The sequence below is a fragment of the Quercus lobata genome, chromosome 1 (genome assembly GCF_001633185.2).
Source record: "Quercus lobata isolate SW786 chromosome 1, ValleyOak3.0 Primary Assembly, whole genome shotgun sequence".
In the NCBI taxonomy this organism is placed as follows: Eukaryota; Viridiplantae; Streptophyta; class Magnoliopsida; order Fagales; family Fagaceae; genus Quercus; species Quercus lobata.
Window position 1 is genome coordinate 5693372 of NC_044904.1, and position 72089 is coordinate 5765460.

The 72089-nt window shown below is 33.3% G+C and overlaps 5 protein-coding genes and 1 long non-coding RNA gene across 7 annotated transcripts in view; 5 read left to right on the plus strand and 1 right to left on the minus strand.

The window, feature by feature from the left end:
* The first annotated feature begins 7146 nt into the window (after positions 1-7146).
* LOC115975996 lies at positions 7147-12014 on the plus strand. Of its 2 annotated transcripts, XR_004088229.1 has the most exons (9): positions 7147-7644; positions 8420-8488; positions 8612-8812; positions 8897-9040; positions 10056-10175; positions 10257-10343; positions 10855-11300; positions 11490-11591; positions 11753-12014. XR_004088229.1 is itself a non-coding variant. In XM_031097061.1 (8 exons), coding segments are annotated over exons 1-8 (1431 nt in total). In that variant the 5' UTR covers positions 7148-7281; the 3' UTR covers positions 11754-12014. The 2 variants fall into 2 exon arrangements, 1 of the variants encoding a protein (XP_030952921.1); XM_031097061.1 differs by lacking the exon at positions 11490-11591 and having other exon boundaries at positions 7148-7644.
* A 511-nt stretch (positions 12015-12525) lies between these two features.
* LOC115992433 (protein CUP-SHAPED COTYLEDON 1-like) lies at positions 12526-14143 on the minus strand. The gene is made up of 2 exons (XM_031116663.1): positions 13505-14143; positions 12526-12888 (listed from the first exon to the last, which is right to left on the minus strand). Exons 1-2 carry the CDS (start codon positions 13988-13990, stop codon positions 12670-12672), a joined length of 705 nt encoding a protein of 234 aa, XP_030972523.1. The 5' UTR covers positions 13991-14143; the 3' UTR covers positions 12526-12669.
* A 12306-nt stretch (positions 14144-26449) lies between these two features.
* On the plus strand, positions 26450-33533 carry LOC115976008. The gene is made up of 4 exons (XM_031097075.1): positions 26450-27016; positions 31489-31772; positions 32425-32652; positions 32759-33533. Exons 1-4 carry the CDS (start codon positions 26608-26610, stop codon positions 33269-33271), a joined length of 1434 nt encoding a protein of 477 aa, XP_030952935.1. The 5' UTR covers positions 26450-26607; the 3' UTR covers positions 33272-33533.
* A 5432-nt stretch (positions 33534-38965) lies between these two features.
* LOC115994209 (histone H3-like centromeric protein CSE4) lies at positions 38966-43981 on the plus strand. Its single transcript, XM_031118273.1, has 2 exons — positions 38966-39466; positions 43053-43981. The coding sequence occupies exons 1-2, from the start codon at positions 39059-39061 to the stop codon at positions 43725-43727; spliced, it is 1083 nt and encodes a 360-aa protein (XP_030974133.1). The 5' UTR covers positions 38966-39058; the 3' UTR covers positions 43728-43981.
* A 14337-nt stretch (positions 43982-58318) lies between these two features.
* LOC115976047 lies at positions 58319-61012 on the plus strand. Its single transcript, XR_004088244.1, has 3 exons — positions 58319-58639; positions 59700-59761; positions 60970-61012. It is a non-coding gene; the product is annotated as an uncharacterized LOC115976047 (long non-coding RNA).
* An 8994-nt stretch (positions 61013-70006) lies between these two features.
* The window catches only part of LOC115994219 (extensin-like), a 2460-nt gene continuing 377 nt past the window's right edge, over positions 70007-72089 (plus strand). The window contains exon 1 of the mRNA XM_031118283.1: positions 70007-70990. Within this exon, the coding sequence (XP_030974143.1) occupies positions 70066-70990 (925 nt within the window). The 5' untranslated portion in view covers positions 70007-70065. The remainder of the gene's footprint in view (positions 70991-72089) is intronic.

Below are 72089 nucleotides of genomic sequence, written 5' to 3' on the forward strand. Positions count from 1 at the left end.
TTAATGATCTTGGCTTATTACTCTCGTTTTTTTCCTCAAGCCAGTGCTTGGATTTCAATTTTTGTTTCCATTTTTGGACTTAGTACCGTCAACAATGTGTTCTTAATGCTTCTTTTACCATACTGGGTTTTGAAGTATCTGTAGTTGCATTCAAGTCTATGTGTTCAAAGTGTGTTACACGTGCCTTTAGATTAAGTTAATATGCTCCACTCAAATTTAAGCCCATTCAAATACACTATTAACATTATAGATGTTCACTAAGCGACAATTCTTCATGGTTATGGATAGTGGAAATCCATTATTAGAGTTTCTGTGCCTTTGTTGTAATGGGGTTGGCTTGTTTATCAAAATTGGTTATTCTCTAGTTAGGCATAAAAAGAACCATATCACAGAGACATTCATTCATGCTCTTTTGCCCTTTTGCCTACTAGGCCTTTAGGTTAGGCTTACATGTTTTTATTCCAAAACTTTGCTTTAATAAGTTCATATTGGAAATGCCTGCCAAAAAAAATAAGTGTTCAAACTGGGAAAGAGAGGGCATAAAAGACAAAAGAATAGCATACAAATTATGAGCATCGGTGAAGGTAGATGTTGTGGTGGGCACGTAATGGTGAGTCAGTATCACTATTTGGCCCATATTCATGGAAGTGGGTGCCACGTCATAGATGACTTGGTGCTCATCTTTATTATTTGGAAATATTCTAAGACCATATAAAATGGCACAACTTTTATTACAACTGTTCAAATAGCATATTGTGATCAGTAAAGAAAAAATAGTGAGTCTACGTGAAAATGACAGACAATTAATCACAATTTAACACATAAGATAATTATGATAAAAATTGTGATAATTTATGCGGTGCTAGAACTACTATTATTTGTAACATAAAGGGTGGTTGTTTGTTTTGGAAGGGCACAACACAACACAATCCCCATTTCTTAATTTTCTTCTGGGTAATGAGGGCACAACTAGACAGAGGTTTAGGAGTTACGTGTGGGACAGTCACAGGCTGTACCCATGGGGTCTCATGAAGGTACAATACCTTTCAATGTATGGACCCCTTCATTAAAATATAAGCTACATGAAGCTTCTGGGCTGGTGTTTCTTAGATGTGCCCAAAGGACAATGACATATGCTTTGAACCTTATCATTCCCTCTTTTGTTGGGACAAACTACAGAAGATTAAAACACTGCTTTGCTGTGAATTTTAATTCTAGGAACGGAAAGTAAACGGGTATAGATAGAATCAAAGACTTCTTTTACAAAAATAATAACAAAACTTTAGCCTCAAAAAAAGGAAAGATTAACACTTTCTTTGAATAAAATGGAGGTGAAATCTTGATTAATTTCATTCTTATCATAACAAAAGACAAATAAAACGTGAATGATATAAAACTTTTTTTGCCTAATCCTTCTTTATAAGCTAGTAAATATTGTAAATAAATATATAAAAAAACATATTTTTAGGGATGAAAATGGGAGAAGGCATGGTTGGTGTCCTGTCTAAAAAGGAAAGAAACAAATGTTTTTGGAATGATAATAGAATACGCATTAAACAAAATAAATAATAAATATGATATGTTTAAGAAAATTAACATTATGCTTGGTTGTTGTGAAAAGAGAGAGGATGTAAATAGGGGAGAGAAAATATGAGTTTTCCATTATTGGATAGGAAGGAAAATGGGGTGGATGAGTTTCCACTCATGCCGACAAACTTCAATCTCCCCAAATTGAAAAGAAGAGCGGGTGAAAATAGGAAAAAGAAATGCATTTATTATTTTGCCCTTTCAAGTCCATTCTGCTAAATTTATTGTGCATTATATATAATATGGCAATATAGTAATTCCAACAAACTATTTTTTTTATCATTTCATTTTTTCTTTGAAACTAAATAAAGAGACTTCATCTCTATTTTTCATCATCTGTACAAAATACATATCGTGGAAAACTAAAATAGCTTCTATCTTCTCATTTTTCTATCCTCCCAACATTTTATATCATTTCACTTTTCAATTCTCCCAACCAAATAGAGATCAAATTATATATATAAAGCAAAATGCATTATCTCCTCAAACGAGGAGCGGAGCAGGTTAAGTTGGGTTGGATGAGGTTTATAATTTTTTTTTTCATTCCTTTATATTTTTTTCCATTTCATTCTGTTATGGCCCACTCATTCTAGCTGTTTTTAAATTATCAAACAAGTGTTTTAAATTATCAAAAAAGAGAGAAAAGAAAAAGAGAAGAGAAAGAAGTAGGAAAATGACTCTCCTTATAGAGAATAAGGATTGAAACAAATGAGACTGCTGTGCTTTTTTCTGGTTTGGTTATCTTATTTATTTCCAAGACAAGGAAAAACATGTCTATATATTTACATTTGACGTATATGCCCTTATATAAGAACAACAATGGATTGAAAATACAAGGGGTGTGAAGGTAATTTCCAGATACAAGCTACTTTATTGTGCTCCCAATCTGTCCAATTTGGGGGACACAAAAAATGTGGGGCCTAGATGGAAAGGTCATCTCTCAATCTGATCTCTGATCCCCAATTCCTACCTAAATTTAGTGAAAAAACAAAGTGTAATTTCAGATATATATATATATATTTATATATATATATATATATATTTAAGTAATTTTGAAAGTGCATATATTAGTGACATTTTCCGTAATTTTGATATAGGGCAATTTGATTGAAGATTTATAATATCGTTGTTTAAAATGATGTAAAAACTGTGGTTTAAAAAGTATTATAAAAACATATGTTTACATTATTCATAAAGCATGTTTGATACCATATTTCAAATAACATGTTCCAGTATGTGAAAATAATTGTGTGTTTGGTATGTGTGTGTGTGTGTGTTTTTTTTTTTTAAAGCTAACAAGTAGATCCTCTAGTTGGAATTGAAGAATGAAGTTTTATGTGTTATCTAACCAAGTGACCCCATGGTTTTCAACATATTTACAAAAGTGCTATTGAGCAACATTGTTTGAAAAATGAAAAAGGTAAGAGGAGTTTTCTAAATTCATTATTTAAACACCTTAAAATGAACAACATAATTCAAACACTCCTCAAAAAACACCCATACCAAATGCGTTTTTTTTTTTTAATTTTTTTTTTATATATAACTACAGTTTTTAATATTTAAATACTGAAAACTGTTGTTTAGAATCACGTACCCAGAGCTAGCCCTAGGCCACTTAGGCCATTGCCAAGGGCCCCCTTACTAGAGAAAGGCCCCAAATTTGGGGGGCAAAAATTGTTTTTTTTTTTTTTAAATATTTTTTTGAGATAAGACAAATTTAAATAAATAGGTTTTACAAATAGAGATGTTACTAATCACAAGTAATTCAAATAGGAAAATGTTAAAAATACTATAAATTTTACTACACAATTTTTATAATTTGATGTGACAGTAAATATAATAGGTGGACTTCAACAAACTATTAAATGTATTTTTGAACGAATTTTTGTGATTGGTGATATAGTTTTGTAATTCTCATGTTGTATAATTCTTATGTTGTAAATTTTATACTTATGACATTAGTTTGTAGTAAAATTTGTTATAACTTTAGCATTTTCTATAAAAAAAATCATATTGAAAAGTAAAAAGAATGGTTTTTTTTATTATATATATATAAATATTATATAAAATGCTAGTTAAATATTATTTAAGTGATAACATAAAGCCCCCATATGAAGATTTCATCTTAGGCCTTAGAAACGTTTAGGTTGACCCTCGTACCAAACAAGCCCAGACTACATGGCATATGTAAATTATTTTCTTTTATGGGAATACGTAAAATTATATTAGTAACAATTTATTGAGAGCGGAATTATAATTTCAAAAATGAGGAGCTAATATAACAATAAAAATAAAAATCTAACCAATTGTATGTCTTGAACATATTGGAATACTTCTCTTCGCATGTCTCTAGTGTATTGGAAGGCAAAACATAAAAATAAATAAAAAAGAAAAATGAATTCCTTTGATTTTGGATAAAAAAGACATAAAATATGCTTATAATGAATAAAATATATCTAAAAATATTAATTGTCATATTTCTACTATGTCGTGTCTTACTTTTTTTTCAATAATTGTCACATTGACCTATCTCATGTCATGTTTTTGTCCACGTTTCTTAGGTTGCGATATAAAACAATCTTGTTCTTGGAGTCATAATATCACATCGTATACATTCATTTGCCTACTGCAAATTTCATAAAATAAAATTGTAGAAAGGGGTTATAATATGACTTAAGCTTTGTTCGTGTTTTTATTTTTTATTTTTTAATTTTAATTTTTTTTCTCCAAATAATATGCTGATTTTTAAGTGCTTTGTTATAGTTTCTTAAGTGTTAAACCTTATTTTCTCCAATTCAATTCAATCGTGTCATTGCATTAATCAATAAACTATATAGTTGAATTTATTTATTTTCTCCAATTCAATTCATGAGAAGATGGTTTAATTTAATTATTCTTGAAAATAATAATACTCTATTTGATATATTGATCAATACAATTATGTGGTTTTTTTTTTTAGAAGAATACAATCATGTGGTTGAATGTAATTACAAAATTTAAAGTACAACATAACTAAAATTTGACATTTTCCGTGCCTCTATTTATGGGTTCTATTCTAACTGGGTAAGTTGCTTTTAGTCCTTCTTGGTTCTCAACTAATCTGGATTGGATTTTGGTTGGACTGGACCGAAGGAAAGTATTTGGAATTCAAAGATATTGAACTTCAGCTTGGCCCAGGTTGCTTGGGGCCTTGGGCTACGTCCCTGTGTTTAAAGAACAATTTGCTTTTCTTTTTCATTTTTTTTTTGTTATCTGTCTCAGTATTTTTACCGTTTCTATCACACTATAACAGTGCCTCTCACGCTGTTTATTTATATAAGAAAAATGTACAGATAAAGCTTTAATTGAAAAACTAACTTTCTGCTTTGAGCATCGCCATTGGTGGCGGTGGTAAAATTTAGCTATTTTACCGCCTCAAACTCCAATTTAGTGCCCAACATCGGTGAAGCCAAAAGCAAATGAATAGTGTATATTATTTAGTGCCCAACATCTTGGCAATTCATTGTAGCAAGAAGGCATAAATTTTTATTTTTTTATTTTATCACTTAGTTGGTTTCGTGGCAGAGAGAAAGTGAGAGAAAAATGAATAGTATTTGGCTGATGGTAAAAATAAGATTATTGATATAGGGTGTTTTGTGAAATTGTGTGTTAAAATAGATAAAGTAGTTTTTTGAGATATTAAATGCTACAAATTTTAGCTCCATCGATGTGAATGCTCAATAGTAACTCTTACCTTCTCTATAAATTTAGGGTGTGTCTTACATGCAACATGTATGTCTTAAAAGCAGTCCATATATAGAATGGGGAGATATTTAACTGGATCAAACTTATATCAAAATATAGCCTTTTAATAAGGTTATGTTTGTTGATATAAGTTTAAAACAACCCTGTTTGACAAAAAAAAAAAAAGTAATAAAATGCATTATTGAGCAAAAATTGTCTTTGAGATGAGTCATTATGAAAAATATTTGCCCGAAAACTAGCACTTTTTTTTTTCCAACTTTCAGAAACTAGCAATTAAAATCAATGAAGTTGTTAATTTAATAGGGTTATTTGTGGATCTAAGAATTTAAATCTGAGGGATTTGATAAACAATTTCCTTACTTTAGATGAAAATTAACAAAATATGACAGATTTTGAACTTTAAGGATTATACCAAATTATATTATGAATTAGTAATAACAACTTAATTCTAGTAATTTTTATATCAGGGAAAAATATAACAATTTTAAATCTGCATATTAATAAAGGATTTTTTTTTAATTTACAATTTTGTCAATTAAAAAAAAAAAAAATCAACTTTGAATAAAATCATACTTAAAAAATTCTCACCCAAATATGAGACTCCACAAAATACTATATTCCCTCTATCTTTATTTTTTTAATATAAAATTTGATAATTATAATATTTATTAATATGATTTATTATGAAACAAAATACAACATAAATTTGGTTCATATATTGTTTGATATCAATACTTTTTGAGTCTTGATTCTCAAAAAAAAAAAAAAAAAATTTGAGTTTCTTAAAAAATAGTTGTTCGTCAAGAATCTTGTAATTCAAATTCTAATATATGCTGGTGTTTAAACATTAAGATTCAAATTCCTATTTTCAAGTTAAGAAAATTGTTGCAGTTCAAACCAACTTTTATGGCATATTGGCATTAACAGCCTGCCATTCCCATTCGTATTGGAATCCAGTCATACTATCTATGCCACTAATAGACATGCCACATAATAAGAGATACTAGTAAATCCATTCAGATACACACATTAATTTGGAAAAATACTAATTTAATTACCACCATATGCCATTTGACCAAATATTATCACCAAAATCTCAGGAAACCAACAAATATACCCCAAAATTTAGAGAAATTATTGTGTATTCCCGGAGTACCATAAATGCATACTCTCTCCTCTCACATGAAGGGTGAGTCACATTGGTACTCCAGGAGTACCTAATAATTTTCCCAAAATTTAACACCCTATAAAAGAATAAAACATTTGCATAATAAGTTTATGCAAAAATTTATGTCTATTTTAGTATAAAAATCTATTTTTTCTATTTTACACAATTATTTTTCAAAAACACTCATATCAAATTATTTATTTTATATTACATTTCATTAAAATATTATTTCTTTATCCATTTTTTTTTATTACACTTTCAAATCATCTTTCACTCTTTCAATATAATCTAAATTTTCACAAATACATGAATTTTTTTTGAGATAGTTTCAACCTATAGTATTTACTCCTAAAAATAGCTCTGTACCATTAGATTAAGAGACCAATCAATTTTTAATATAAGCGGGACTCAACTTCGGATTTCTTATTCAACCTTCAAAACTTTACATGAATTAAACAAGAAAACAAAGTGTAAAGAACTAGAGACAAACAAAACCTAACGTTCAAAGGTTCACAACATGTCAAAGTCCATATAACGTTCATCTTCTATATTTTGTCGTTGTGCTTTTAAACCTTTCCCTCTCAAAATCCGAAGTTCAAAAAATTTTCAAAATACAAAAACACAGATACACACACACAACAAATACATAAAAATAGAAAGTACAACTTCAAAAATTTATTATTATCACCCAAAACGACCTTTCAAAATTCAATAAAACGATATATAGTAGCTTCAATCACGCTCCCAAAATCTCTCTCTCTCATTCACATTTAAAACCAGCGATGAAAGAAGAAGAACAAGAAGCCGATAACGAACTCGGCCTCGAAACCGGCGGCGCGGCTCTGGTTTCTCTGGCGCCGTTTTCTTCGACTCCTGCGCGTCGGCTCTCGAGTAACTTTGCTCAGCCGAGCCGTCCGATCCTCTCGGCTAAGCGGCTCGCATGGGTGTCACTCCAGGGGCGGCTCGTCAACGCCGAGGAAGCCAGCTCGGCTAAAACTGTCGGCTTGAGCCGAGCCGAAGCCGTGGCTTGGGAGCTCTTTACTCCTGTCCAGAGGTTCCTCATCGTTGCCGTGATCGGCGTCGCCGTCGCCGAGTCGAAGAAGAACCGGCTCATTTGGCAGCTCACAGAAGCTGTGGAACTTAGGGTTCGTCTCTCTCTCTCTCTCTTCAATTTAATGCATGACTTAATATTAGGGTTTGTTTAATTTACTTTTACATTGTAATTATTAGTTTTTGTTTGTTTGTTTTAAAAAGCGTTTTGCTTTTGGTTTGAAGGCCTAATTTTTGAGCTCATTTGCATTGTTCTGCTTGTATTTAATAACTGGGTTTGTTTATTAATCATATTTTAATTTTAATGTTGGGTTTATGCTTCGTTACATAAATAATAGGGTTTAGATTCTGTGATTCAGATTCTGGTAACGTTTAATCTTAGTGTAATTTGTAGTTTATGCTTGAATTTCTTCATTAGGGCCTTTTGGTTTGCTGATTTCCTTCTGGGGTTGGTTTAATGTTGTGATTTTCCTTGAATAATTGGGTCTAATTCTGCTTTTGAATCTAACCTTAAGCAAAAATTGTAATAATTCAGTAACAATTTTTTTTTTTTTTTGGGTGTATAGAATAGCAAATTTTCAGAATAGTTTCTAGAGTTTGATACTTTGAATTTTGAATATTCAACTAGAATAAAAATTCAATAAAGATTATTTTTTTAATAAAAAATTATCCTTTATTTGAAGAAAGTTATAATGACTAATTTGATAATAGTTTCTAGAGTTTGATACTTCGAATTTTGAATATTCTTCTAGAATCAAAATAAATAAAGTTTGATTTTTTTTAAAAAAATAAAAAATTATACCTTATTTGAAGAAAGTTATAATGACTAATTTGATTTGAACTTTTTTTTTTTCTCAAATTATTCTTCAGGATCAGGTACTTTCAAGCATGCAACAGAAGCTTGACAATCTGTGCAAGCTTGGCAATCAGGGAGAGCAGGTTAGTATTGTTAAGGACCACCACTCAGAAAGTTGTAATGACTAATTTGATTTAAGGTTTTTTTATTTTTTATTTTTTATATTTTAAAATTTAATAATTGTTTTGTTCCAAATTATTCTTCAGAATCAGGTGTTTTCAAGCATGCAACAGAAGCTTGACAAAATGTGTGAGGAGGTTGATATTGTTAGGGACCACTCAGATGGTGGGGTTGAAACTACATTCATCAAGAAGGCAGATTCACCATGTGAAGAAGCATTCGGCTCTGACGCAGTTAAATTCGTTGATTGCGGCTGTTGGCTCTGTGATAAACATCGTGACTTGGAGGTAAGAATTCATTTTTAACAGTTTTCCAGTGTCCCTGTTAAATGGCTTCAATTCCCTTAGTTATTTTCTTAAGTTCGGTTTCAGGATAACTCTCTAAGGAAATCTTCAACTGGGGATGAGATAATTCAATATAAAATGTCATTCTCAAATGATGCTGAACCAGAAGAGCGTCGGATGTCTGATTTGTCAGATTGGGCTTCAAGTGTCACATCTGCTGCTGACATTCAGGTAATGTGGAGGGCAAGAAGCATTATTGATTATAGTGATTTGTAAATATAGAACAATCTCATATTAATGTTCAGTAGACATTGACTTATCCAAAAAAAAAAAAAAAAGGTTCAATAGACATCTGATTTTGCAATTAATGATCACTTAAGTTAGTTCTTGTGATTTATAATTTTTTTTTAATAGAAGAGGTTCTTGAGTTAGGGTACTGAATGTGCATTGTTTTTCTTGTTCATGCACTTCCTTTTGAATTTTATGAAGAGAGAGACAGTGAGACAAGTATATTTCAATAGGAAATTTTTAATTCCTTTATAACACTAATTGACCTTAGCACTTTATATGATTATGGTTGGGGAGGGTGGTGAAGTTGAACAATCTTAAGAAGTCCTTATGGGCTTTACTCTCTTAGGAATAGTATGCATTACATAACCTATTTGGCAGAAAATCACCATGGACCAGGACGTAGTTATGAATTCAATCTATAAGTTGATTTGATAATATAAAATGCAGGGAATTAATTTTTCTGAGCTGGACAGGATTCTTTTTTTTTTTTTTTTTTTTTTTTTTTTTTTTTTTTTCTGTTATTTATTGTTGAGGATGATTGGAGATTACCTTAGCTATTTATTTGTATTCTACACGATTTCTTCAAGTGTTTTTTTTTTTCTTCAAATAGTTGCCTTTCAATCATCTTGTGCTTGCAAGTTGCAACATTACACATTGATTTGATTTTAGTTGATGATTGGGATATTGTTATCGGATGATCCTTTTTGGTTGTGTAAATTTTCTACCAATACTGTCTCAAAATACCTTCGTATAGGTCTATGATTAAAAAGTGAATCCTAATTTTTACTGTCATACACAGAATAGACTGGCAATGGGTTAAGTAAATACTCATTTTCATTTTTTTAACAAAGAATCAGAGAGAGGGTAAATGAACAAGAAATGTTTAAAAAGATAATTAAGTTCTATAGAGATATGTTTTGTGTATTTCTAATGCCATATGGTGCATTTATATTAGATGAACACATTGGCAGTAGAACAAGACATTTACAACCTCAAGAGGGACTGTGAAGAGAAGGATGCCACCATAAAGAAGCTATCCACTTTGCTCCAATCATCTGATGTTGCTGGTTCAAAGGTAATGATCTATTTATAATCCTTTTGGCATTTTGTTCTCAACAAAGCTTTTTATTTGATCAATCTATTTCCTTCATAACAGAGGATTTCAGAGTTAGAAGAAATTATACGTAGGAAGAACATGATAATCACAAGACTGAAGAAGGACATGGTGGTCCTAGAACAAAAGGTAAGAAGAAGGTGGTCACAATCTGGTGGCTGTTCAGTTTAGAGATGGCATAATTACAGTACATAGAGTACAAGTAATCTTTGCAAACACCCCCCCCCCCCCCCACCAACTGCGCCCCCCTCCTCTCTTCCCCATTCCTTTTATTATTTTTGGACTTCCTTGCTTTTTGCTGTTTGTAATGATATAGTCACATTATGCACTGCCCTTCTATGTTAAATGATGGAATTATCACCTTTTATCATTTAAAAAGGATATCCATACCAATGGTACTACCTATGTGAAATTCAATGAGGAAAAGCTTTGCATATTTGAAAAAGAAGAATATGGTGTTAGTTGGAAATGTAGGCAACAAATGATCTATTTACAAAAACTTTTTTCCAATGTTTACTTGTTGGGTTACAATGTAATTGATATTGTGTCTAAAAGAATTTGATAATGATGTATTACCTATCAAAAAAAGAATTTGATCATGATGTTTTGAATTTTATAACTAAAATATAATTAAATACAGGTGGTTCACTTCACAAGGCTTCGGAGATCTTCCTTCTCTGCCTCAGACTCAACCAGTGAGAAACTTCCATGCATGACAGATAATCTCCTTTATGATATGGATAGTACTACTAGCCCTTCATCTTCTGATTCAGATTGCTCCTCTGCAAACCGGTCACATGCTCGTGTTGCTAAAATTGAAGAAATTTCTGTTAAGAATAGCAACTGTGCTTCTACAAGAAATCAGATGTCAGTGCCAACAAAGCCTTCTGGTTCCATTGTGAGACCAACTGATTGGCGCTCAAAATCTCGATCAGTGAGTCCGCTTAAAGAAATATCTACAAATTGGAAATCTGATGCAATGTCTTCTTCAAGGCAAAAGCAGTTAGCTGGTGGAGACTCAAGAAAGAGTAAAAGGCGACACCTAGCTGGATCTAAGGATGCAACTCCTCAAAAGAGATGGACATAGTGAGTGCCATGCAATTTTAAATTGACTAATTCTTGATCACTGTTATGTTTTCACATTTTGATTCTAGCATTTAATTTGTTACACTATTGCTTTTTCGTTCTCAAAATTTCTAACAATAAGTAGACCCTAGTGTTTGAAATGACAAATCTTTCAATTTGGATTGAAGTTGAACCGAATTCTTATTGCAGAAATGTGATCGGATTTGGTCTGAACATGTGAACTTGTCCCTTCTCATTTCTGCGTAGTTGGACATTTCAATTCCCTCTGGGCCTCTGCAATGATTTAATATTGTAAATTCACATCCAAAATATTATGATAGCTTTTATTTATTTAAGTTATTCTTTTCCTCGTATATCATTGTTTTAGTTGATTTCATACAGCCTTTTTTTTTTTTTTGGTGGAGTGGGAATGTATTATATCTCATGTCTTTGTTTTTTGCTGCTTCTTGTAGGTTGAATGCAGGATATGTGAGTTAAGTATTCAAATATATCTGCAATTTGGTGAGAAGATGCTTCGCATTTTCAACCTAAAGCTTGGGACATATGCTAGTATATATAGGAGCATTTCTGTCTTTTTTTTAGTGATCATATTGCTGTTGACTTTATATATTTGTAGAAATACGGTACCTTCTGGATATAATAGTTTAGAGGGATAATTGGAAAAATAATCTTTTGGGACCAAACTTCTGTTTTGGATGTATGTGAAGATGCTTTAAAAAAAAAGGTGAAGGTGCGGTTAAGACAATATATAATTATATAGGTCCATGTAAAGAGTTATGAGCATGGAGATAATCTTTATATAGTGGCATGCAACTTGGCTCAACCAGGACCAGAAGCTTGAGTATAGCTGCATAGGTCCATGAGCATGGAGGACCATTCAGATTTATACTTAATGAAGGAGTTAAATGCATCACACCTATAAAAATTTGCACCAGCAGTTGACAAATTACCCTTAACAAAGACATAACCAGCAACAACAAAAGCAAGTTTGGATACAGGGTAGCTATGAAGCATAGCCATTGATGAGGGGATGGAAACTTCAATCACCACCGATTGGCGATTATTAATAATATTGTTTTAACATTACAAAAACAAGAGAGCTAAACAAAAAGATCAAGGGAGTGAACGAAATAATAAGAGTGATGTACGGATTGCAAACATCTAAAAAAATAGAGATACTATATATCTCTGTGCACCAACTGAAAAAGATCTAAAGGAAGAACAGTGATTAAAGTTAGCCCAGTTACTTTATCCCGAAAATACAAAACCAAACAATGAATTACACCAAAGGATTACACATATTCAAGAACAGCTTTTAAACTACTGTGTAAAGAATGAATCAATATCCAAATGATCTCTTCAAATGCATTTACCATCTAATTTCAGACCAGAGTGGACTTCTGTCCGAGTATTGTGCCCCTTCATCTTGAGAACTTTGAAATGGATTGTGAAAATTGACAGGTTGAGGACACTCGAAATTCTCAGATGTAGACCCTGTCTGAGAAGTTTCTTCTTTCTTGAGTGAATTTTCTCTAGTATTCCTTCCTTGTTTTTCCACTTTATTAATCTGGCAGAGGACATACTCTTCCTGCAATTCAATAAAAAAAGCATTTAGAAACAAACAGTTCATATAATAATCGACTAAATATTGACTGTGGATGAGAATTAACAAAATTGTTCTATAACTTTATATATCTATACTTCAATTTAATTTCCGAACATTTTTTTTTTTGATGAACTAATTTCCAAACAAATAATACAGAAACAACAAGATATATTATATTCTTCAATATAAAAGATTTTATCATGATGCTATTTCCTTGCAAGTAAAGCTGGAAACAGAAAAAAAAAAAAAAAGATATACTAATTATAATAATAGAACCCTATATAAAATCTCCGATTAATAATAATAAAGAAACAAAAGAAAAAAATAAATCAAGAAACATACAAATATCAACTAGAAACTGAACGCGTTGAAAAAAAAAAAAAAAAAAAACTTACCAATAATATATAATAAGAAGAAAAAAAAAATCAAGAAACAGTGCTATAATTCTATATAGAAAATTAATATATAACATGTTGAAAGACAAAAACAAATAAAAAAAACCTACTTATAACAATAAAAGGGAAGAAAAAACCAAAAAGAATCAAGAAACAGTATAAAGAAAACCAAAATTTTAAATAATTAAAAAAAAAAAACTTACATCATTGCGTATGCTTTTGAAGACTCCATCGAGTCTGTACTCGTGCATGGTCCATCTACCACTGGCATCAAACCCTTTCCTCGCAACAAAGCTGAAGCTCCTCTTAGACCCAATATGTTTACATTGTCTTTTGTTGAAAACGACACGTTCTTGTTCTTCATCGTCATCAAGATCATAAACTTTGACATCGTTTTGAGCTTTCCAGGTGCCAAATTCCGTGGCTCTCTCCACTCTTTTCCCTTTATTTCTACCCTTAAGTTTAGTGTAAAAATAAAGAGTTTGCATTCCAGTTCTTTCAAAGTGTTTTCTCCAAATCTTTGGGTCACCATACACGTCACAGTCCATCACTGGATTAGTGTAACCAATGGGTTTGCCGATGATCTTGTTGAGAAGATAAAATTTGATCAGTTCTCTTTTATGAGGACGAAATCTGATATATGGTTCATCCATAAATTCAGAACTTGTACATGTAAATTTATTCTCCATATATATATTCAATGGTAATGAATTTTTATAAGTATGAATAAAAAGGATGTAAATAATAAAGGGGTGGGGTTTGATTGCAGAGAGTAATGATTCCCTCAAAGAATAGAAGATCGAAGAGGAAGAGGAAGGATTAGATACTGTGAAAGTATAGTGATGAATATAGTGGTAGAATGGTAGGGTTTAATTTGTTCATATTATTATATATGTACATGCATATACTACGTACGTCTCCAACTCGGAATTGGAAATTCTTTCTAAAGTCGGCGGCAGTGATATTTACTATTTACCCCCTCTCCACTCATCACAAAATATTTTTACTACTTTTATTTTTAAACATTTTTTCTCTCTCTCTCTCTCTCTCTTTTTTTTTTTTTTTTTTTTTTTTACAATTGTTAAGATATAATTTAATTTAATTTTTTTTTTGTCAACTATCAATTTTAAGCTATTGCATCAGGTATAATACTTTAACGGGTTCGCTTGATCCGGACAAGTTAAATTATGTCGTTAATTAATAGTTCAATTAGGTAACTAGTTGACAAAGTGAATTAAGATTAATATTTGTAGGGTTTAATAGTTGACTTCGATCATATATTATTATATTAGAGGTGGTTATCGTGAGTTTAAATAATAAATAATGATAGTCACACATTTTTTTTACTACTTTTATTTTTATACTTTTTCTCACTCTTTTTTTATTTATTTAATAGTTAAGATTGAATTTTTTTTTTATTTTTTTTTTCAATTCTCAATTTCAAGCTATTACATTAGGTGCAATACCCTAAGTAGTTCACTTGATTTGGACAAGTTAGGTTAAAAAGTAGTTTTTTTTTGGAGCAACAGGTAAGTGGTTATGTAGTTAATAGTTCAATTAGAAAACTTGTTGTACAAAGTGAATTAAGATTTTTGTAGGGTTTAATCGTTGACTTTGATTATATATAATCATATCAGTGATGGTTATTGTGACTTTAAATAATGAATAATGATAGTCACACACTTTTGTTTTTTTTTGGGAGCAAGAAGTAGGTGGTTATGTAGTTAGTAGTTCAATTAGGTAACTAGTTGTACAAAGTGAATTAAGATTAATTTTTGTAGGGTTTAATAGTTGACTTTGATCATATATTATTATATCAAAGGTGGTTATCATGAGTTTAAATAATGAATAATGATAGTCACACATTTTTTACTACTTTTATTTTTAAACTTTTTCTCACTCTTTTTTATTTAATAGTTAAGATCGAATATTTTTTTTTTTCAATTCTCAATTTCAAACTATTGCATTAGGTGCAATATCCTAAGTAGTTCACTTGATCCGGACAAGTTAGGTTTTATGGTAGTTTTTTTTTTTTTTTTTTTGGAGCAAGAGGTAAGGGGTTATGTAGTTAATAGTTCAATTAGAAAACATGTTGTACAAAGTGAATTAAGATTTTTGTAGGGTTTAATAGTTGACTTTATTTATTATTTTTTTTTTTGGTTAAGGGGAATATTGCATTAACTAGCCATAAAAGGCAAAGTGTTGGCTAAAATCCTTAAGAAGTACATACCAGAAGCATCAGAATCTAAAATAATACAAAGTTCTTCCGATACAGGAGTGTCTAAAACAACAAAATCCCCATCAAAGGTGCAGCCTCCTTTAGCAAGATAATCCACACATCTATTCGCTTCCCGAAAGACATGGCTGATCCTGAATTGCTGGAACTGACGAAAGAGGAACCTGCAATCATTAAGCAAAGAAGAAAAGGAGTTATTGTAAGGCCTGGAAGAGTGAAGAAGGTTGACCATAGTTTGAGCATCCAACTCAACAAGAAGCTGTGAGATGCTAAGTTTGGAAGCAAGCAGTAAAACATCCTTCAACGCCCAAAATTCTGTTATGATACTAGAAGCAAACCCGATATGCCTCATGTATCCTTTGACCCACTTCCCTTGATGATAACGAATTAGACCGCCCCCACCCGCCTTACCCGGATTTCCAAGAGCAGCCCATCAGAATTAAGTTTAAACCAGTCAACGGGTGGTTTGAAGCAGCACACATGAATAGCTATATTGTGCTTCGTTTTTTGAGTTTTACTCACACAATAAAAATACTCTCTCATAGCCTGGATACAAGAAAGATATAGCTTTGGGTTGGCTAGGCAGTTTTCAAAAACAACCTTATTTCTATGCTTCCATAACCACCAAACAGCAAAAGGAAAGATGAAGCACCAGGGAAGACCATTTGCTTGAATATTTATGCTGCACAAGCAATTATTTTTAAGCCAAACTAGCAGATCAAGACTAAGAAAATCAGTAAGAACTTGAGGCACTCCAATGGATAACCAAAATTTCCTCGCAAAAGGGCAATCTCTGAGTGTATGTATGATAGACTCCTCTTGCGCATTACATAAGGGGCAGAGCACAGAGCAATCAATTCCCCTGTATTTAATCATTTGCCTAGTAGGTATGCTAGCATGGTTGCACAACCAAAGAAAGTGCCTTATTTTTGGCAATGTATCCACACCCCAAACCTAGCAACTCGAGAATGAGGGAGGTTTAGGCTGGTCAGATATAGTCAAAAGGTAGGCTGAAGCCATATTGAATTCTCCATCAGCTGAAAACTTCCACATCAAAGTGTACTCTCTCTCACCAAAGGATTGGATAGGAATGGCTTGGATTCTACCAATGACCACCCTAGGAAGAACGAAAGAATTTTTTTCAAAATTCCAATACCCATTTTGATGAATATTAGAAATAGTATGAGATTCCTCATGTTGGGCAAGAGGGCCTTCAATCAATTCTCTCATAGTATTGCCCTTCACCCAATTACTTTCCCAAAAACTCAGCTTCAACTTGTTTCCCACTTTCCAGCAAATGCCTTGCTTAAAGATAGGAAACCCCACTTTGATTGCAGCCCAATTAGAGGAGCAAGGAAGCTTATCCGGGTCTAGAGAGTCTAGGCGATGCTGAGAGCAGTATTTATTCAATAAGACCTTTGCCCACAAAGAATCCTTGTCTTGGTAGAGTCTCCAGTTGAGCTTGGCAAGCAAGGCAATGTTTTTGGCCCTTGCTGCCTGAATGCCGAGCCCCCCCTCATCCTTAGGCTTGATTATTTTGCTCCAACCCACAAGGTGAAGCTTTCTCTTCTCCGTAGATGAGCCTCACAGGAAATCTCTATTAACTTTATCAAGCTTTTCACATAAATGGATCGACAAAGCAACCCCCTGCATAACATAATTTGGAATTGCAGCCATGATAGATTTGACAAGAACCGTTCTTCCGGCAAAGGATAGGAATTTAGATTTCCACCTCGAAAGCTTAGAGATAACCCTTTCCACAACAAAGTTGTACCTATTCCGGGCTGCACCTTTGTGATTTAGGGGGAAACCCAAGTATTTTCCAAGATTCGAGGTTTCAGCAATATCAAGCACATCACAGATATCCTCTCTAATGTTTGGGGGAACATTAGCCGAGAAATAAATGCGAGATTTTTCAGCACTAACCAGCTGCCCGGAATCCTTGCAGAAAATACTTAGCACCTTTTTAATGGATCCAGCACCTGCCTTATTAGCTTTAGCAAACAACATAAGGTCGTCTGCGAAGAAAAGTTGTGAGACGCCTAAACTTTGTCTAGAAGCTTTTAGAGGGATCCAATCTTTCATCCTACAACTTTCATTGATGAGAAATCCAAGTTACTCCATGCAAAGAATGAACAAATACGAAGAAAGGGGGTCGCCTTGACGTATCCCTCTCGGGGGCTTAAAGGAGCCCGACTTACCTCCATTAATGAGAATAGAGATAGTCGTGGTTGACACATAACTCATAATCAACTTAATCATCTCATTAGGAAAACAAAAAATTTGGAGGATTTTTCAGATGAATGACCACTCAAGACGATCGTAAGCCTTCACAAGATCAACCTTGATAGCCATGAAGTCCACTCTACCCTTCTTTTTATCTAAAGAATGAATAAGTTCTTGTGCAACAATAACATTGTCCAAACCCCGTCTTCCCGAGACAAAGGCAGTTTGATTTGGTGAAATAAGTTTATCCAATAAGGGTCTAATGCGGCCAACAATGATTTTTGTAACCACCTTATAGATGGTGTTGCATAGACTAATCAGTCTAAAGTTACTCAAGCTTTCCAGGCTAGTGCATTTAGGGATAAGTGAAATCAAGGTCTCATTAAGAAAATCTGGTATCACCCTTGAATCAAAAATATTTGAAAATTCCATACAAACAAATTTTTTAACATCAATCCAAAAATATTAAAAGAACCTCGCATGTAATCCATTTGGTTCAGGGGCTTTAAAAGGCTTTAAAGCCCAAAGGCCATGCCTGATTTCATCCTCCAAGACAAGGGCAGCCAATATGGACCTCTCTTCCTTAGTAAGGGAGCTGCAGCTAGAATAGAGGACCTCTGAATCAAAGGGGGAAGATAAAAGCTCCATTTGGAAAATCACTTTAAAGCCCGAAAGTATGTATTCTTTAACCCCCTCTTCATTGGTAATCCATTCCCCAACAGAATTTTTTAACATCCTAATCTTGTTCCTATGCCTCCTAACCAACATGGAGACATGAAAGAATGATGTGTTGGAATCACCATACACAGCCCAATTAAGACGAGATTTTAAGGTCTAGTATTTCTCCTCTTGCTGCATTATTAAGTTATACTCATCAATGAGACTTTTCTCCAATTGAATCAAGAAATGATTAGGGCCATATATAATCATATCAGTGATGATTATTGTGAGTTTAAATAATGAATAATGATAATCACACACTTTTTATTATATACTCATCACCATACACGTACTACCATATGAACTAAATAGTACTTTTTATTTTTCTTTTTCGTTGAAGCCAACACGTTCCTCTTCTTCGTCATGGTCGTCATTATCAACAACTTCAACGTCTTTTTGAACTTTCGGGCCAGTTGCCAAACTTCAACGGATCTTAAGTTTAATTTAAAAATAAAAAGTTTGCATCCATTAGGGTGGCTCAACCATTAATTAACCCCCAATAAAAAGGGCCCTAAAATATAATATAATATATATGTATAATATTTTTTTTTCTAGTATTACAAAGAAAGAAAAAAAGTAAGGTCTAGCTCCCACATCTGGAAAGAAAAAAAAAATCTTTCATTGGCCAATTTATATTACAAATATGAAAATAAAATTTTCAATTAAGACCAAAAAATTTCATGAACAAAAATTATTTTAAAAAAAAATTACACTCTTTTCGATTCGAATGTTGTGTATTCTATTAATACGTTTTACTATAGTGTAAAAAATTTCAATCTCCCAAAAATTTTACTCTTCCTTTCTCTCTCTATAAAAATTAGAATTAGTAGTTTTTATAAAAATTAATTATTGAAATCTATTGTACAACCTAAAGTCCATCATTGCTAAAAGAGACAGTAACCACTCAAACATGATATTTATTATGATATTGATGATTTAGATTTTTTTTTTTTTAGAACTAAAAGATTTATAATACATTTTATAAATAAATGAAAACAAGTCAACTAATTTATATATATATATATAAAGGCTAGATTCTTTTTCTAATGTATGTATTGCTTATAAAAATATTAACTAACAATATATTTTACATTTACATTTATAGAAAGTTATCCAAAATTAAAATTGATAAAATCTTATTTAAGATCGATTATATCACAAAATAATCTGAGTATATATATTGCTAATTGAAAAATGAAATATTAGCGGAACTTAAACACAAAACTATAATGTTCAATATAATTATTAGTAGTAATGATGCATCTCAAAATGGACTTATTGTCTAAAAAGCATCTTCATGCATCACACAGCATACCCACAACTTATTTTTGTCAGTCAGTGGATGGAAGCCAGTTTGGTGGCTATTGGTGTACACGTGTGTGTATATATATATATTGTTCCTGGAACATATTTAGATATCACGCTTCTTGGTGGACCTGAAAATTGGTATAAAGGTGTTCACTTTTTTGGAACTGTGGGATTATGGTATTCAAAATGGAGTTCTTGTGAATCATGAGGTACCTGACGACAATAGGAGTGTGTTCAAACACTGGGAAACTTTGTAAGTATCTGCATTCAACATTCTTTCCTTGCTTTATATTTAATTTGGTTTTTTTTTTCTTCCTTTGAAATTTCGAGGTCATGGTTGTCTTTCTCTGGTTTAAAATGACTCAAAAACTTGCTTTCAAACTTGGTAATTTGTTTGAAGACTCGAAGTCATGCATGCGTGTCCTAGTTGTGTTCTTTTTTTTTTGTGAAACATTGTGGGATACTACCAAGACACATAAGAACATTTATATTTTATTTTTCTTTTTAGTATCATGTTGAACACTTATCTAGTTATCTTTTATTAATTCTTTTGAATCTTATTTTTAGTTTGTATTATTATTTTTTAATGAAATTTTTAGTTTGTATTCTAATTACTAAACATAATTTATTAGTCTTGAATTCACTTTTTTATATATCTATTATTGTTCTTAAATTAATATGTGTTTAACATTATATGAACAAATAAATACTTAATAATATTTAATAATATATTTAATAATTAATTAATATATGTATCTCCACTGAATCGTGTACTAGTTTTTTTTAAATTTGTTGTGTCGCTCTGTCGTACCTTACTTGTATTTGTAACTGTATCCATGTCCATGCTTCCAAGATTGGGGATGACCATCCTCTGCCGGCAAAGCAGAAGTTTTGTTGTCACGTTCGTTTGGCTATCCTTCCTCAATTGTTCTAATAGCTGATGAAACTGGTACAAATTATTTCCTTACATCAAAGTTGCACCCAGTCAAAATTCGAGCAACCATTGTTACTGTGGCCAATGGACACACACTGGAGAAGCTTTTGCAAGTTCGTCTTCTCTTTGTTTGAGTTTGGGAACTAAGCATTTGTGAATTGTGATGGGTAGCCTACTGGGATGATGCTTTTGATTCAATTGTAGCTTCGAGATTGAACTCTAGTGGATGATCAGGAAAATGTTGCAGCCACACAGCCCACCAGATTTTCTATTGGTCTTAAAATTATGAGACCTAATCACAATTGACGTTTGAGCTAATCATTATTAACTTTTTGATAAAAGGAGAAAAAAATTGTAGAAAAATGGGCAAATGAAAGGTATGTTTCCAGGAAGGAGTAGCTTAAACTGCAAGTTAACATGTAGTTTGATTTGTCCTCCCAATTAGTCTTTACTTGTACATAATTTACATTATGTCAATCAAACATACTGCTGGTTTAGATTGCTGGTTTTTGACTTGTAACTTGTGTAACTCACCGACTCTTCCTTCTAACTCCTAACAATTAAAAAATATTTTATATCAAATTATACTACGTCATCCGTATCAAAATACTATAAACAAAAGACACGTGTGCAAAAATAACTATTCACAAACACATATTTTTTACTTGTTAGTAGATTAGTTATTTTTTACTGACATATCTCACACTTATTGGATTTGATATTGTTAATATGATATTATTTGATACCAAATACCTTCTCCCTATCAAGACCCCACTTTGCCCTCCCTTTCCTTGTTATTATTATTGTTTTTCTTCTGAAGGTACAAATGGTACAAAGGGAAGGACAAATGAGTTTCATGAAATTTATAAGAACGTCACTTGAAATTGACCAATTGAATTTCACAGCCCTTTCTTTGAAAACTAACTTCATTGCATTTGAGTGTATATATTTTATATACATATTTTTTGTTTCTTATTTTGGATGATGCAGCCCCTTTCTTGTGAAGTTAGATAGGAGATTCCCCCTTTATTTGTGTTTGGCAATCAAATGATACCTAATGAATAATGACACCTTTTTCTTGTAATGTTTTTGGCAATTGTCATGCAAACTTGTGGAGCAAAATTTTAACTAAAATTATATCTTATTGAATACAGTATGTTTTTTAATGAACCATTTTGCTTAGCTTAGTAATATTTGAGATTTCGAGTTGACTTAATGATTCTTAAGATCTTATGACATTTATTGGATTTTGATATTACTGACATAATAACATTTGATACCAAATACCTTCTCCCTATCAAGACCCCACTTTGCCCTCCCTTTCCTTGTTATTATTATTGTTTTTCTTCTTAAGGTACAAATGGTACAAAGGGAAGGACAAATGAGTTTCATGAAATTTATAAGAACGTCAGGTAAAAGGTACTTGAAATTGACCAATTGAATTTCACAGCCCTTTCTTTGAAAACTAACTTCATTGCATTTGAGTATATGTATTTTATATATATATATATATATATATATATATTTTGTTTCTTATTTTGGGTGATGCAGCCCCTTTCTTGTGAAGTTAGATAGGAGATTCCCCCTTTATTTGTGTTTGGCAATCAAATGATACCTAATGAGTAATGACACCCCTTTCTTGTAATGTTTTTGGCAATTGTCATGCAAACTTGTGGAGCAAAATTTTAACTAAAATTATATCTTATCGAATACAATATGTTTTTTAATGAACCATTTTGTTTAGCTTAGGAATATTTGAGATTTCGAGTTGACTTAATGATTCTTAAGATCTTATGACATTTATGAAATTCTGTATTTGAAACATTTTTGTCAGTATTTTGGAGCCACCTTTAAAGGATTTATCTTTGTAATAATCCGATATATATAGAACTAAAGGACTCCAAATACTCAAAAATAATAATTAAATATTTGAAGATATTAGGATATGAAAATTGTAAGATATTTTGAGGCTGCCCCCATTTCAAATTTTCAATTATTTGTCCAAAATGCTGTTGAAATATACATGAGAAGAAAGACCAATATCTTACAAGCAAAGCAAACCGCCGCAATCATACGCCTAACGCACGAGATACCAGCTAATGTGGGAAAAGTCCTTAGCCTCCAGAAGAACACCTCAAGTCAACCCAGCTATTGTTAACAACCTCATCAGTTGGTCGTCATCTAATCTGTCGACCAAATGTCACACATTTTTCAATCTTAGTCTGCTTAATAAAATCAAAAATTTCCACGCTTCATCTTGAGCGTGACTCTCACTCTCCAATCAGTTCAATGCACGTGTCCACATGATTGCTGTGTGGCAGTACAGGACAAATATTTGCAGGATGAATTGATAGTGTTCTCACGCTCTTGATATGAAAATGGGAAATGCGCTTCTTGGTTTTTGGGTCAGCGCTTTAGAAGCATCTATTGGCACAAGAGTTTATTTTTCAAACTTTCTATTCATATGGGTCCTCCCCAAGTAAGGCACTATAAGTTTTTTTCAATATATTTATCATGCATGCTTCTTATGGGTCCCACTTATTGTGAGCTTAATGGTAAGTTTAGATATCGTTTATTTGTTGAAATTGAAAAATTATTGTTGAAAGTACTGTAGATAAAAATAAAAATTAGTTGAAATAGTACAGTGAGACCCATAAATAGTGTCAAAAAGTTCAGTATGAGTCATGAATAGTAGTAAAAATAAGTTGAATAGTGAAATAATTTTCATTTTTCATCATAACCTATACGAACACTAATGCTTAGAAAATTAATTGAAATGACTTGGATTAAGTTTTGATAAAGTGATTAGTACCTCTTATCTTTGAGTGGTTAAGACTTAAGAGATCATAGAGAAGTACGATTGAATTGAAACATTTTTTTAAATTATAGAATATTCTTAGAGTATGATAAATGTATATTTTATCATCTCTCATTATAGTAAATTACACTTATTAAATTCATGATGAGACTCATAATTCATATAAAAAGAAAAGTAAGTTTTTATAGAATTCTCAAAATATTCAATAATTTTTCTTCTTTTATGGCACCAAAAAGAAAAGAATCATTGAAATTCTCTCATTAAATTAAAGCAATGTTGCACATAAAACATTTTTTACAATTATTGAGTTTGTAAATTGTTTTTGATTTTTGAAGTCATCATTAGGACACTAACATCGCTTTCTTGACTATTATTAATGACTTATTATATGAATAAAATAATTATGAATATGTTCTTAACAATATTGTGACTTTAATTTATCTTATTAATTTAATTTGCTTTGATGGGGGAGGTGGGCTTGTTTTAAGGAGCGAATATATATATTTTAAAATATAGAGGAAACTAATAGTTAAATAACTGATGTCAATTTGTGTGCCTTGCAACTTGCAAGCAATTTGCAAAGGTGTTGTTGATATATATGTTGAGCACGACCAAGACTAAATTGAATTGAGTGCAGAGCAGAGTCAAGCAAGGTAATAGGCTGCTCAATCCTAATTTGGACCACTATTAAGTTGCAATACAGATTAATTTTTTTTTTAATTGGGTTGATCCTAGGCTAAATCCTAAGCTTAATTAATAATACACACAAGTAATCTTGAGTTCCATTATGCTTGACAAGAACATTATAACAAATATGGGATTTGATTCGTTAAATAAATAAGCCTCTTGTCCACTTGCACTTCTGTCAAACACAATCAACATGATCCTTTTTGTTTTATTTATGGCTAAGCCAACCAACATGATTCGATTCACATAACTTTTCCCTTGCTTTATGATAAAACTAGTATGTAACTCATGCTTACACATGGGAATGAAGAATCGTAATGGTGCAATTAATATTAGCTTGGATTATTAAACATAAATGACATAGCTTGACTAGTACATTTGGAGGTACTAAAATAGTTTTTTCTTGCAATTTTCATGATGTTGGTTATGCTAAGTTTCTCATTACGTTGCTATTACATATATAATTTTGAAAATCACTATCGGATCTACATGTACAATATTAATTCTCAATTATTATCTGTGAAAGTCTACTAAATACAACACAAAATAAAATAATAAATTGGTCAAATAATATCTCTTAAATTAAATGGAGATAGGTGTATGAGATCGTTTAGCTCAATTAAAGTTTATTATGTTTAATATCTTTGTATACAAATATTTGAATAGAAATTGTATAAAAAATATATTCGTTAGTTCAGAGCTAGAAAAAATAATAACAAAATTCTAAACAACTTATTTTGTATGGAAAGCTAAGAAAAGCAAGATCCAATTTTGATTCTAATTGAATTTTCTATAAACTATGGTATAATATTTATTTATATAACCTAGTTAGTAATAGACTGTACATAGTTATGGTATATTACATAAATGACTTATAAATTTGAATTGTTTTTAATTATATGATTAGGTGTTTTGTGGTTTATTTATATTGGACTCCTCGTTTTCTACACTAAATTAACTCATTTGGTACAAAAATTTAAAAAAAAACTTAAATTAGATGGGACATGTAGCACAAAATTAAACTTTAATTGAATTCCAATTGGATTTTCTTTCAGTTTTACCTATTAATATATATATATATATATATATATATATAGATAGATAGATAGATTCCAAATAAAAATAAAAATGCTAAAACTAGTATTACCAATTTTACTTTTTTTTAAAAATTATAAATTAAGGTGGTAACAAATATAATGGGTACCCCCATCAACAATATAATAACAAAATTATTTAATTATCTTTTTGTTTTATGATTAACAATTAGGTCAAACTTATGTACAATTCTTTAGATGCAATATATTAGGTTCCTCCACTAAATACAAGACAAAACTTGTGGGGTGTGGCTTACCTCTAGTACTTTTTAAATTGTGAGTACTTTTTAAATTGTAATATTTTTTTATTTTAACGAGAGTCTGTCACATCATCCACTAAATAAATAAAATGTGAAGATTAAAACCTACTACCACTTACTTTTGTATATTTAAAATAAAAAGACATGTCCAGTTAAAAATATACTAGAAGTAAACCAAACTCAAACTTGTGTCTAGTGCTCTTGTCAAGATTATAAATTAAGTTGGTAAATATAATAGGTACCATATCAACAATATAATAACAAAATTATTTAGTTATCACTTTGTTTTATGATTAAAAATTAGGTAAAATTATATGTAATCTCTTGAATTAGATATATTATATTAGATTCTCTTATCAAATACAGGATAAAATTTGTATTCAATGCTCCAATATATTATACTTGTCAACATGATTACATATGACCAAAAGTAAACATGTGTCGTCATCTTGACGAATTTAGCGTATTGAAACACTAGACACAAGTCAAGTTCAATCCTTTAATTCATACACATTGTTGCATTGAATTTAATTCTTCTTATAATTAAAAAAAGAAAAAGAAAAGAAAGATACATCCAATAATTGAATTTTTTCTGAGAAACTAAAAATTGAATCTTTAGGTTATGCTATAAATCTATAATGTCTCATGCCTCACTAAATTAAATATGTTGATCTCTCTTTTTTATCTAACTTCATTACTATAACTAGAATAAAACAATTGAAAAGTTGTTACCAGTTCTGACCTAGAAAAATGTCATCAAATTTCCACAAACAAACACCACGCTCAACAACAAAAAAAAGTCCAAATCTCCATCATTCACCTATTTGAATTATTAATTTATTATTACAACCTTCCATATCTTTCAACTCCAAAGAAAGAAAATTCCCAGAAACCGACAAGTCCCCGCTGCCACGTCACCAACATCCCAAACCCCTCTCTCTTATTAATACCCTCGAAGCCTCTCAAACACTCTTCGCTTTGATCAAACATTGTTTCCACACAGAGCTGCGCAAAATTCCGAAAATGCCCATGGACCGAGTCCAACCCACCACGAGTCCAGACCAGAAATCTCCGGCGGTTCTCTCCATCGAGTGCCTAAAAGGCACTTCCACAGCCGACGAGTGGACCGGCGATTTTCTCCAGACCGGCGACATAGTCGAGGAGCTCCGAATCGGGAACTCGGGTCGGTTCAAATCGCCGTTCAAGAACGGAAAAAGTGGGGTCCAGAAGGTTCTGCACGAGTCGTTCAAGAAGAAAGAGACTTCGATTCTGGTCCGAGTTCGGAGAGGCGTGGACGAGTTCGCCGAGTTGCAAGCTTGTATTGTGCCTAACGACTCGCAGAAGAAGCAGTACATGCTTAGGTCCATCGCTGACCCGAATTACGCTGTCGGGTTCTTGGATCGGTCCGAGTCCGATTGCCTTCAGCTCCAAGGTGAGTGAGTGTGACTCGCTGGTTTTGACTTTTCCATCAACTCAGTTATCGTTTTCACACTGTTCATGATAATAATATATATATATATATATATCTATATATATATTTATAGGTTTTCAGTGAATACCGCGAATTATAGTAATTCGAATCCTAGCCCTACAATTTATAAATAAATGGTTTGGATTTTGCCACGTTGTCATTGCATTTAATACGTTGATTGTATGGAAAAAAACTTGCACCATGAATTTTAACCATGAATTTTCATGCACAAATATCTTCTTCTTTTTTTCTTTTTTTTAAGTGGCTATGTACAAATATCTAAACTATATCATTTAATAAGCATTAATTGATTTGCACTATGTTTAAAAAGTTAAATCGTGCAAAAAAATAGTTATAAAACCACAAACGTAGTGAATATGACTTTTGATAAGATAAATTTTCCTTCAAATCAGTTTAGAAGCAAATTTTTTAATTTTCAGAGTGAATTATTTAGCATATAAAATGCTACTAACTATGGCTGTTTTATTTATTTATTTATTTTTTATATAAATTGCTGTATTTAATTTTTTATATAAAAGCAATATAATTGAGATTTAATGTGCAACTTAAATTGTTTTGCATGCAACGCAACATACACTTAAATTGTTTTTTTCTATTATTATTATTATTTTTATTTTTTTAATTTCGGTTTTTCTTATTCATGATCAAATTCCAAAATTTAAGCGAAGACTTTGTCCAAGCAATTGTATGTAGCCCCCATTAACCCATTTGAAGTTGATGGCACTTGGTTTGTATATTCCACAGAGTTCAAATTTTGATTCTCAAATATAAAAAAAATAAAAGAAGAAGAAGAATTTTATAATTAGAGTTGCCATTGAAATACCCAGATGAATTTCCTCACGGGTTTTGAATTTTCTGTACCTTTTATTATAATCTCAAGTTGGTAAAACTGTAGATAGGACTTAGGAATGGCTGGTCAATTACACTACTCGATCCAGGGGCAGCACCACGTTAAGGCCAGGGTGGTCCCAGGACCACCCTGACCTGAAAATATATATATAATAATTTATAATTTTTTATTTGTTTACCCTTCAAACAAAATTTGGGAGCACCCTCAGTTTTTTTTATGCCAATAAAATTAAATTTTGCTCCATAATTTGTTCTACATTCAGTGGATGGATGATTGCTAGGTTGTGTACATTGAAAGAAATGTAGTTTGTAGCATTAATAATAAGACTATCATGCAACGATTTCAAAGTATAAAAACTCGTAGAAGGTAATTGTAAACTTTATGTATTTGCGTGTTTTTTTTTATTGTCGTTGTTGTCAATATATGAATTTATCTTTTTATTAAATTGTGTAATTTATATTTTTTAAGAAACATCATGAAAAATATTTTTGGAGCCGTTCCTGACTTGATCGACTGTAGATGAGACCAACACCCACAACCTGCACACACACCCTTCATAAATTAATTCGAGAAAATCTTTTAGATACAAAAAAGCCCAAAAAAATTAGTTAAACCTTCCTTGATAAAGTGTGGTTCGAGTACTCTGTTTGGTCTATCATCTTAAACTCACATTTTTATATTTTAAACAACATTATATATATTTTCACATACTTTTTCACCCACACGTATCTCAAAAAATTAAAAACAATCTTTCGCAAACACCTCTAAATAGTTGTATACAGTATATTCCATGGAGTTATTAAACAACTTTTTGGTGATTATCATCGGTATTAGAAAACTCAATTGAAATGACTGATTTAACAGGTTCAAAACCTATATTATTTTCTGTCAGATTCCTTAATTTCCTTAATTAGTTTTGCTACATGAGCTGGTAATTTGTCCAATTTATCAAATCATTCAACTTTTTCTTTTTTATATATCTTTTCTAGAACTTTTTTTTTCAATTTTTTAATTTTTTTTCCTTCAATATTTAATAATATTGCATTTTCTAAATCTAAATGAAATAAAGTTTTTTTTTTTAAAAAAAAAATTACTATTTTACTTATAATAAGTGTATATGATCAAACAATTAGTGGTTGATTATTATTGTATTTTTTTTTTTTAAATGTGAATCAGTGATCACTTTGCGGTTCACGAGTCAATTTTTAAAACTTTTGTTTTTTTGGGTTTTCTCCCGTGAAAGATCATCATTTTTTTGACAGGGTCATATATAGAAAGCTACTTAACAAAAAAAAGTTTATATAAAGAGAATGCTTTTGATTTTACCCCACTTATATTTTCTTGAAGCCTAGCTCCTTTATATTCTTTATCTTCTTATTTAAAAGGCTTAGATCCCAGGGAAAAAATAAAAGTGAAAAATGAATGGCTTATGAGTCTTTTTATTTATTCAAAGGTAAAATCATTTACGAAAATTGGATTGAAATATGAAAGCAACATATTTTTCTCGCCCACAACCACAACTGCGTGATACTCATGATTATCTTTATCAAAATTGACATTAATGCTGTGTTTGGTTGTAACTTGTATGGGACCATTTTCCACTTCACCTACTTTGTCAATTTCTTGCAAATCACAATCCCACTCAAGACTAGATCTTTTACTTTTTACAATTGAGCATGATATATGGACTCTAGAGTTTAGACTACATAAACCTCCATCCCAAAAAAAAAAAAAAAATTCAAAACTAACAGAAAAAAAAAATAAAAAAAAAATTTGTTTTTTAGTTCTCAAAGTTTATTTTTGTAGCTCTTTAAATATAAACTATCCTAAAAAAGGCGCATTGATTCTCTCACAGTTTATTTATTTATTTATTTTTCACACCAGCTATTTCAGGTTTTAACTTTTAAGTATGGATATTAATTAAAAAATGTGCACAATAGACGTTATAGGTATGAAGTGTACAATAAGGAATGTAAAATGCTAATATTTTCCGTAAAAAATTTAGGGTTAGTGTACTATAAATATTGAGGATTGTATCCTTTGACACAACATTTGATTGGAGATTGAAGATGATAAACTAAATATTTGGTCTAAAATAATACATATAGGGATGTAATTTGTTTCAAGACATTTTCACCTCTCATAGACTCATAGAAATATATTTTCCTTCTCACTTTGATATGTAGAACTATATTAATGATCACAACCTTTATTTTTTCCTATCCTATCTTATGATGTCAGCCAACCCTTTATGAACTAATTGTGGGTTCACCATCTTTTACTTCTAGTCATTTCTGCTACTCACTTATGGTAGTGTATGCTCTATTTTTGTGTTTTTGTAATATATTATTTCAATCCTAGTTCAGCTGTGGTATTGGCTCCTTTTCTATGCTGACTAGATTTTTGAGTTCCCTTTGGGTGGCATGCAAAACATAATGGAATTTGTTTCCATTGAATATAGAGGCCTCTCTTGATCAAGAACTCACTGTCTCACTTATAAATTCCCCCACACTCCAACCATAGATGGATCCTCTCTTTCTAAATAAACATTGTGTCAACATCTTAAATAGGCATGCCTTGTTCCACAACGCAGTAAAGGTAGCAACCAGTTGTGTGCAAAATTTATTTATTTGTTGTCAGGGATTCTTCTGTATTGCATTTATCTTAGCATGAACCTTGACATTGCCAATTTCTTATTATTCACATTTAAAAAAAAGTTAAACTAATGTCTTTAGAGTCGTGATCAAGTATTATTAGAACAGAATTTCTTCTTTTTATATAATTAATACAGTTCGCTCTCTCTCTCTCTCTCTCTCTCTCTCTCTCTCTCTCTCTTTTTGTGCGCACGTGTGTGTTAAAATTGCACATAGATGGATCCTCTCTTTCAAAACTAAATAAACATTGTGTCAAGTGTCAACATCTTAAATAGGCATGCCTTGTGCCACAACACGGTAAAGGTAGCAACCAGTTGCGTGCAATTTTATTTGTTATCAGGGATTCTTCTGTATTACAGTTATCTTAGCATGACCCTTGATGTCTCCAATTTCTTATTATTCGCATTTAAAAAAAAGATAAAATAATGTCTTTAGAAGTGTGATCAAGTATATTATTAGAACAGAATTTCTTCTTTTTATATAATTAATACAGTTCTCTCTCTCTCTTTGTGCGTGTGTGTTACAACCCAAATCCATATAATATGTTTCAGAATGGCACACTCTCTCTATATGCATTGGTAATAATCTTTGACAGATTTATAAAAATTAAAATAATAAAAAATTTGACAGAATCCAACTAGCAGTTGGTGCTGCAGTACAAGAGCCAGTTTATTCCATATTGCTGTCCGGGTGGAAATAATTGATGCTTGAACGATAGAACTGCCTCTAATTCTTTCTTCGCTATGGGCTATTATTTCTGCTGTACCATCAAACTAGAGGCTGATGACAGTATCTGCATGAGAACTAATTAAGTCCATGAAATCAAATTTTACCTTTATTTATTTATTTATATATTACCTATCTCAATATTCTACTTGAAATGTGAAATAATGAGCTCCACCTTACAGCTTCAAGGAGTGACAGGATGGTAAATGAACTATCCAGGACTCGGCTTCAAGATGGATATGTTTCATATCGGTGGGAGAAGAGGATGCAGGAGTTTCTGTCAGTTCCCTTTTCCAGCTGCTTTCTCTCCATACTTCTCCTTCCTAAAGCTTCAGATCAAGGCACTTCTCACTACAATGACTTGGAAGACACGCTTGCTAGGGCAAATGCATGGCTCAATGCATCTCAGGCCTCTGGAGTTCCAATAGTCTTCATGAACGTGCAGACTGAGTCACTGCTTACAAAGGTAAACTTCTCATCTCAACAAAGCAATAGGACTGAAACTTTTGGATTGGTTTTGGTCCTGTAATGAGATATATAAGCATTCTGCAGTAATTAACCTTTGATGGTATTATTAATGGCATGCCTTTATAGTTTGCATTGTGGAAAGTATGATGTGTACTGTATTACAGCTTCATGTTTATACTTTGACAAAAATAGTGAAGGATAAGCCACAGAATGTTTTTGAGAATTTCCTAGTAAGTTTCTAAGCAGCAATCCAGGGTGATGTCAAGGCTAATTCTAAAAAAGATTACTAAAAAGGAGGGAACAAATATCGTTGTTTTTCAATTGAAACTGACAATGACCAGTTTTGAAGTCCAAAGGTAGCCACATCATGGTTAAGCACTATCTTCCTCCTCCACCTTCCTTGCCAATTGCCATCCTTTATCCATGCATATGCTTGATAGATTCTGATGCTGCCATGTCCAAAAAGGCAAAAACATTTTAAAGCTACAAATTTCTTAATGATATTTTGGAATAGTTCTTGGTATAATACATACAATAGGATATCTCTTCAATAGGAGAGTATTATCTTTAATTCTTATTAGACAGACTATGTAATCTTGTTGATCCGCTAGTATCATATGACAGTTATAACTATATTTCTCATGTCACAGATCTCTGGAAAAACAGCTTCTTCCACAGTGAATGCAGGGTCCTTGTCTGATTTGTCTAATCTTGCAAATGCAAGCCTATATGGTTTTGAGGATTACCACGGGGTAGACATTGGTGTTGTTAGAGCAGTTCGTCTCTGGTATGCTTGTCTTGGAGGAGAGTTTGCAATTGAAATCAAGCTAAGAGAAGACGACACAAAGCTTGGATTCGCTATTAGCCGGACAGAAGAGGTTTGCTAACTAACTCTCCAGGCCCTGAGGATATGCTGATGCTATATTTAGTTGGAATTATATCTTCTCAAGGCAATTTGCTTATATTTTGTTTGTTAACTGACAGGGATTTATTTTCATCTCATCAGTTATTGATGATGATGAAAATGCACCTTCAACCCGGTCAGGGCTACGCAATTTGTATAAAGAAGCTACAAACTCATCTATGCTGCTGGTGGTCTCAAGAGTTGCCAATCAGAAGGTCCTACCATGGATAGTTTCATCAACGGGAGCAATTCGATGCTTTGACACTGTTTCACTCAGCCAGAAGCTCTCATTGCACCGGCATGCCAAGGTTCCAATTACCATTCATGTGTTGTTGTGGGATAGAGCATTGGCTGTACCAAGTGGTGCCAACAGGTCTAGAGCTGCTACCCCTTCTGTTATGCAATTACCACCTGAAGTTCAATTGTCACGCCTTCCTGATGAGAATCAAATACAGCTTCTGCCACCTGAAGTTCCTTGTGGTAGTAGTAGAGTTGTTGGTGATCATGGACCAGAAATAAGGCTTGAGCGAGACACGGCTGGGGAATCCTCCTTTAGATTCCATGATTTTGCACTTGCAAGCAATTGGGTATGACTCTGGTTTTTCAGTTAAGGTGCTTTCTTTTGTTAATGGTTGTAAATAGAGAAGTTTCAAAATTAGGCATGTAATGTGTTAGAAATTGCTTGACTTAGAAAATCAAGAATAGAAAGTATAGAACCAGAAACAACACGACAAAACTACAAAATCAGAATATGTAATTGTAAGTCATGGCCTTCCTATGAGGATGAGGGTGCGTGTATGTGAGAAAACTATGTGATTATAGTTAAGTGGAAATTTTTATTTTCTTTTGCTTGTTCTCCTTTGCGTAGGAGTTGAATAATTGGTTGTACATAACTGGCAAATCTCCTTGGGGATACGAAAGGAATTCTGACTCTCTAAAAGACCTTGTTGATCATAATTCAAACATACTAAACCTCTTCAAGTGAGAAAGAAAGAAACTTGTGTTTAGTTTTTTCCCCCCTTGTACAGTGTATTTGGTAGTTTGGAGGGAAAGGAGCGTTGAGGTTAAGGAGAAGAAGGGGAGGAGAGGAATGGTTACCCCTTCCCTTCATTTGGATGTAAAAAGTAATAGTGGGAAGGAGTAAATATCCTTCTCCTTTGTTTGAATATTTTAAAAATTAAGTAGAGATGGGATAGAGAAGAAGACTGATTATTTAAATGAACAATTATGATCCTATTTTGTTAATATTAGAGAAATAGATAAAAACTGATACTGTAAGGTACAAAATTGACAATTTAAATATCTTAAATATAAGTGGAATTTTTATCCTCTCATCCCCTCCAAATTCCCCCAATATGGGAGAAAAAAAAAACGAGGGGTTTGAAAGGGTAAAATAACCCTCAAAATCCCCTTAAATGCTTCTTCTTGGGCCTTAAAAAAATCCAAAAGGTTCATTCAACTCTTCCCTTCCTTGTACTCTCTACTCCCTTTTCCTTCCTCTCCATCCAAATACTGTGAGGTCCTTAATAACTTTGAAAAGTCCTTTTCAAGGTCCCTAGTGAATTTACACCACCCATTGCCTGTCAAGAGGGAAAATGCTTTTAGGAATCTGACGTGTGGTCAAGCCCATGAGCTTTCATTACAAAATCTCTGAGACTTGTGCTTTAAAGGGGCTAGTGCATTACAGAATGTCATGTGCATGAAGCGTGGCATGTCACCAATGGTTGTGTGGGCTTCTAAATGGGCTAGTTCATTACAGAATCTTCACTAGTTAATGTCCTTGATCACCCAACTGCTATTTAGGAAAATTGGTCTCCTTCCTCCCTCTTGTGCTTCTTAAACTTGCTCCAATAGTCTGCAACCCTTGCACTATTTGAGAAGTCCAACAGACCAAAATCCAAAAGTCAACTAAATTTTTATACCTTGTCTTTTTTTAGCCAAAGGCCAAAAGCTTAAAGCATTCATATCAATCCGTCTAAAACTTTTCTTCTATTTTACCATAACTTGTCTTTTTTTAGCCAAAGGCCAAAAGCTTAAAGCATTCGTATCAATCCGTCTAAAACTTTTCTTCTATTTTACCATAACAACTAACTTTTTCTATTTTACAAAACCATTTTGCAAAAACACTTACATCAGATTATCTATCATACACCCTCTTTTATTTAAATAATATTTTTCACTTTTTTTTTTTTAATAATTATTTCACACCTACCCCATGGCCCCAACCACCTCAACACACTCCAAACTCTTTATTTCTCTAAGTTTTTATCCTTCTTCCTTTGCAATTTGGGTTTGATTTTGGGTGGTGATTTTGGATGGATTTCTCCACTACTATGGGTGGTCATTTTAGGCAAAAATTCGATATTGCTTCTTCTTCTTTGGCATCTTCTTCTTCTTCTACTACTTCTTCATCTTCTTCTTCTTTTGCAATTTAGGTTTGATTATTTATATAGGTTTGATGATTTTTATTTTTATTTTTTAGGAGAGGGTTTAATGAATTTGGGGGCTAGATTTATAATAAATTTGATGATTTGTATAGATTTGTTGTTGGGTTCAAGAGAAGATAGAGGAGAAAGAAAGCAGAGGAAGTGAGAGAATTGAATGAGAGAGGAGAAAGGAAAATAAAATAGAAAGTTACGGTAGTCATGTAAATATACACAAGTGTTGTAGCAATAATGGAAATGCATAATATTATAAAGGGATTGATGTGGGTAGATTTTGAGCAAAAATGTATAAAATAATAGACTTTTTCTATTATAAAAGGATTGGTATGAGTGCTCTTATATAGGAAAATAATACGCGTACACTTTATTCTCTCTCTCTCTCTCTCTCTCTCTCTCTCTCTCTCTCTCTCTCTCTCTCTCTCTCTCTCTCTCTCTCTCTCTCTCTCTCTCTCTCTCTCTCTCTCTCTCTCTCTGTGAAATCCTGAATTTAAACATTTTAGTGGTGAGGATCTTAGAACTTTGGAGCATACTCTCTATGTGTCTTAGTTTATTTTTTTAATAAAATTTGTTGTATAGAAAAAATAAAAACTTTGTATGCAAAATAATTTTATAAAATTGTATCCAAAATAACTACTTTTAATCTATTAACATAGTAATTATATTGCAATCTTATCCAAATTGCGTAGTTTGTCAAGTTTAATACTATTTTTTCATTGGTTAAGATTGCAATATAATTAATATGTTCATATTTTTTGGTTAATAGTAGAGTAACCCAGTTTGATACTTATCCAAATTTCAAAGTTTGTATGCAATTTGAATAAGATTGCAATATAATTAAAAAAATAAAAACTTTGCAATTTGGATAAGTATGAAATTGGGTTACTCTACTATTAACCAAAAAATATGAACGTATTAATTATATTGCAATCTTAACCAAGGAAAAAAAGTGTATTAAACTAGACAAACTATGCAATTTGGACAAGATTGCAATATAATTAACTCTTTAAACAATATTATTATTTAATCCTTTGCAATTTGGATAAGATTGCAATATAATTAATATGTTAATAGATTAAAGTAGTTATATTTAATCCTTAATCTTTTTTTTTTGGGTGACATATCAACAATTTTGTTGAATTGCATAATAGGCACATTGGATGAGTTTGGGTGAGACACTTTACAAAATTATTGTATAATTCAAAGCTCATATAAAGTGGTAGTCATCAATTAACATACACTTTCAGTTCCCACACTTTCTCGAGAAACAAACACAAAAGCTGGCAACCAAAGCTGCTAAGAAGTCAGCTCTGGGGAGCGAAGGAGTGAAAATGCCACACAGGTTCAGGCCCAAAACCGCGGCTCTTAAAGAGATCAGGAAAATTTCATTTTTTATATATTTAATTATTGTGGTTTTTTTTTATTTGTTTATTTTTTATAAGACACTACATAATCAAAGTACCACTATAAAAAGGGCCTAACTCTTGCAGTAGTAGACTGAGTTTATAAATAAGGAACACTAGACACACATAACCGATGTGAGACAAGCGTCCCTATAATTTTTTTCTTTGAGATATGGAAATACTTATTAGAATACACACGAAAGTATATACTAGTGTTGTTTGTGATATATACTAGTGTTTTAATTATTGTGTTTTAGTTAATTGTGGTTTTTAACTTTTTACGATCGATAAGGAATAATTGCAAAGAAAAAAAAATTTATAGTAGCTTTAACAAACCAAAGGATTGATTAATAGCTGTTTTGTTATTTATGAAATTTACTGTGATTCTATTTACAGAGGTGAATTGGTTAGTCTTTCAACATTGCATAATTTAGATAATGAATTTGTGGATGAACGCAGTAAATGTTGTTTGTGATTATTACTGTTATTTTAAATCTAAAGGTTTGGAAATTTGGTTAAAGGTTGTTGAAACTTCGTAATTGTTCCTAGTTGATAATGAGATTTTGGCAATATTTAGAGACAAGTTGGTTGAATGGAATATGTCCTTGAAATTAATTTGAATTGATGGGGTGGAACCGTAAAATATTGGAGTCTGCATAGAGGCCTTAAAATTGTGTTTGTTGCTGATGCAATTTATTGGTTGAATGCAATGTATCCACAAAATACTGGTCATATCCTTCTTTAATTTTCAAACGATTGATAGTGTTTAATTCCAAAGGTCTTGTATAGGGTCTCAAGTCTGTTTTTGAGAAAGACACAAATGTACTCCTATTTGTTCTCTATATACTACTTTTTACTAATGTATAAAGGCATCCAAAAGTGTGGCATCCAATAAGCGAGATAGGTGTAACACTGTAAGAAAATAAGAATGTAAAGAGTAAAATAGTGATGATTTTGTAATATTATAACTCCTTTGTGTATTTTACATGAGTTTGGTGAGATTTATTGTAAAGCATTTGATACTTTAGTCTTGAGTGTTAAATTTATTATTTTAATAAAACTTCCGCTGCAACATTTTGACTTTGCAAAAGATTGCGATGGTAAATTGCCTGACTTGATTGGATTGAAAAGCATGCTTGTGGTGAGGCTAGCAGATTGAGGTATTGCACATAACACAATAGTTCAAAATAACTAAGATTTAAAGTTGAAAAAAAATAATTTTAATCTCAACCATTAAATAAAAAAGAGAGGAAAAGTTAAATAGTAAGAGTAGTTTTTTTTTTTTTTTTTTTTTTTTTTTTTTTTTGGGGTGGGGGGAACGGGGGTAATTGCATTGGGTGCAATACCAACCCGATCCTAATTCAAGGCTAACGGAGTTTACCATTTGAGTGGGTTTATTAAATTGACTGAGAAAAATAAATAAAAGTAATTTGCACCAATCTATTTTATTTTTTCCACATATACATACATACATACATACATATATATATATATATATATATATGATGCATACTTCACCCAAATATTTCATAAAATAACACTTGCCCCACTCTCAAATATTTCATGAAATGACACTTCTTGTTGAGATTTTTATAAATCATTTATAAATCTCAAAGGGGGAGTATCATCATATAAATCGTTTCCTTTCTTTTATAGTTTGGGTAAAAATATATTTTAAAATGAAAGGTTTTTTTTTTTTTTTTTCTTTGGTGAAAAACCAAAATGAAATATTTTGTTAGAGAAGTTACAATGTGAAAATGCATTGAATTATATATTGTATTTATATATAAATCTGAATGGAAGGAGTGTTATTTCTTGGAATGTTTGATGAAGTCTAATTTTGCGAAACCTTAACGGAGGATGATATAATTTAATCTAAAAATTATTTGCAAATTTCCAAGTCTAACGTGGGTGCTCTAAAGTCTAATTGTTATTTTTATTTTTACTATTATTTACTCTTTAAATAATTTATTATTTATCAGTGTTAAACTCTTTGAGGCCTTGGTCAGATTTTTTTTTTTTTTAATGACCTAAGCTACTTTCCTAAACTAAGAGAACCATAATTTAAATCCTCCATTTTCTAATCACTCTCGAATTAAAAGAAAGAAAAAGAATGAAATTGGGCTTGAGGCTCTAACTATTTTGTGGACATCTTGAAGGGTCCAAACTCCAAACTAACTAGGCCCAACAAAAGATTTATAGAATTTCACCGCCAGGTCCAAAAGGTTAAAAATTTCAGCCTAATAGTAATAAATCCCGCGAATAGAATTCACAAACAAATCCTATTGGTCAATTCATAGTGCCACGGATTACAATCCGTGTCACTGTCCTCCACACAAATCTACACCGTAGATTACTCGACCAAATCAACGCTCCAAATTCACTCTCTCAAACTTTCAAAACTCCCGCCTCTCCAAAACTACATTACAAATACCCCCCCAAAACCCTTTGTCTTCACATCACAACAATCAAACTCACTTTCTCTTCACTTTTCCCTCATTTTCCCACCAACCAAACAGATCTTTCTCTTCTCCAAATGGCTCGTACCAAGCAAACCGCTCGCAAGTCCACCGGAGGCAAGGCGCCAAGGAAGCAGCTGGCAACAAAGGCCGCCAGGAAGTCAGCTCCGGCGACCGGAGGAGTGAAGAAGCCACACAGGTTCAGGCCCGGAACCGTGGCTCTGAGGGAGATCAGGAAGTACCAGAAGAGCACGGAGCTTCTGATCCGAAAGCTCCCTTTCCAGAGGCTGGTGAGAGAGATCGCTCAGGACTTCAAGACCGACCTCCGATTCCAGAGCAGCGCCGTCGCGGCTCTACAAGAAGCCGCCGAGGCTTACTTGGTCGGACTCTTCGAGGACACCAACCTGTGCGCCATTCACGCCAAGAGAGTCACCATTATGCCTAAGGATATCCAGCTCGCTAGGAGGATCAGAGGCGAGAGAGCCTAGAGAGAGAGAGAGAAAGTTGGTGTAGTCGATTTAGATCTGTGTTTAGGTTTTCGTTGTTTAGATCTGGAATCTCTGTTTTTATCTCTTTGTTATGTTTGTGTAGAATTGTGGAAATCTAATATCTAATTAGATTGCTTTAGCTGTGTTCAATATCAATATCAATTTCAATTTGAATTTGATGTGAGAATGACTCCTTGGAAGTCAATTTGAAAAACTGAGTTTGTTGCTGATGCTTGTGTGTTGGGTTCTAATGGCATTGGTTGAATGCAATGCATCCCCAAAATGCTGGTTATGCTTGTATATCCTTTCTTTTCTGTTTTTTAAACGATTGTAAGTGTTTTAGTCCAATGGTCTTGAATTGGGTCTCAGGCATATAATAGAAATGATAGTCACTTATAAGAAAGTCTTTAAACTTCAGTGATTGCAAATTGATCGACTTGAAGTGGCAATTACTGATGTTTGGATTGGAAGGAGATAGTGTTTGGTTTCTTATGATTAGGCCACAATCATAAGATTCATCACTGTTTGTGAGAATACAAACTTTCTTGGAATAAACTACTTATTAGACAAAACTTCGCACCAAATTGATGGGTTTTGCCACTCCCTAAACTAATAGGACTTCAAAAGTACAAAATATTTAACTAAGAAAAATAAGGGAACAAGCAATGTAATCACAATATATAGATATCTTAATTCAAAATTCAAGTTCATACAAATAAGAAAAATTCAAGTCACACAAACACCTAAGTTAAATTACAAAACTATACTTTGATAATTCATGTGAGGCAAACGCACTTACAAACATGAAGTTATCCTTCCATTGACTGGGTATGTGAATCAAGTTTATCAGATTTTTTGTTGTCCTTTGTGATAATACTTTTAATCTTTATTTATAGTAGACAAAACAGTTATTGCACTTCTCCTTATTTTTTGGTAACTTCTATTGCTCTCAGACTTAGTGGATAACTGACTGATATTTTCTTATTATAACAGGTCACACAAGTTTTGCTTTTTGGGCCAGGCTTACGCTGTTCAAAATTTGGGCCACTGATCCAAATTTGGGCCACATGAACAATATTTATTTTTTTATTTTATTTTTAGCCTAACAATCACCTACTTAATTGGTCAGTGATTTGGTTTCATTGCATTCTACATGTTTTTCATTTCTTTAGGGTGAGAGGGAAACACTTCTGTCTTTTGTTGCAATTTTGACTTTCATATATTTTGGCTTGAATGTGTGGAGATTTATTGCAAAGTGTTTGATACTTTCATCTTTTAAGTGTTGAAATTATTATCTAATAAAACTATTGTAATGATATATTTTAGCCGCAGCACTTTGACTAATGGTTGACAATGTGATTATTTGGGTTTTGATTTGCATGCGGTGAAATTGACTTTGTAAATGAGAGAGATGGTAAATTGCCTAACTTGATGTGATATCATAATTTTGAAATTTTACCGTGCTAGTGGTGAGACTAGGCTGTGTTTGGTTCGCGTAAAACCATTTTCGGAAAGGAAAACGTTTTCATGTGTTTGGCTGTCACAAAATTCATTTTACGGAAAATTAATTTTGGTGTTTGGTTCATTTAATCATTTTACTAGAAAATGCACAGAGAGAGAGAGAGAGAGAGAGAGAGAGAGAGAGAGAGAGAGAGAGAGAGAGAGAGAGAGAGAGAGAGAGAGAGAGAGAGAGAAGAGAGAGCCCAGATCAAAGAGAGAGAGAGGGATGATCGCGCCTCGCCGCATCGACGAGCGTCGCGATCGACGATCGCGATCGCGCCGCTCGTCCGACGAGCGCGCTCGTCGATCGCGCCGCTCGTTGGCGCGGCGAGGCGCGATCGTCCCTCTCTCTCTCTCTCTCTCTGATCTGGGCTCTCTCTTCTCTCTCTCTCTCTCTTTTTCCGGAAGTAATTTGAAGTGAAAATGAGGGGAGTAAATAATTTCCGGGTCAAAGGTGAAATTCGTGGTCAATCGGAAATCATTTTCCGGAAAATAGTGTTTTCCGTGACAGCCAAACAGATGGATTTTCCGGAAAACGATTTCTGAAATTGGTTTTCACCCAATTCAAACGCAGCCTAACAGAGTTTACATTTTGAGTGTGTTTATCAGATTGATTGAAAAAGTAAAGAAAAGTAATTTGCACTAGCCCTTTTTTTTTTTTTTTTTTTCATATATATAAATTACTCATACTTTTCCAAAATGTTTCATAAAATGACACTTGCCCCACTCTTAAACATTTCTTGGAATGACACTTCTACTTGAGAATTGAGATTTGCATAAATGAAACATATAAGTATATACCCTCTCACATCGTTACTTCCCAGCACAATATTTAATATCTAGAAATGAGTTATAAGTTTGTAAAGAGAAGTACCATATGTTTACAAACCTAAAGGGGAGTATCATTTCCTTTCTTTCATAGTTTGGGTAAAAATCTTTTTAAAAAAAATGAGATATTTTGTTAGAAAAGTAACCGTTTGAAATTGCATTGGCTTATTTATAGCATTTATATATAAATCTTAAGGGTGAGAGTGTTATTTCTTAGAATGTTAGGGAGTCTAATTTTGCAAAACCTTAAACAGAGGATAGTATAATTTATCTGAAAAATTATTTGTAATTCTGCAAGTCTAACATGGGTGTTCTAAAAGTTAATTTTATTGTTATTTCCTCTTTAGCTAATTTATCAGTGTTAAACTCTTTAAGGCTTTGGTCAAGATCGTTGTAGTTTAGTGACATAAGCTGATTTCGTACATTAAAGGAGAACTGGAATTCAAAATTTCGAATCCCTATTTTTCATCACTAAGGGTACGTTTGATACATTGAATGGGAAATACGACAGGAATTGTAATCTGTATTACTAGGAATAAAATGTGTTGTAATGTAATAACTAAACCTATTCATTAGTTTGGTTGTGAGTTATAATTTTAGAATGAAACTTAACATTTATTTTAGGAAATTTCTTACTCATACAATTATATTTTCTTAAAAATTATTATTTTTAAATTTAAGAGAGATAAGTGTTATTTTTTATGATTTTTTATTTTATTTTTTATAATTGTTAGATGTATATGGAAAGTTTGTTTACTTGGAAATATATTAAATTTTGAAATTATTGCACTTATTAAGGAATAACTAATACAACCTTTTGAAGAGGAATAATTATTCCTTATTTTGAAGAATAACTATTCATAAGGAATGATTATTCTTTGTAATAAAAACACAACCAAACTAAAGAATAACTAAACCATAGGAATAACTATTACATTATAGTACCTATTACAGTCTACCAAACATGCCCTAACGATTGAAAGAACATAAAAAAAGGAAAAGAAAAAGAAGGAAATTGGGGGTTGAGGCTTTAACTATTTAGGGGACATCCTGAAGGGTCCAAAAATAACTGGGCCAATGCCCAAAACCTGAATTGAAAACTGAGAAATTGTCACCGCCAATGTGTTCCCAAAATAAAAAAACAAAAACCAAAAGATTAATAGAATTTCCGCCAGTTCAAAAGGTTAAAAATTTCAGCCTAATAATAAATCCCGCGATTAGATTTCACAAACAAATCCTATTGGTCAATTCATAGTGCCACGGATTACAATCCGCGTCACTTACTTCCAAACAATCCTCACCGTACATTACTCCCCCTAATCAACGCTCCAAATTCACTCTCTCTCAAACTTTCAAAAACGCCCCAAAAATTTCACAATCTCCCGCTTCTCCATTTTCCCCAAAAACCACACTACAAATACTCCAAACCCTTTCTCTTGACATCACAACAAACAAACTCACTATCTCTTCACTTTCCCCTCATTTTCTCACCAACCAAACAGAACTTTCCCTTCTCCAAATGGCTCGTACCAAGCAGACAGCTCGTAAGTCCACCGGAGGCAAGGCGCCAAGGAAACAACTCGCAACAAAGGCCGCTCGTAAGTCAGCTCCGGCGACCGGAGGAGTGAAAAAGCCACACAGGTTCAGGCCAGGAACGGTGGCTCTGAGAGAGATAAGGAAGTACCAGAAGAGCACGGAGCTTCTGATCCGAAAGCTCCCTTTCCAGAGGCTGGTGAGAGAGATCGCTCAGGACTTCAAGACCGACCTCCGATTCCAGAGCAGCGCCGTCTCGGCTCTACAAGAAGCCGCCGAGGCTTACTTGGTTGGGCTTTTTGAGGACACCAATCTGTGCGCCATTCACGCCAAGAGAGTCACCATCATGCCAAAGGATATTCAGCTCGCTCGGAGGATCAGAGGCGAGAGGGCTTAAGATTAGATAGACGGGTTAGATCTTGAAAAAAAACTACTACTTGTCGTTTTTTTTTGATTAGGCGTTTGGGTAGTTTGTGATGATGTGAATCTGTTTTGGGAAAAACAATGTAATGGTTTTTAATATTTGAATTTAGTATTAAAAAAAAAAAAATCGAAAGTTTCGTGTGTTTGACGAAATGTTTAAAAGATTGTTTTTATCGTGAATGTTTAGAGGCCATTTATGTTGGGTTGATGTGAGGTTTTTTTGTTAAACATAGGGTTTTTTATTAGATTTAGGATGTTATACTAGAGAGCAAATGGTCTTATATTTAGAGACTAAAATGGGACATGTCTTTGATACAATGCTCCATTGATTATTTGTTGCATAGAGAAAAAATAGAAGGAAATTTAAAAATATATAAAAAATTGCCAAGATCTGTGTCAAAACCCTACACAATCTTTTTGACACATGGGAATCAGAATGTTTTGGCAAAACTGGTTTACTTTGTCTTTGTGAACCTAAATTAACTGTTAAATTGCTCTCTCTCTCTCTCTCTCTCTCTATCTTTTTTTTTTTTTTTCATTGCAAAATGCTAACTCCTTATCTTAAACTGGCTCTATTAGGATTGTGATTGTTCTAACCAAATGTTACTTTAATGCTAAATTGATTCAAGAAAAATTGGCTCAGTGCATGATGTGAGATGTTAAAAGTATTAGCATTAGAAAATGCTACCTTATTTTATTTTATCATTTTAAAAAGTTATTTTATTACTTATATCATATCATTTTATAATACTTGAAGTATCCCAGAATTCTATTATATTATCATTTTATTAAAATATTACTTTTTAAGTTCAAAAGCAAATTATTTTATCATTTTTTAAGTCCAGTATCGATCTATGCTCACTTCCTCTCTCTCTCTCTCTCACTTTTCTGTTACTTATTTGGGTTTGATTGTGTTCTGGTTTGTGCTTCAGTCGTGGGTCGTGGATCGTGAATTTGTGATATGGGTTTCGTTGCGCTTGATGGTTGTGATTTGGTGGGTTTTTGGGTTTTGTCGTGCTCGATGGTGTCGTCGTGCTTAGCATCTGGTGGGTTTTTGGGTTTCGTCGTGTTGGTTGTGATATGGGTTTTTTGGGTTTCACCATGCTCTGTGGTGTTGGGTTGGTTGTGTTGTGGATTGTGATCTGATGAAGCTTCAGCGATGGATAGATAGAGATGAGAGAGAGATAAAATATATATATATATATTTTACAATATTACGGCAGTGCAATTCTACATGTAGAATTGCACTGTAGCACAATTGCAAAAAAATTTGCAATACTTGGGTTTGGCATTCCTTGATATTGAGCATTTTAGGGCTTGAAATGCCAAATTCTCCTTACATTTGGCATTTACATTCCCCAATGTTGATGCTCTAACATTCATAATTCCTAGGGATTGCATAATTGATTGACAACAATGATTTATCAAGTCTAAAAAATTGACATGTGTCTTGACTCAACATCACCTAACATATTTAATGTACTATATATGGTTTAGTGTGTTTGATGATTTTGGAGTAGGATAGATGTCAATTCTATAAGATGCCACATAACCCAATTGGAGGAATTCCCCAATGTTGATGCTCTAACATTCATAATTCCTAGGAATTGCATAATCAATTGACAACAGTGATTTATCAAGTCTAAAAAATTGACATGTGTCTTGACTCAACATCAACTAACATATTTAATGTACTATTTATGGTTTAGTGTGTTTGATGATTTTGGGATAGGACAGATGTCAATTTTATAAGATGCCACATAACCCAATTGGAGGAATTCCTCCAAGTTGGGTAACTTGGGTTGTATGCAAAGTCTATCCAATTTGCGAATTCTTTGGTAGCATCTAAGGCTGTGTTTGTTTTAGTGTAAAATATTTTTCAAGCGTAAAATACTTTTAGGTGAAAATATTTTCAGAGAAAGAAAATATTTTCAAGTGTTTGGTTGCATTATGAAAATTATTTAAGAAAATATTTTTAAGTGTTTGGTTGCATTCTGAAAATGCTATTTTTCTACTAATTTCTCACATTTTCTCAACCGTTTTCTCAGCTTTCAAACAAATTTCATAATAGAAAATTTCAATATATAAACTTAAAAAAAAAAAAAATACATTCGTTAAACTTAAAAACTCGATCAAACGGAGAGAGGGAGGAAGAGAGAGTGATCGACAATTGAGGGAAAGGGAGAGGTAGATCAAGAGAGAGAGATTGGGCATGGGTGCGATCTTGGTGGTGCTTCAGGTGGTGCGATCTCACAAGTGTTGGGGTGCGATCTCGACGGTGCTTCAGGCATAGCGATCTTGCCGGTGCTGTGGTGCGACGAGATCGATGCGATTTGGGGTTGGGGGCGGTGGTGCGATCTGGGGTTGGGGGCTGTGATGCTTCAGGCGGCACGATCTCTTCTTGCTCTTTCTCTCTCTCTTCTATTTTCCAAGTCTAGAAATCATTTGAAGGTAAAATAAAAGCTAAAATCATTTTACGGGTGATGAGGCTTATTTTACAGTCAACGGGAAATCAATTTCCGTTTGACCCAATTTTTTGTAGGTACCAAACACACAGGTTAGTGTAAAATAATTTCCTAAAATCATTTTCAGGCGAAACAAACGCAGCTTAAAAAAGATTAGGATTAAAAAAGAAGTGCAATGTACTTAACTTAGTTTTGAGTGATTCAATATTCAAATGGCACGAAACATTACAATTCGAATCTTCAAGACAATACCGTGTCTTGTACTAGGAATCCACCTCTTGTATTATCTTTTGTTTCTTTTGGGGATGAATAAAAGATAATGATTCCGTATTTAAAAGTTAACACAAGTTTTTAAAGCAAAATCATTTGATAGGCAATTTAATTCTGGCTTTAAAGCAACTATGACCAAGTTTTTGCTTATCACAACCATTGCATACACCGGGAGTCACATAAAAGTATATTAGAAAATTGGTAACTTTTCATGCTCATCTAGACCGCAAGTTACATAAAATATATGGTAGCTAAATGCTAAGTCACAATCATTGACTCTGATAGTTAGTCAAGACAACTTTGGAAAAAACCTGGAGAAACTCTTAGGTTTGTTTTGCTGTACAGAAAATATTTTCAACATTTTATTGTGTTTGTTTTATTGTAAAATGTTGATCAAACTGAATTTTTTTTCAATTGATTGTAAAATACTTTACTTGGTAAATCAGTTTAGAAAAATATGTACAATGTTACAATCCCCCTCCCATTTAGTGGCTGGGACTATCAATTTGGTGGTAGAAAACGTAGATGGTGTGGCTAGGAGGCACCCGTTTACTTGGTAAATCAGTTTACAAAAATATGTACAATGTTACAATCCCCCTCCCATTTAGTGGCTGGGACTATCAATTTGGTGGTAGAAAACGTAGATGGTGTGGCTAGGAGGCACCCGTTTACTTGGTAAATCAGTTTACAAAAATATGTACAATGTTACAATCCCCCTCCCATTTAGTGGCTGGGACTATCAATTTGGTGGTAGAAAACGTAGATGGTGTGGCTAGGAGGCACCCGTTTACTTGGTAAATCAGTTTACAAAAATAAGTACAATGTTACAATCCCCCTCCCACAGCACAACCCACAACACCACCCACGGCACAACCACGACACACCAACCCACGACACACCAACCACAAACCCACCATTGTTACCCAGCAACCTAGGTAAAAAAAAAAAAAAAAAAACCCACCATCAATAACCCAACGAGACCCCTCAAGCAACACCACCCAGCACCCTTCCCTTCTTCTTCCATTCTTCGGATTTGTTTTCTACACCCAAAACCCACCACAAAACCCCAGGCAAAACCCACCCTAGCCGCAAAAATAACCAACAGCCGAGCCTTTTCGATCTTAAATTCCAACCAAGAAGGCCGATGCCAACTCAAGAACTATGAAGCACGGGTGTGTTTTCGGATTCGGGTGCGGGTGTGGGACTTGGCAATTTTTGAAAAAGTAGGGTGCGGGTGCGGTGATTAAAAAATTATTAAAAATATTTTTCTTTATATTTTCTATATGTTACTAAGTATTCTTTTTCATATAATTGTAAATGTATACCAATTTAAGAGATGATATATATAATATAACCCACAAGTTTATTTTTATTTTTATTTTTACATATATTTCGGCCAATTTCAGTAGATTTCGGTCGGTTTCGTCTAATTTGGGCCGGAATTGGAGCTGAATCGGCCGGAATCAACACGTATCGGCGTGAATCGAAAAAAAAGAGAGGGTGAATCTAAAAAAAAAAGGGCAAATTGGCACGTTGGAGGAGCGTTGCTGCGTCGTTGTGAGTCTGATGCGGGTGCGGCACCCATTTTGCCGTGTCGGTGCTTCAGAGCTTAAGAATGTTGACCATGAACCCAGAGAGGGAGAAGAGAGGCATTGGCGAGAAAAAAAAAAAAAAAAAACAGAGAAGGAAGAAAGCTGAGACCAAATTGAGAGAAAAAAATGAGGGAGAGAGAGAGAGAAATTATATTTAATTGAGAAAGAGAGAGAAACCTAATAAAAAAGTATTTTATGTTTTAAGATTGTTGCTACAATGAGTTGCCATCTATAGCAGCCCACTATAGCTGGGTGTTAAAAGTTATAAGATTTAACATCTTTGATGTAGTTTGTTTTTTTGTGTGTTTGATGTTATTGATGGTATTTTTAGCATTTTAGCGTTCTTGATGAGAATGCTCTAAGAACTAGATTCTTGATGAGAATGCTCTAAGGACTAGTTTTCTAGTAATTAGAACTAAATCACTTTAAATGGGTACCATTGTACGCTCAGGGAATTTGCCTCATATGATTTTTGCTATAACATTTTGTCTCATAACTACTAAAGTGGTTGCAGATAAGCCTAACATGTATGCTTCACCACCACCAGAACCAGTCCACCGCCAATTCGACGACTATCCTCCAAGCCTTATTCCACCACCAACACCTGACTCGCAAGACCACCCGCCAAGCCATCACAAGTCACCTCCTTCTCTGTTCAATGAACAAGAAGTACTTAACTTCCTTAATGCACTTCCTCTATATCTTAATAGACCACCACGTGGTTTGTATCTCCCCAAGTTAGCTCTACCTCCTCGCGTTTAAAAATCACCACTATCTCCATCTCCTTCGCCTCCACCGCCACATGTCAACAATTCCCTGCCACTGCCGCTGCCGCTACCTCCACCTTCTTATCACTACAAGTCACTTTCTCCACTAAAAGTTCTTAAAACCAACGTACTACTATAACTTTATATGTCTCCACCTTCATCTCCACTACTTCAAATCCTGCTTGCTACGACAAGTGATCCTCACCTTCAAGTGGTGATTGTATTATGCTTAATTAAGGTCATATCATATATGAATTTTAATGGTTGTAAGAATAAATACTTCCCTTTGGATGTCAAGGGTGGAAAAGTTTGTAAGCCTTGTATTTTCAAATATATGTCCTAATGAACAATGAGAGTCTATATTGGATATACTTGGTGAATCTACGTGTATCAAGCACTCATTGTATCAACTACTGTAAGCTATGTAAGTTTGGATTCCTAGTTCTATAAAGGATCTATTATTATTATATTTTGTGTTTAATGTATATATGAGTAAGTGATCTTATTATGGGTGTTACAAATTAACAACGTACTTTGTCATGAATCGCAAGTGTGTAATATATTTAATTAAATATTTAATTAGTTTGTGTTAAGTAAATGCGGTTAATCATATTTCGACGACAAACATCAAGATTCTAATGGTTGCATACACTACAAGTTCATGTGCGGGAAGCTATTAGAATATTTTGTCCAACATGAATACATAAATATTTTGTATTCCAATTTAAACTCCACTGAGTGTAATATTTTACGTGGCTTCTAGTTTGGTCAATTGGTAAAATCTTTGATGTCATTAGTTGAAACTTTCAAAAAAAAAAAAAAAAGTATCATCAAGATCGAATCGATACCATAAAAAAAGTGTAATATGTTATGTGTTTGAGTTTTGGGGTTTAATTCCTGTCTACACAAAAAATCGACTGGTGTTTTAGTCTAATAATATCAGGAGCAGATGCTATAAGTTGAAAATATATTTATTAAAAAAAAGTGTAATTTGTTACAGGTTTAATTTTTTTTTTTTTTTTCTAATTTCAAACCAAGGTTATTTTATAAGGAAAAAAAAATGTAACAAATTATGATAGGTGGAGTATGTTAAGTAGAACATAAAAAATGGATAGACAATTTGTATCCGTTTAACAATGCATTCCACGCAAGAAACGCAATTGGTTGGGAATTTTTTTGTTTTGTTTTGTTTTTTTTTTTTTTTTTTTTTTTTTTTTTGGAGAAGAACAGTTGGTTGGGAATTAATGACTGTTCACCAGCCGCATACACTCTAGGTATTCCTGCGCAGACATTACCACCTTTACTGTTTTGGCCCTCAAAAATTAAAATTGGTCAAAATAACCCAATAAAAAAGTTAGCATCACATTCATATGATTGTGCACTGTGAGACCAAGTATATAGCTTGTGTCATGTGTGTTGTTTTTTTTTTTTTTACTTTTTATGAACTTTAAAACATATTTGTCAATAATAATAATAATGATTATTATTATTATTCCCTTCAAATGACTTGTGTTTTGTGCTTCATTTGGTAATTTGCTCCAATTCACTTCCATGAAAAAGTTTATCAAAATAAATTTAATACGTTATTCTTTTACTAACAAAGTCTTATGTTTTCATTCCCCTTTTCTTAACAACTTTATAAATATTTTTTAATCTCTCCTTTATGCCTAAGAATATCCAGCTCGCTCGGAGGATCAGAGGCTAGAGGGCTTAAGATTAGATGGGTTCTTTAAAAACTATATGTCGTTTTTGATTTGGTGTTTTTGTAGCTTGTGATGTTGTGAATCAATTTGGGAGATTGTAATGGTTTTAATGTTTGAATTAGTGGAAAAAATTGAAGTTTCGTGTTATATATTGATTGTCACTGACCTGTGTTTTGTGTGTTTGACGAAATGTCTAAAAGATTGTTTCTAGCATGAAGGTTTAGAGGCAATTTATATTGGGTTGATGTAAAACATAAGATTTTTGATTAAATTTAGGATATTATACTAGAGAGCAAATGGTCTAGTAATTAGAGACTAAAATGGAACATGGCTTTGATACATTGCTCCATTGATTATTTGTTGCATAGAGAAAAAAATAAAAAGAAATTTATAAATGTCTAAAAACTTGCAAAGATCAATGAGTTAATAGTGAAAAATCTGTGTTTGTTACTACAAAAGCTGTTGACAGACACTAGAAGCCTAGCTTTAAATCTACTACGAGTCTACGGCCAAGTTTTAGCTCATCACAACCAGGGACGGAACTGTTATTGGACGGTGGGGGGGGGGGGGGGGGGGGGGGGCGCGGTGGAGAATGGGCCCCTTTAATTATTTTTTTTTAAATATTATTATATTAATTGGTATTAATTTTTGCAATTTTGTTCAATAAAATTACACTTTGCTCCCTTAATAATGTCATCAACTCTTTTGGGAGTAATGTTATAGCCACAAACGTTTTTACAACGTTTATATAAACTATTGAGGTAGCAAATTCTTATTGGTTCGTATACTTGCATCATTTTTTACTTATTAATAACTACTCACTATATTAGCAATTTGTAATTTTTTTTTTTGTAGTTTTAGCATTTGTCACCTTTTAAAGGACATAAAAAATTAATAGATTAAATCTAAAACAAAATATACAAGCCCAAAAAAATTAGCCCAACAACAAAAATTACCAATAAAAAACTAAAAAAATTAAACCCAATCAATCTATTTTACCCCGAACAAACAATTTGGCCATTAAAAAAATTTAAACATAAATCCTTAGTAGTAAAGCAGTAGACTCAAAGACTGAAGCTGCTGCACACAGCTAGCAACAGAGTCACCCCTCCTAACTCCAAGTCCTGGCTCTGTCCCTGATCACAACCATTGCAATATGCATACACCACTCTAGGAGTTGCAAAAATAAAAGGATATTGGAAAAAATTGACGCTTATATGGGAATCAGACGGTGCTGGCAAATTAAATGGTGAATTGATTATTGTTTCTTTGAAATTGCAAACACCTCAACTTAAACTGGCCTTAGTTGGATTCTGATGGTTTTTATACCTACCCTACAAAAGTTTTAGATAGTAAGTAACATAGCAGGCTGATAATTTCTAACCAAATGTTTGCTTTGATGCTAAATTGGATCAATAAAATTGGCTCAGTGCATGATGTGGAATATTAACATTCATAACCCCCAAAGGCTGCACAATTGATTGATAATAGTGCATCATGAAGTGGAGGTCATTCATTCGAATCTTCCCTCCTTTTGTTTGGGACCAAAAATTGCCTATAGAAAATAATAAAAGAGGTTAACATTTAGAGTAAGAGCATCTCCAACAGTCACTGTATCTCTATTTTTTGGAGAGAAATGGCTATTGTTCACGCTCCAACAGGTTCGCTATACACAAGCCGATCTGACCCAGCCTGGTGGCGGGGAGAAGGACGAGCGGCGGTGGGACGGCAGACATGGTAATGCTGCATGGTGAATGTCGATCTCCACTGGCTTTGTCCTTTCGGCGACCTCGATCTCCATCGGCGGTGGGGCGGCGGACGAGCAGCAGTCTCTCTCTCTCTCTCTTTAATGTAAAGCAAATGTGAGATTGCTGGAATGTTCTTAAGGTGAAAAAGAAAATAAAAGAAGGGGGGATGGACACTTGTGTGGAGGAGAAAAACAAGAAAAAGGAAAAAGAAAAAAAAGAAAGGAAACATGTATGGATGAAAATGAAATGAAAGGAAGAAAAATAATATAAAAAATAAAAAATCCTAATTGAAAAATATTACCACAATATTTTCACAATAAATTTTAAGTAATAGATTGTTATTAGTTAATATTGGCGAGTAAAAAAATAATTTTAGTGGTGGGTTCAAATTAGAACTAGTAACAACTTTCTACATAAATTTTGTTGTGAAAGTATTACATAAAATGTTGTGAACAGAACACTTCTCATTGAAAAATATAGTTGTTAAAATAAAAATAAATGATGATTAAAAAAAGAATAAACAATGAATGAAGAAATAATATTTAAATGAGATAGGGAATGCGATAGAGAATCTGTTGAAAAGTGTATTTGAAAAAGTGGGTAGGTAAAAGCTAAATGTCATTGTTCATTCTCCAAACAATACAAAAATTTGGAGAAGCTGCTGGAGATGCCCTAACTAAGGTATTGCTCTTATTGTTTAGTGATGATGTTGAAAATCGTCAGTAAGTCACACAGTTCTCACGTGTTCGAGATAACACTTGTGAAACAAAAACAAAGAAGACATTGTAGAGAGTACCGGTGTGGTACTGGCCAAATACCATCCAAAGGTCAAGTTAGAGAACTTTCACAATTCTAGAGTGCCAGAGTTGGGGTAAATTATCCGTACCTTAGTTTGTGAGAGCTTTGGGGTTTTTATAGTAGTGTAAAGTTAACATTCGTTTCTTGGCGGAGAGGGTTTTTCCTTGTGGGGAAGATTCTTGTTAATGCACGTATTTTGCGGGATCCTTTCCTTATAAGGTCTCTCTCGATTAGAGTTAACCATGAGACGTAAGATATTTTCTTATGTATTTATTCGTGGAGCCCAAGCAAAAAACCACGCTGGACCTGTCAAGGGCCCCTTACTCCCGTTAGCTTCTTTCCGTCAGTCCCCTGTCACGTCAAGGCAGTCTGGTCGTCCAATAGATTGTCGTCGGCTTGAGGGCAGAGTCATTGTCTTCTGTATAGTAAAGTTGACGGGTTCTTTGAGTCTGGCGGTTTTATCTTACAAGACTAATATCTTAAAATTACCCTTATCATTTAGCATAAGGTCAAAACTCAAAACTCAAAAGGAAAAAGTTTATATGCAACTTAGTTTGGAGGAATTCCTCCAAATTTGCATGTTTTTTGACCTAAAATCTCCTTGTTAACTATGGTTAAGTGAGTTAAATGATTTTCTCAAAAAAAAAAAAAGTGAGTTAAATGATTTTGGGTTAGGACACATGTTAATTTTATAATATGCCGCATATGCAAACTGTGTTCCATTCAGTAAAAATATGCTTTTAATTCTTTGAACCTTATGTTGTATTTTATTATGTTTCTTATCACCTGTCTTATTTATTTATTTATTTTATTATTATTATTTTGTTTTGGATAATTTACCTGAAAACCCAAGAAATCAAGTTTGAACCCTTCCCTTAACATCACCCATTAGGCTATCGCCTAAAGATATTATATAGATAGATATGTCATTTGGCGCAAAAGTCATTGAAAATGTCCTTGGTTGGATCTTAGACTTTTTATTTATATATATATATATATATATATATATATTCAACAAATGATGTATATTTAAGAGAGAATCAACAATATTGTTTATTGCTACAGTTTGAAAATAAAAAGAAATATATAATCTTTTCATAACACTCGTGTGATATGAAGTGGAGCTGTGGAGGAGATGATTCATCCATGATTTTAGATATGATTGATCCATGTATGACAAGCCGGATACACATCTCTATAGAATGAATTTTTTGTAATATTCGTGAATGCATATAGATTCCATATTGTACCTCTCATAAATTTGTGTGCCGCATGCGAGCCTCATCACCTTGTATTGCAAAAAGGCTACAACGAGGTCTGCTAGCCTAGATAAGATACCATATAGGCAATTTAGCAAAAAAAGGGGTACATCCCATGACCTAGCAAAGAAAGATACCATATAGGCATATATATACAATATACAATTGAAGAGGGAGAAAATTGGAGGGGTCGGATCCATTTAGATGGACTTGACAGTGCAAGACAAATGTACTAAAGTAAACGGATCCGATGTGAATGGACCCAGGGTGGACGGATCAAAAGCCCACGTGGCACACAATTGGTCATTATGTGGTCTCCAAGAAACCCTAAACGGAAACGACTTGCGTCTCAGGATTAGCCCTAGTCCATAGAGTCCCAATATGAATAGAATTCTAACATGAAGAGGATTCTGGAAGATATGGGCATTGATGGAGATCTTCTTCATAAGGAAAAGACTTGTGACGCAAGCAAAGGAGTTTGATTCTACACTACTATAAAAACTCGAAGACCCTTAGAAAAAAGGTACGCATAATTCACTCCAACTCTAGCACTCTAGAGTTGTGAGAAGTTCTAACTTGATCTTCGGAGAGTATTTGGCCGACACTACACCAATGCTCTCTGTTAAGTCTTCTCTTTTTGTTATGCAGGTATTGTTTTGAGCGTGCAAAGGCTATGTGGCTTACTAGTAATTTTTTGGCATCTTCAACAGTCATAATTAATGGAACACTCCATGTCCTTGTAAAAGGGGTACACCCCATGACCTTGTAAGAAGGGCACAATAGAAAATTTCATACCCTTCTGTACATGGATATATTGTGTAATGTACTAGATGTGATGCAATTGTACTTAATGTTCTACCTACCTCCATGAACTAGTGAAATGGGTAACCTTCAAAAAAGGGAACAGCGGGGCTTGCGAGCTACAAATCATAACCTTGCATAGATGGATACTTTGTGTGATGCCATGTAATGTATGTGATGCAATCATAACTTGGTGGAACAGCCTTTGATCTTGTAAAAGTGGCACAACAGAGCTTGCAACATAAAATATCAAACATTTGCATGCATTAATTATGTGATGATTTTTGTTGTATGTGTTACAAACATAACTAATGGGACACCCCATAACATTGTAAAAGGGATAATATGCCTAATGCCTATAACCTTTTGTGTAAATTTAACTAACTAACTATGATACATAGGAAAGTACAAAATTTGTATTAGATTTCTAATGGAATTTAAGGCATTAATACAATATCAGAATATAAAAGACTAGCTCCCTTCGTTACCATGCAAGCTTAAGGAGTAATATTTTAGTAATTAGAGTTGAATTACTGGAAATGGGTACTCTTGAACGCTTGAGCCATTGGCCTCAAGTGATTTATGCTATGGCATTTTGCCTCATAAGTCATAACCATTAAGAGCATTACCATTAGGTGTGCTAAATGCCAAATATTTGGCATTTGGCACACCAAACATAAAAAACAGACCTTCATGAGGTGTGTTAAATGCCAAAAAAATTTGAGACATGCTATAGTACTGTGATAAGTTTGGCACAGTATGGAACAATATAGCACATTTGTTTATTATTTTTTTATTCCTTCTCTCTCATCTCTCCATCAGTTTGTTCCTCTCTTTTTTTCTCAAACCCCAATCCTTTCCTCTCTCTCAACCTATCATCTTTTCTTCTCTCACCCTCACTGCTTTTCCACGCCAATGTTGACAATCACTTCCACGCCGATCTCTCCCTAGCAATGGGTTTTTTTTTTTTGGGTGTGGTTTGATGGGTGGGTTGGGCAATGGGTGGGCTTAGATGGTGATGTGTGGGTTTAGATTGTGTTAGTTGGGTTTGATGACGAAGATGACGAGGACGAAGCTAAAGTCAAACTCTTTAAGGAGGCTGGAGTTGCCGGTGGTTTTGAGGTTGAGGAATTGAGGGGAGCAAGTGGTGTGGAGGTAGCAGAGAATGTTGGCGAAGAGAGAGAGAGGATGTAGGGGTGGGAGCTGAGGGAGGTGGTTTGGGATGGAGAGGATGTGGTGGTTGTGTGGTGATGGCTGTTGGTTGTTGGTAGCTGTGTGTGGTGGCTATTGATTGTGTTTGATGAGTTGTAAATATTATTTTAACATGTTGCATATATCATTTTAATATATAGAATTGAAGAATAGAACATGTGATAAATGACATATTGTAAAATAATGTGGTAAAATAATAAAGTAGGTGTTTTAATGTGTTAAAATGGCATAATTTTGCTACGGCTGATGGTAGTGCTCTAATGTGGTAGCTGATAAGCTTTACTTTTTTGGTTTGCAACCATTGGCCCAACATGAAGACCACTAGCCCCCAAATCATTTTCCACCTTTGTCTCATGACCAAGAAGGCAAGAACCCCACCCCCTAAGCTATCACACATCACCTCCGCTTGAAGTTTTTAAAACACCACCACCACTAAGATTTCCACTACCTCCATTGCCAAAATTTTCACTACCACCATCTCCTTCACCTCCACCGCCAAAAACTCCACCACCACCACCACCACGTCCACCATCTTCATCACCTTCACCACCGTCACCATCCTCTCTGCCACCTCCATCTCTATCACCTCCACTAGAAGCTCCATGCTCTTCTGGTATTTCCTGATCTCCATCTCTGAGGGAGATCAGGAAGTACCAGAAGAGCACGGAGCTTCTGATCCGAAAGCTCCCGTTCCAGAGGCTAGTGAGAGAGATCGCTCAGGACTTCAAGATTGACCTCCGATTCCAGAGTAGCGCCGTCACGGCTCTACAAGAAGCTGCCGAGGCTTACTTGGTCGGACTCTTCGAGGACACCAACTTGTGCGCCATTCACGCCAAGAGAGTCACCATTATGCCTAAGGATATGCTGCTCGCTAGGAGGATCAGAGGCGAGAGAGCTTAGAGAGAGAGAAAGTTGGTGTAGTCAATTTAGATATGTGTTTAGGTTTTCGTTGTTTAGATCTAGAATCTCTGATTTTATCTCTTTGTTATGTTTGTGTAGAATTGTGGAAATCTAATACCTAATTAGATTGCTTTAGTTGTGTTCAATATCAAATATCAATTTAACGTTTTATATGTTTTATTATTGTGCTTTAGTTAATTGTGGTTTTTATTATCATTAAGGAATGGTTGTTTCAAATGAATTTGTGAATAGCGAATGTAGTTTGTTATTGTTATTGTTGTTTTAAATCAAAAGGTATGGAATTTGGGTAAAGTTGGGGTTGAATGAAACATGTCCTTGGAAGTTAATTTTGAATTGACGTGGAACTGGTGGTGGAACTGTAAAACATTGGAGTTTGCATGGAGGCCTTGAAAAGCTATGTTTGTTGTTGATGCTTTTGTGTTGGGTTCTAATGGCATTGGTTGAATGCAATGTATCCCCAGAGAGCAAGTATTAGGTATAGTACTTAGGTACTGTTCTTTAGGTTCTCCTTTTAAGATTCTGTCAAGTGGATTTTTTCTCATGGAAACTGTAACACCCCGACCCAATTTTTATAATTAAACTATGTGTTTAAGTGGTTAAGTATTATTAATATTTTAAGCCACTTACTTACAAAAATTAATATAAGAGTATTTAATAAACATATTATTTTATAATGTCATTGAATAAGAATTTTAAAGATTATAAATAATTGAAATGACTATTTGTATTATAAATATATACTTAGCATGTACAAAACTATATTAGGTGGTTAAGTTATGATATATATATATATATATATATATGTATGTATGTATATGCAAAGTGATATTATTTTTGTAGAAAAGTAAGTGTGAATGCAAGAAATTATTTTGGTAGAAAAGTGAGCGTGAATGCAAGAAAATTGAAAAGATGAGTTATCCTCCCTTTCCTTAGCAATATACGTATGTCACCCAAGATATTTTTGCTGGACTTCTTGGCTGCACCAGAAATTTCCCTTGGTCATTCTTGCTTTCCTTTTTTTGTTTTCTTCCTTCTTTGTTCTTATTGGTTGCACCTTTATCTCTTCTTTGACTTTCTCAAAGAAAGAAGACTCAGGAAACTCTTTTGCTCCCATTTCCCACGGATCAATGCAAATCAGAAATTTGCACCTCACTTTACACTCTTTTCTTTTAAGGAAGGTGCTAGGAAGCTCCCTTGAGTCTTCCCTCAAGTCCACGGGTTCACACACCAAAAGAAAACTCAATTCTTCTTCATATTCTCTCTAAGGAACCAGAAAACTCTCTCAAGCTCTCTACCATTCTTTCATGAGTGGTTCTATGTATATTTTTCCCCTCAAGAAACATAAACTTGGTAAGGGCTCTAACTACTCTCCTCTTAGAATCCATGTTTTCCTTTAAATAATTTTAGTAATGGTATTTGTAAGTGTATATATATATATATATATATATATATATATATGCTGTTTTAAGAAGCTTTGAAGTTGTGTTGGTGATTTGTTGAAGGTAGGTTAGGGTTTTTACTAATTAATGATTTTATAGGAGTAAGGAGTAAGAAAAAGTTAGGATGAGTATTTTGATGCTGCTGCTGGGATTTTTTTGGTTGTGCTTATTTTGCTCTAAATGGTTAAATGACTGTTTGTAAGTGTTTTATAACATGTCTAATGAGTTTATAAAAATCGACATATGAAAATACCATCGTTTGATAATTGCTTGTGAATTTACGGTAAAACGTTGCAAAGTTGTCACTGTGACAGATTCTGTGTTCATGCATGTTAACTTATGTATTAAATTGTATAGTGAATTTGGATGCTAGGGATAATTCCTATGAAACCTAAGACACTTGTGGTTGTTATTGAATTGGTCTCACAGCATTTGGATTAATATAAAAATAATTGTTTAATTTATAATTTGCATGAAATCCTGTCAGGACAGATTTGAGTATGCTGTCTTGCATGATTTTTAGTAAATCATGGGTTTATGCTTTGACTCCGAAATTTTTATGGTATATACTGGACATACAGGGGAGTGGTTCTGTAAAATTTCGTGACAATTGGTTGTGCTTGAAAAGCCCATTTGTATTTTACAAATGAGGCATACGCTGCTGGAATAAAACAGTGAACAGTAAGGGACATGCCTAACTTTGAGGATTTAATTCCAAAGTTAGGGTGAATGTTTTGAGCTATAATTTAATATGCTCATCCTTTGGTATGTTAGAAATATATATAAATTTTATGAATTGGTTTCTCTATGATTTAGTACATCATGTTGTCTGATGAATGTATTTTGTATTTGTGGGAACCTCGTTGAGATGGGATTAGGATTTCCTTGATTCCAAGAGATAGGCTTTGAGATGAATGTGAAGTTTGTGATAAGGAATTATAGATAGTAATAAGTTTTGATATTTGGTTTAGGGGTTACCAGTATCCAAGTCAAAGCTCCTTCGACTTTAGGCTCTTGGTTCCTCTACTTCCAGGTAAGGGATAAGTTATATGGGCATTTGGTAAGTCATGAGGTTATTTTAAAGTATATTGTGCATTAAAATATTTTTGATTAGAGATATGGCATGTAATCATTATTCTGACAAAGATGTGTCTGTGCATTTTCGAAACTCTATGTATATGATTTGAGCATATTGATGCCATTACTAATTTCCAAGAACATGAAGTTTAAAGAAAAGAATGGAAATGCTATTATTATGAAATGTTATGCAAGATAAGAAATTTCAGTATGATGTAAGTATGAAATGTTTTCGGGTTATGTCCTCTGGTGATTTGAACTCTGCTAGTAGGGGTTAATTACTAGCTTTCCATGGAAAACGATATATGATTGGCCATTAAGTGGGACTGGCTCTGCTGTACCCGCCCCTTGTTGGTTACGGCCAACTTGTGGGGGAAGCCAACCTATCCCCATGGTTGGAAGATATGTATTATGATGTAATCCCGAGAATACCTGGCATTGTGGGGAATGCTGGATGCCTAGCACTGTGGTGCTAGAAGCCTCCCAAATAAGTACAAACTTATCAGATACGGGCTAACCAATAAGTTATTTATGAACAACTATGTTATGTTATTAATCATGAGAGAATTATTTTGTTAAAATGCATTGTGAAAAGTAAAAGCTCTCATGGCAAGAAGAAGTTTCTAATGAAAAGAAAAGCTGTTCATTAAAGATAAAAGTTTCTGAAGTTCTGTTGTGCTATAAAGATAAAGTTTCTGATGAAAGTGCAAGTTTATGTTTAAAAGTTATCAGATATCTGTTTTTATGAAACATTAAGTTTTATGATCATGAAAGTTATAGTATTATATGAGAAGAAGTTTATAAAGAAAAGTTTTCTTATTAGTCAAGCTGTTTCTATTTTAATACAAAGTTGCCGATTATCTGATTTAAGTTAAAATAATTATTTTGTAATGAGAATATATATATGGCAACTTTGTAGGAAATGAAAGAAGTTTAATCCAAAAGGTTTGGTAATGTTAACCTAATAAGAAAAGGAGAACAATTGTTTTCTATGAAGAGCGTATAAATTATTATTATGAATAGTATTAAATACTATGCATGAAAAGATGTTCTCCTATTTGAATATTCATAGAATGAAATAATCTGATTTACATGCATCCTTATTGAATTCTCATATATTTTACCTTTATTGAGCTGTGTAGCTCACCCCTTCCACTCTTTCAGTTAGCAGGTTTATTTTGGAGCAGAGGGAGCCTTAGTCGAGTTTGGAAGGAGCTGGTTTTAGTTTTATATGTATAGATCCTAAATTAGCAATTTGATGTTTAGCTTTGTAGTATTGTGTATTTTAGGATCTAAAGAAAGTTGTGTACCTTAAAGTATTAAGAGCTGTATTATGTGAAAGTGTGGAAATTAAATGATTGGTGGATTATGTTATATTTTGAGTACAATGTAGACGCTCTGACTATCAAGTGGAAAAATGATATCAAGAAGTAAAGAATCAAGAAAATTATTCTGAAAAGAAAAAGAGAAGCTTTTGGAAAAGTTTTATTAAAAGTTAAGTTGGTTCTTGTTAATATTAGGTTTAAACTTGATATTAGCATGCCGGTCATGGTCACAAATCCAGGTATCGGGTTTGGGGCGTGACAGAAACCTAGTATATTTTTAAGACAAATAGCCAAATGGCTGAATCTTAAGAGGTAAACCTAAGGAACAGCACCTAAGGTACTGTACTTAAGTTTTGTCCATCCTCAAAATACTGGTTATGCTTATATATCCTTTCTTTTTGTTTTTTAGACAATTGAAAGTGTTTCAATCCAATGGTGTTGAATTGGGTCTCAAGCCTATTTTTGAGAAAGAGGAGAGAAGAGTTTCCCTTATAATAGAAATGATAGTCACTTATAAGAAAGTCTTTAAACTCCAGTGATTGCTAATTGATTGACTTGAAGTGGCAATTACTAATGTTTGGATTGGAAGGAGATAGTGTTTGGATATCGCAGTCAAGGGAGTTTTGGTTTCATATGATTAGGCCACAATCATACTGGCAATCATAAGATTCATCACCTACTTAATTGGACAGTGATTTGGTTTCATTGCATACTACATGTTTTTCATTTCTTTAGGATGAGAAGGAAACACTTCTTTCTTTTGTTGCAATTTTGACTATCAAATATTTTGGCTTGAATGTGTAGGTACAAAGGGTCTGTTTGGATATCGTTTATTTTGCTGAAACTGAAAATTTATTGCTGAAAAAATTATAGATAAAGGTAAAAGTTAGCCAAAATAGTACAGTGGGACCTATGAATGATAGCAAAAATAAGCTGAATAGTGAAATAATTTTCATTTTTCATTGGTATCCAAACGGAGGCTAAGTAGTATGAGTTTTCTCTTTTACTTTTACGTGACAGGAGTTAATGGCTTGCATCCAGTACCAATAAAGTGGAGTTTGTGTAGTGTGAAATATTATAAGTACGATAAAACTTCCTTTTATTGATAACTCATTTGCATATTCTAATTTCTATTTGAGTGTGTGGAGATTTATTGCAAAGTATTTGATACTTTCATATGAAGTGTTGAAATTATTATTCTAACAAAACTTGTAATGATATATTTTAGCGGCAACACTTTGACTAATGGTTGAAAATGTGAATTTGTGTGTGTGTGTGTGTGTGTGTGTGGAGCAAGTGACAATGTGATTATTTGGGCTGTGATTTGCATGCGGTGAAATCGACTTTGTAAGTGAGAGATGGTAAATTGCCTAACTTGATGTGATACCATAATTTTGAAATTTTACTGTGCTAGTGGTGAGACTAGCAGAGTTCACCTTTTGAGTGTGTTTATTAGATTAATTGAAAAAGTAAAGAAAAGTAATTTGCACAAACTTTTTTTTATTCATATATATAAATGACTCATACTTTTGCAAAATGTTTCATAAAATGACACTTGCTCCACTTCCAAACATTTCTTGGAATGACCCTTCTAGTTGAGATTTGTATAAATAAAACATATAAGTATATGCCCTCTCACATCATTATTTTCCCAGAACAATATTTCATATTTAGAAATGATTTACAAGTTTGTAAATGGGAGTACCATATGTTTACAAACCTATAAACAAGTTTAGGTAAAAATCATTTTTCAAAAATGAAATATTTTGTTAGAAAAGTAACGCTGTGAAATTGTATTGACTTGTTTATAGCATTTATATATAAATCTTAAGGATGAGAGTGTTATTTCTTGGAATGTTAGGGAGTTTATTTTGCAAAACCTTAACGGAGAATAGTATAATTTATCTGAAAAATTATTTCTAATTCTGCAAGTCTAACATGGGTTATCTAAAAGTTAATTTCAATGTTATTTCCTCTTTAACTAATTTATCAATGTTAACTCTTTGAGGCCTTGGTCAAGATCGTTGTAGTTTAGTAACATAAGCTGATTTCCTAAATTAAAAGAGAACTAGAATTCAAAATTTTAAATCCCCATTTTTCATCACTATCAATTGAAAGGACAACAAAAAAAAAAAAAAAAAAAGGGTTGAGGCTTTAACTATTTTACGGACTATCTTGAAGGGTCCAAACCTAACTGGGCCAAAAAATCGTCAATTCGTCAAATGCCCAAAACCTGAATTGAAAACTGAAATTGTCACCGCTAATGTGCATTAGGGCTTCCATGATGATCATATGCCAAATTCCCACGCTTTTTTATTCTTTTTTTTGTAATGATTTTCAGCACTTTCCTATTTTGCCCATGTCTTTGCAGATTTTTTATGATATATATTTTCTAAAATTTGGTATTATTACAAATGTTATGAAATTATCTTTACAATAACACCAAATTTGCATAAACCAAATTTCCAAATCAAAAGTTATGGCCCCCATAAGTTGGGCTTCTCGCAAAGAATTTGGAAATTTATACATTTAATGCTTGTTTCAATTTGTTTGTTTGTTTGTTTGTTTGTTTTTTTTTTTTTTTTCCTTATAAGATAGAAATTCTACTCTAGCCTAATTTAAGTGTATATGTGTGTGAAGTTTCCTTCTGAAGACTTGAATCCCAGCTCTTGTCCCCCCAATCCTTACAAGCACTTATACTTATTGAGTGACTATCGCGCCAATTGTGCGTGGTGGTATGTTTATTCCAGTATAACTTTGCACATTTGATTCCTCTTAATGTACTTTTTTTCCCTGAAATATGGGGATACGTGCTGATTCAACGAGGAAGTGATGTATGAAGTTGTAGAGCTTGTTTGTACATGTGATCAAGAATCATGCGCAAAGTTGGTACCTCAAATGCGTTACTCAGTTACCAATTCTAATTGTCGCTTTACACTCGATTTTACTCGAGGATTTAGAGATTATTTGGAAAGGGTCAAATTAAACCAAGTTGTAGAACTTTTCACCTAGATTATTTTGAAAAAAATAACAAAAACCAAGGCTTTTGTTTTTGGGGAGTTATGAGTGTGATAACGTTGCTACCACACATGTTTTAAAGTTTACTTGTTTCCATTATTTTTGGGCTCATTCCTTGGATTTTTCCCACCTGTGGCCCCTTGAAATGAAACTTGTCACGAGCTTTCAAAAGATATACCTTATTCACGATAATTCAATTGTGTTTGTCCAAACATTGGCCTATTTCAAAATTTCCAACACTTGGGCAAAAAAATCGAGTTGCAAGTTGTGAAAATTGTTTAAAAGGAACTTGAAATATCTACGCATTGTTAAAACAGTCACTTCGGTTGGGGGCTCAAATCTAATCAAACCTTGTACTTTGAAATAAAACTTATGGGTTAGGCCTAATTTGGCCAATTTTCACCAATTTGAATCATTGGCCTTGATCGGTGCACCAGGTTGGATTTTTGGCCTAAATTTGGTTTTTCTCGATTTTAATTCACAATCAAATAAATGTTGGACAAAAAGTTTAGCTACAAAATTGGTTGTAGCCTAAGGTTACAACCTTACTCAATATCATTAACATTACTACATATTTTGAAAATCAAACCATTGAATTGCATGTTCTTTACGCTCTTAATATATATGTCAAATTTTGTGACAATCGGATATTATTTATTATATGATCTATAATATTATATTTTATGCATAATTTTAAACTATAAAAACTTGCAATTTAAACAATTTTTTAATGACATAGCTATTGATATTTAATTTTTTAGAAATTTTGCAAGCATAGAGGATATAAGAAGAAGATGTAATCCAATAGTGGCTTTGTCAAAATTCACCTCCAATCAAACCACTGAATTGCATGTTCTTTACGCTCTTAATATATATGTCAAATTTTGTGACAATTGGATATTATTTATTATATGATCTATAATATTATATTTTATGCATAATTTTAAACTACAAAAACTTGCAATTTAAACAATTTTTTAATGACATAGCTATTGGTTTTTAATTTTTTAGAAATTTTGCAAGCATAGAGGATATAAGAAGAAGATGTAATCCAATAGTGGCTTTGTCAAAATTCACCTCCAATAAAAAGATATTAAGCAAGGTTGTAGGCTACAACTAATTTTATAGTTAAACTTTTTCCATAAATGTTTTGATGGGACAAATAATTCTACCTTTGTCTTACCCTTCCTTTATTATTTTTATATTGTGGAATAACTTAAATTTCGTTTATTTCTTAATTGAGCTTATTTTATTTAGTGAAAAAGAAAGAAATGGTTGGATCTTAGACTTTATATATAAATATATATATATATATATACTCACAAATGATGTATATTTAAGAGAGAGCCACCACCGTGCACCCTTGGCACGATAGTCACTCCACAAGTATAAGTGTTTGTAGGGTATGGGGGGTAATGGTTGGTGTTCAAGTCTCCAAGAGGGAGCTTTACACACATATTCATTTAGATTAGGTCAAAGTAGAATTTCTATCTTGTATAAACAAAAAAAGAGAGTCAACAATATTGTTTATTGCTACAATTTGAAATAAAAAGAAATATATAGGGTTTGTTTGGATTGAGTTTATTTTTGCTGAAACTGAAAACTGAAACTGAAACTGAAAACACTGTAGCAAAATAATTTTTAAATGTGTGAATAGTGCCGTGGGACCTATTTTTAATAAATAAGTTGTTGAAAAGTGGAATTTGTGGGTCTGTGAATAGTGCACGGATGCACTGTTCACCGTGGAAAAGTCAACTATTGCGGGCTAAACAAAAAAAAAAAAGAAAAAAAGAAGAAGAAGAGAAAAACGCAGAACAGAAACGCAAACGCCAAAATCATTTGAATCCAAACGGGTACATAATCTTTTCATATGTATCAAAACTTATCATAACACTCGTGTCATATGAAGTGGAGTTGCGGAGGTGATGATTCATCCAATATTTTAGGGGTTTGTTTGGATATCGCTTATTTTGCTGAAAACAAAAAACTTATTGCTGAAAACACTGAAGTAAAATAATTTTTAAAATGTGAATAGTGTCGTGGGACCCAAAAATGCATGGTTATGCGCATTTTTGTCTGGGTCTTGAACAGTGCCATAGGACCCAGCCAAAAACGCAAATGCAAAATAATTTGCACGCAAATGCATGCTAGATATGATTGATCCATGTATGACAAGCCGGATACACATCTCTATAGAATGAATTTTTGTAATATTCAGGAATGCATATAGATTCCATAGTGTACCTCTCATAAATTTGTGTGCCTTAAGCAAGCCTCATCACCTTGTATTGTAAAAAGGTTATATGGTATTGCACACTCTTTTTTGAAAGAGTTTCAACCTATGACGTCTATTTTTGATGATACTTTTTATCATCAGACCAAGACACCAATTAGTTTTTGGTGTAGGCGGGGATTGAACCTTAGATCTCTTATTCAAACATCAAATACTTTACCAATTGAGCTAACTGGAACCCACATATGGTATTGGTATCTTATCTAGGCATTTATACAAATATACAATTATTACTATTAGTATATTAGAATGACCCATAAGAGCATCCACAACAGCGGAGCAAAAAATATAGCTATTTGGCACCTACAAAAGTCACTTTATCTGTTTTATCTCTTCACACCCCATAAAAATTGAGCTATACTTTTAGCTATTTGATTAAAATAATACAAATAACTCATTAAAATAATAAAAATAACATCCACAAAAAAAAAAAAAAAAAACACCAGCACAGCATAAACATCATCCCCCACCACCACCAGTCCACAATAGGAAAGAAAAAACCACCAACCACCAACCAAAATCCTTAATCTTTTCCCTCAACCCAGACCAAACAAAATCACCAATCACAAACAAAATAAAAAATCACCAATCACAAACACAAGCCACCACCCACCAATAGAAACCCACCATAAAAAAACCACTGCAAAAACGAAACCCACCACCACTGCCCACACTCATTGCCACTAGCCACCACCGCCCACACCCTCTGCCATTGCCATCACCACCCACAGCCTCAACCCAAATCAAAACCCAATTACAAACCCAAAACCAAATCACAACCTAAACCCACCATATCAACCAAAACCCAGCGAAAACCGAAAATCATTAGATCAATAAAGCTTGGATTCAATCTAGAGAGAGGGCTAGAGAGAGAAAGACAAAGAGAAAGAGAGGGTTAACCCACCATGGCTAACCCCCTATTGTTGCGCAGTCACAACCAAACCCACTAGATCAATTAAAACCGAAAATCATTAGATCATTTGAGCTTGGACTCGATCTAGAGAGAGAAAATGACAGAGAGAAAGATCGGCGATGGGGCTTGGGGTTGGTCGGTGGAACAGATTAGCGACGAGGGATGAGGGAGTTGACCGGCGAGCTAGAGTAAAAAAAAAAATTGAGCAAGAAAGAAGAAAGAAGAGAAGAGAGAGAGAGAGAGAGAGAGAGAGAGAGAGAAAGAAAATAGGAAATGATTGTTTAATGAGAGAAGAGAGAGAAGTGTAATATATATATATATATATATTCTTTTTTTAGCTTAAAGCTAAAGTACGCAGCTAAAAATAGCTGCGTACTGTAGCTCTGAAGCCAAAATTTTTAGCTATACCTCCACAGCTGTAGAGCCATTTTTGTATTTTGGTGAAGCTAGCCATTTTTGTATTTTGGTGAAGCTAAAATAGCTATATAGCCATTTAACTTCACTGTTGTGAGTGCTCTAATATAGGTAGATTGCGTTATGTATTGTATTGCGATGAATCATAATTAATGTAACACCCCATGACCTTGTAAAAAGGGCACAACAAATGCTACAAGTCTACAAGAGAATTTGACACCCTTCTGTATATGGTATATGGATATATTGTGTAATGTACTAGATATTATGCAATTGTACTTAATGTTCTACCTAACTCCATGAACTAGTGAAATGGGTAACCTTCAAAAAAGGGAACGGTGGTGCTTACGAGCAACAATATCATAACCTTGCACAGATGGATACTTTGTGTGATGCCATGTAATGTATGTGATGCAATCATGACTTGGTGGACAACCTTTGATCTTGTAAAAGTGGCACAACAGAGCTTGTAACAAAAAAGTTCAAACATTGCATGATGACTTGTTGTATGTGATACAAACATAACTAATGGGACACCCCATAACATTGTAAAAGGGATATGCCTAATGCGGAATGTCTATAACTAGGCCAAAATGGGCTTTTACCCCTTTCTCACAAAATTTCCAAAAAAATGCCCCATGGCTGAAGCTAATTACGGAAATGCCCCTGTTTTGAAACTTGATTTTCTAAAAATCTAGTTTCAAATGTAAAACTCAATGTTTGGAACATTGAGTTATACCGAATGTGGACTTAGAATTTTTTTTTTTTTGAGACTCAAATTCCATGTAAAGTACTCGAGTTCATGGAACTCGAGTTCCACTTGAATTTTTTAAAGGAACTTAAGTTCCATATATATTTTATTTTTTTTTCAATTTTTAGTTTGCTATAACTCGATTGTCCAAAAATCAAGTTTTAAATTGAAACTTGATTTTTAGAAAATCGAGTTTCAAAACAGGGGCATTTCCTTAAAAAGTTTCAGATATAGGACATTTTGCTGAAAATTTTTGGCGAAAGGGACAAATGCCCATTTTCTCCCTATAACCTTTTGTATAAATTTAACTACCCAACTATGTTACATAGGAAAGTACAAAATTAGTATGAGATTTTTAATAGAATTTAAAGCATTAATACAACCTATTTTAAAGGTTTAAAATAAAGATATCATTGTAAGGGTACACCCCATGACCTTGTAAAAAGGGCACAACAAATGCTACATGTCAACAAGAGAATTTGACACCCTTCTATAAATGGTATATGGATATATTGTGTAATGTACTAGATATGATGCAATTGTACTTATTGTCTACCTAACTCCATGAACTAGTGAAATGGGTAACCTTCAAAAAAGGGAACGGCGGTGCTTACGAGCTACAATATCATAACCTTGCATAGATGGATACTTTGTGTGATGCCATGTAATGTATGTGATGCAATCATGACTTGGTGGACAACCTTTAATCTTGTAAAAGTGGCACAACAGAGCATGTAACAAAAAATTTCAAACATTTGCATGATGACTTGTTGTATGTGATACAAACATAACTAATGGGACACCCCATAACATTGTAAAAGGGATATGCCTAATGCGGAATGTCTATAACCTTGGCCAAAATGGGCTTTTACCCCTTTCTCACAAAATTTCCAACAAAATGCTCCATGTTAGAAACTAATTAGGGAAATGCCCCTGTATTGAAACTCGATTTTCAAAAAATCTAGTTTCAAATGTAAAACTTGATTTTTGGAACATCGAGTTATACCGAACGTGGACTTAGAATTTTTATTTTTGAAACTCGAATTCGATGTAAAGTACTCGGGTTCATGGAACTCGAGTTCCACTTGAATTTTTTCAAGGAACTTGAGTTCCAAATATATATAAATATATATATATATATATATATATTTTTTTTTAAATTTTCAGTTTGCTATAACTCAATTGTCCAAAAATTGAATTTTAAATTGAAACTCGATTTTTAGAAAATTGAGTTTCAAAACAGGGCCATTTCCATAAATAGTTTTAGATATGGGGCATTCTGCTGAAATTTTTTGGCGAAAGGGGAAAATGCCCATTTTCTCCCTATAAACTTTTGTATAAATTTAACTACCTAACTATGATACATAGGAAGGTACAAAATTAGTAAGAGATTTTTAATAGAATTTAAAGCATTAATACAACCTATTTTAAAGGTTTAAAATAAAGATGTCATTGTAAGGGTTTCAGAATATAAAAGACTAGCTCCCTTCATTACAATGCAAGCTTAAAGAGTAATTTTTTAGTAATTAGAGTTGAATTATTGGAAATGGGTACTCTTGGATGCTTGAGGCATTGGCCTCAGGTGATTTATGCTATAGTGTTTTGCCTCGTAGCCACTAATGTGGTAGCTGATAAGTTTTACTTCTTTGGTTTGCAACCATTGGCCCAACATGAAGACCACCAGCCCCACAATCATTTGCCACCTCCATCTCACGACCAAGAACCCCACCCCCAAAGCTATCACACATCGCCACCGCCTGAAGTTTTTAAAACACTACCACCACTAAAATTTCCACTACCTCCACTGCCAAAATTTCCACTACCTCCATTGCCAAAATTTCCAATACCTCCACCAAAATCTTCACCACCACCACCACCGCCGCCTAAATCTCCACAACCACCACAACCAAAATCTCCACCATCCCTACCCCCACCCCCACCCCCACCAAAATCTCCACCACCACCAACACCAAAATCTCCATCACCTCCACCACCAAAATCATCACCACCGCCACGAACTCCCTCACTATCCCCTCCACCACCAAAATCTCCACCACCACCAACACTACCATCTCCATCTCCTCCACCACCAAAATCATCACCACCGTCACCATCTCCATCACCTCCACCACCAAAATCATCACCAACCGCCACCACTCCCTCACTATCCCCTCCACCACCTCCATCTCCATCCACCTCACACACTCTCACCACCTCCACCACCAAAATCCATCAACCACCTCCACATCCCTTCTATCCCCCCACCACCTCCATCCCACCACCCCCAAAATCTCCACCACCACCACAACAAAATCCCACCACATCTCCATCACCTCCACACCAAAATCATACACCGCCCACAATCTCCACCACACCACCACTAACCACCATCTCCATCACCTCACCAAACTCCACCACCACCACCACCAAAATCTCCATCACCTCACCACCAAAAATCATCACTACCCCGCGCAACTCCCTCGCTATCCCTCCACCACCTCCATCTCCATCACACCTCCACCACAAAATCTCACCCCACCACCACCACCAACCATCTCCACCACCAAAATCATCTCCACCACCTCCATCTCCATCACCTCCACCACCAAAATCTCCACCACCACCACCACCATCTCCATCACCTCCACCACCAAAATCATCACCACCACCAAAATATCCACCACCACCACCAAAATCATCACCACCGCCACCACCAAAATCTCCTCCACACCTAAATTATCTGTACCACTACCACCAATAATTATCTCATAAGAATAAATGCTTCCTTATTGGGATGTCGAAGTGTGGCAAAGTTTGTTATCTTTGTATTTGCAAATATGTATTTTAATGAATAATGATCTCTAGTAGAGATCGTGAATCTGTGTATGAAGCACTCAATTTATCAAACTATTTGAAGCAATGTGACTTTACCATTCAAGTTCTAATTTTTTTTTTTTAATTAATTATATTGCATGCATGAAATAATGATCTCGTGTTTGCTGCAAATGATGATTAGATATTCCAGTTCATTCATGGAAAAAAATCATGAATGTCTTTGTATGGCAAAAAATGAACCGAATTTTGTTATCATTATATAAAAAAAATAAATATATTAATGCGTGAAAAGGTACACTTTTTTTTTTTTTTTTTTTTTTTTGCATATAAATGTACTTAATATAATTCAACTTAATCATTTATGATATATCAAAATGGAACTCTCTAGTTATAAAAAAAAAAAAAAAAAAATGGAACACTAATAAAAAATTTTTTAAAAAAATCGAAACTTGATACTCATTTTCTGAAATCATCTATGATTATTTTTGCAATACATTTCACTATAATTTTCCTTTTAATGTATAAATAAATTAATGTGTTTGCTAGAATATTGATCACCTCCTATTTTGTTGTAAAATCTTTTTTTTTTTGGGATAATTACACATAACCCACCTGTGGTTAGGGCGAAAATCACTTTGCCTACCCGTGGTTTGAAAAGTATCACTTAACCCACCTGTGGTATGTTTCCGTCAATCTCCATAACCCACCTCAAGCCCAGCCGTTACAAAAACACCT

Bases quoted from the DNA above. Each gene is read 5' to 3' on its own strand.
- LOC115976008 (XM_031097075.1), top strand. From the start codon at position 26,608: ATGCCCATGGACCGAGTCCAACCCACCACGAGTCCAGACCAGAAATCT. The intron at 27,017-31,488 runs GTGAGTGAGTGT...TCCACCTTACAG, and splicing joins CGATTGCCTTCAGCTCCAAG to CTTCAAGGAGTGACAGGATG. The intron at 31,773-32,424 runs GTAAACTTCTCA...CTCATGTCACAG, and splicing joins CTGAGTCACTGCTTACAAAG to ATCTCTGGAAAAACAGCTTC.
- LOC115994209 (XM_031118273.1), top strand. From the start codon at position 39,059: ATGGCTCGTACCAAGCAAACCGCTCGCAAGTCCACCGGAGGCAAGGCG. The intron at 39,467-43,052 runs TAGAGAGAGAGA...GTCAATTCATAG, and splicing joins GGATCAGAGGCGAGAGAGCC to TGCCACGGATTACAATCCGC.
- LOC115975996 (XM_031097061.1), top strand. From the start codon at position 7,282: ATGAAAGAAGAAGAACAAGAAGCCGATAACGAACTCGGCCTCGAAACC. The intron at 10,176-10,256 runs GTAATGATCTAT...CCTTCATAACAG, and splicing joins CTGATGTTGCTGGTTCAAAG to AGGATTTCAGAGTTAGAAGA. The intron at 10,344-10,854 runs GTAAGAAGAAGG...AATTAAATACAG, and splicing joins TGGTGGTCCTAGAACAAAAG to GTGGTTCACTTCACAAGGCT.
- LOC115992433 (XM_031116663.1), bottom strand. From the start codon at position 13,990: ATGGAGAATAAATTTACATGTACAAGTTCTGAATTTATGGATGAACCA. The intron at 12,889-13,504 runs GTAAGTTTTTTT...ATTGAATTGCAG, and splicing joins TCAAAAGCATACGCAATGAT to GAAGAGTATGTCCTCTGCCA.